Source organism: Strongylocentrotus purpuratus, unplaced genomic scaffold (assembly GCF_000002235.5).
Source record: "Strongylocentrotus purpuratus isolate Spur 01 unplaced genomic scaffold, Spur_5.0 spur5_scaffold_9, whole genome shotgun sequence".
Lineage (NCBI taxonomy): Eukaryota > Metazoa > Echinodermata > Echinoidea > Camarodonta > Strongylocentrotidae > Strongylocentrotus > Strongylocentrotus purpuratus.
Window position 1 is genome coordinate 20141373 of NW_022145615.1, and position 60948 is coordinate 20202320.

At 36.3% G+C, this 60948-nt stretch overlaps 1 protein-coding gene across 1 annotated transcript; it reads left to right on the top strand.

Annotated features, from left to right (window-relative positions):
- Positions 1–35982: 35982 nt before the first annotated feature.
- LOC578807 (phe13-bombesin receptor) lies at positions 35983–58298 on the top strand. The gene is made up of 3 exons (XM_011670946.2): positions 35983–36180; positions 55274–56370; positions 56763–58298. The coding sequence occupies exons 1-3, from the start codon at positions 36155–36157 to the stop codon at positions 56798–56800; spliced, it is 1161 nt and encodes a 386-aa protein (XP_011669248.2). The 5' UTR covers positions 35983–36154; the 3' UTR covers positions 56801–58298.
- Positions 58299–60948: the final 2650 nt, after the last annotated feature.

Consider the following 60948-nt stretch of genomic DNA (forward strand, 5'->3'; position numbering starts at 1 on the left):
CGGGAAAATTGTGTCTGACAACGCCTATAGATCCATAAATGATATCAACGAGTGGTGTTGCGTATTATTGCACATTTTACGCACACGTAAAGTTAGTGCAAAACTTCGAGCACTAAGGGTTTATATGGAAGGTGATATTTAAGGAAAGCAATTTATAGAATTCAAGAGAAATCAGTACATAACACCGCCATTAGTGTCCTTAAAATTCTTCATCTTCTGATTTACTTGTTACTGTGTACCAAGGAAGTATTCCCTCGCTGTAATGGATGGGATATAATCTTTACGAGTTCCTAGGCATAATTCTATTCAAAATAATTATGTAAGCATGTAATACGTAGATGCATTCATTATGCCACCACCCCACCCCAATGTTAGTGTTTGACTGTAATGAAATAATCTAGTTAATCTAGCCTGTCAACACAACGACTTCCAAAAGAAATAAAACAAGGAGAGGCTTTACTATTGAATAAAAATACTCCCAACAAATAATGGAACTAAACATGTTATTAAAAAAGAAAATCAAATATAAACACATCGAGCAAAACACTGTCTTCGCTTCACTTGTCTGTGAAACCAAACATTATACGTGTCAATCATCTCTACTAAGGTGGGCGGTCAGTAAGTTTTCTATTCTTATCATTATACGTAAATGAAACCTAATCAAGAGTCAACAAGTGATTTATAATCAGCCGACCAAAGCTTATATTACATCGAGATAAAAACCACTTGAAAGGGTTTTGATGGTAAGGTGACACTAAGCCTTGAAAGCTGCTTTGATTATCCAGTGACGATGCGCATGGAAAAGCTTAACCACCTCTGTGTAGTGCGTCATCGCCTGCAACTTAAAACAGACTTACGTCAAAATATACACATTAATGTAAGGGAGATAGATGAAGAGAGGGGGAGAGAGAGAGAGGCAAACAGGGGAGAAGAGAGAGAGAGAGAGAGAGAGAGAATGAGAGAGAAGCGGAGGAAGGACGAATGGTGGGAGATTTCGTGGAAAATTCCTCAAGGGCACCCTAGGAAAGTCCTACTTCTTTACTGAGCTATGAACGATTAATGCACCCAGAATCACCATTCCTGATCTTAATACTTTAAACATTGAGAGGGCATTCCGATCTCGAACGTATTTTAATTACATTCATTTTAAAATTGCTCCTCTTGTCTTATGAAGATATGAACATGTCACCGCTTAAAGGTAAAGACTAGTATTGGAAACGCCCCCAATTTCAAAAAATGAAATGGAAGCTCCTATTACCAATCATGTAAAAGAGAATTTTTTGACTAATACATGGTGATAAAATTTTTGCCGAGAAACCATCTACTAATTGATATATTTGGTAAATTAGTTTATCTATTGGTGTGTGAGAGATAAACGCACGTGTCGCACACATGTGCGTAGTCCCATATACATCTTTCTATGTACAGTGCTTGTAACTCTACAAAGACTGGGCAAAATGTCTTATCATTTTGATGATTCCAGAACCTTGCAGTACACACCAATACTTATATGCTAGATGATCAACCTTTTCTGATCGATTCCACAACTTTTCTCTCACAATGCAATCGCATGACCATAACTGGTCTTTATCTTTAAACAAACTAATGCAAGCGGACAGTTTAACATTTGTATAAAGCAGAATAAAAACACTTGTGATTTCTCAAAGTCTGTGACTTTGCTGAATTTCGAACATTTCACCACCCGCCCCCTTTCTTCAAACTATCCCTGATTTGCCTTGCATGAACTGAATACGGGGAGGATCTCTTGTATCGATGGATACAATGCTACTAGATTCCATTCCAAAATCCAAGTCCTACTTCAAGCACAGAGATAAAATTTTACTCTCATAAAGAAAAACAAACAAACAGACCTTTAACATTTTCATATGCTGATATGTTCACATCTTCTGTAGATATCAGTGGTCCGAAAAGGAGTAAAAACTTGGATTTTTGGAGGGACAATCTTGAAACATACGATATAAAACTAGAAATATCAACAAAAAGCGGAGGAAGGGGAGGGGGAGGGGAGAAAGTGGTGTGAAAACCTAAACGGACTATGGAATTTTTTTTTTGAAGGATGGGGGGATCACATTTATGAAGGGACACAGCCGAACCCTAAACTCTAATTTGTCAACTATACACAAATATTGAATATACTAGATAGTGCATTGATCAAAGTTATTATAATTAGCCACCAAATAAGCAAAAACCAACAACAAATTACTGACACACAGGATGAAGGGATTTTATTGCAATTCTATAGGTAAACGAACTTTCTGTTTTATCAATTCTGATCGTTTTTGCATGGTATAGATTATTAATATGTATTTTAGTTGGTGAAGTTCTTAAAATGTATTCTTATGCGTGAAATAATGTGAAAAAAGTGTCCGACCTAGGACTGTGTCTCTGTATAGTGCGGCCTTTAACGCGGTATAAACAATGAATGCTTGAAAGTGACTCGGTAACATTGCCTCATATTCTGAAACAAAATCCTGGTTTTAGCTCATGCTGAAATCATATTTATAAACCTTTCGGTCAGTCAGGAATCCCATTACTTTTACAAGCCGATCGCTTGTCTGATTATCAAGATATTTATGATTGGAAATTTCAAAATTTCATTTTTCGTATTCCTAAATGTTTTTATAAAACTACAATCTATTGGGGAAAATGAGAATGGTAAAAGTCAACTCAACGAGTCTTACTTTTTTGAGGCATCTCATGATCATTTTGAAGCGCAATTTGTTTAGGGCTTCAATATTACACCGTATCATAGCCACTGATAACACGCATCTCAGAGTTAACATTGTTAAACGATGCCTTCAATATGAAAACGAGAATGAAAAATGAGAGGAGGTGTAATCAATGCGTCAATTTAAATGCTAGTTTCTTTTACAGGGTTTATTAGCACAGGTAATATTAACTCAATAGAAAGGTCGCCTCAAGTTCATCGTGCATAAAGCTCCTCTGCTATTTTTTGTTTTTACTGTACGCAGTCCGATACAGTTCGTCAGGACTACCCTCGCATTAAAATGACTTGTAACAAGCCAACCGTGGAGAAACCACAATCACAAGGCATACCAAAGCGGTTACCCGCATTATACCATTGCGTGTGCGATCCTACATCATCAAATCACTTCTCCATCCGTAAAGATGTGTAAATGCACTATACAATGTCATGAATATGATTTAAAGGTATTCGGTAACACGTCCATGCAAGGAACTGTTCCAGTTTCTTCGATTGTTGAATTTTTCTTTTAATCAAAAGGCCTTGGTGGAAAAATAGTTATTCTTTGCTTCTCATCAAAAAAGTATTGCTGTTCGGCTTTGTTGATATGATTAGAAATCGAAACTTATCATGAAGAGAATGCATAAATCAATACGCATAAAAACGAAAAAAAAAACCACAATACCAACGAAATATGTATTATCGCAAAAGTATATACACTTCCAAGTACAAACGTCTCTACTTCGTTTTCTTTACGCATTCCGCTGTCTTAACAAAACTAGAGAATCATGCAAAATGTGAAAGATATACAAATAGGGGTATTACGGCAGTATAATTTATTCGCAACAAAAGTGCAAGCAAAAAGTTAGCACATGTTTTTCACTATTGGCACCGATCCGAGCAATCTAATGCGGTTAACGGTTTCGAATATTTTACAACAATCTGTGGGCGGGAAAGGGGAAAGTCAGGGTATAGGCGGATGTGGAAAATTGTTAGGCATTTGACAGACATTTGCACCTTCTATATATTTTATTTCTGTCTTCTTTTTTACTCTTGAATTCACTTTCAATTTTGGCGTTTTTGCTAATTAAAATAAAGTATTTTGTACTTGATATTTCGAAGGGCCCACGAACCTCAAGCTTAGCTTGTAAAGGCGTGTCCTCAATTTATTTTTTATTTTATAAATGCTTTTTTGTGTGTACATTTTTGTCAAAGAATATATAACATAATTTGTTCATTTATCACTTTGTATGTTTATAGTGTATAAATGTATAACAAAATATAACATAAATATTTTTAAATTAAAACAAAAAATTGACGGTGCGAATCAACGATAAAGAGCATGATACAATTACTAATGTTTGATAAGGACTGTTATTGTCTTGTCGTTTTGAAATGTCGTTTTCAAAACGTTTTGAAACGGTATTACTTCAAAACAGGATGGGCGTATTGCCATGATACTGGCCTGGATATCAGAAATACCATGAGACACATTAAAGCCTCGGTCACACCAACGCGACCGAAGACAGGCTGATAAATCGATCGATAAAAAAACAATACATCGTCCCTATGTTTAAGGGGAGATCATTTTGGAGTCGTTCTGCAGTTGCGATGGCGGTGTGACGAGGTATAAATTTTGTTTACTGTAACATCTTTCAAGATTCAGTTAAGTAATCACTTTCGAAGAAAAATAGATCTGTAGCCTATCAAATTATCCATCTATTAGACATCTATACTCCTCGGGTTGTCCCTCCTCTTCAAATTAACGTCAGTGTGTGATGTTTCAAGGAATTAATCGACAATAGATGTTTCTTTTCCGTTTTTTTTAACTTTTATTACAAAATAAATGAATTAAACAGCAGTGTGAATGGTGTACGATTACTTTTTTTTTTTTATATAACATACCTCCCACACATCTGGCAGTGGTTTCAGGAAAAGATCGATGTGACTTATTCATATCACATAAAATAAACAACAAGATTAGGGCCGTTCAGTAAAAACCCGAGTGAGGGACAGATTGTTAGGCCTGATAAAAACCACTAAAACAGGCATTTGAAGATTACTTACATCATATTTAGTTTATTTACATAGCGTGATTTATGGACGTTCGAAATCTTGTTTCTGAGACGGGGCATGTTACATGGACATTCGTCATTCGGAGCTTTTGGAATAAAGCTGACAGGGTGGACATATTTTAGAAGATAGATATGAGGCACATTATCTAAAAATTTGTTCACGTCTTGAACCATTTCAGAGACTGGTTTGCCTAAAACGGAACACGCGACTACCTTAAAGGTACTATGTCCCGTTTGCAGCCAACCTAAAATTCTGTAGAACTTTGCAGGAATTATGAATATGTCATGTATGTCCTATCTGTGAAATTTAAACGTAAGCAGTTTCCTCATATTTAAATTATGCAAGGAAACCCGTTTACTTGCTAGACTTCACTGTCAGACACTATTGAGTGGCTGACTGGCTTTTTTCTTCTTCTTTGGTAATAACATACATGAAAAGAGTTGTACAGGGTACATGAGCATTTGTCTACATCAATAACCCACTTCTTGTGATGGCCAAGATTAAACTGATTGAATCTTTGCGCATCATAAAACGTATGACCATTTGGTACAATTGTCTGAAAATCAAGACTATTACTCTTGGGCTCTATAGCCCTAAAGTCGATTTGACAACTAATAGTCGTTATTTTCCCACTTGAAAACATTTTCAAGCCCCACCTTTTTTAGGGAAGTTCTAAATTAATATTAACTTTCAAATGCAGTTGGAATTTAACTTTTTCATTTTTTTGGCCTGCAAATGGGACATATTACCTTTTAAGGACACAAACTTAAAGATATATCAGCAAGAATTATTTAATTTAATTACCTAAAATAAACTTAGTTTAGAGATAGCACCATTTGTCTCGACAATTCCTGTGACATTTTTGCCTATGGCAAACAACTTTCATACATAACCAATTTTTGATGTTGACATCGATACCTAATAGGCAAACATCATAACTACATTTTTAGAAGTGAAAGAATGGCACGTAGAAGTGAAATTAAAGATTTTCAGATTAGCTGATGAAAATGACATCATCAGCAGGAAAGAAATTTGGTGGAATGTAGTGTATTTCAGGACTTACGGTGCTTTAAGAGTAATATTGATACTATGTGGCTACCCTGGATAATCTAGACCCAATTATTATTATTATTATAATGATCATTCTTGTTGTTGTTGCCGTTATTTATTCCTGATTTTGTATATATTGATAGTAAGTTTATTGATGTTATATATAATTATTTGCAGAAACAGCCGGAAAATGATTTTATACCATGTTATTTTGTGCATGATTAATAAATTTGAATGGGATTGAATTATTGTTATTCATTTATTGATTTATTTGTTTGTTTGTTGTTATCATTGTCATCATAATTATAATTGTAAAAGTACTCGTATTTAACACATCGTGTCCCATAGACTAACACCTGCTCCTACTTAACTTAATTTCCATGCTCTTTACACTATTCCCTACCTCATTGACGCTTCCAACGGACCCTACAGACTAAGCACGTCTATCAATTATAAAGGTACGTTCATCCCGATAAGGATTTCTTTTTTCATTCATACATTCTAGGAAAGGAAGGCCTTCCATTTAGACTGTATCAATAAATAACACATGTGTAAATCATTGAACGTGTAAACGGTGTTTATCTAGAAAGTGTCATGTTTCATGTGACATTTTTTTAAAAGCATAATAAATCTTTGCAGTGCGGTCTTTCTCGCTTTTAATGTAAACTTCGACGGGAATAAATGTACGCATTTTTTCGTTTGGATTTTAGTCAAATTAATGAATCGAATATGACTGGAAGCGATATTTCTCAGAAGACTGATATGAGATACTAAGCATTTTGTTAAAATAAAGATTAGGCCTATCATGCGAGTGAAACGTAATATTATCATAATTGTGATTTTAAGGTTATTTACATGTTGGTTTTACAACGTAATGGCGTGTAATGAGTTTATTTATCTCTTAAAGACATTTGTAAAAGTGTGTGGGAGATACATGGCTGGGGTGCGTGCGTTTTTTTTTTTTTTTTGGGGGGGGGGAGGATAGGGAGGTTAACATTTATACAACAACTTCTCTCCTTCCATTTTTATATCGCCTAATTTCGCATATGCCTTAATTTATTCCAAGTGTAAAAAATGACATGACAATCAACTGAACTCAAAATAACATGCCAAACGTTTTCCCCAAAGGCAAGTCTTCTCATTTTATACTCAATCAACTTTATCAGAATAAAGCCCTCTTTGAAGCAACTTGCGGGTTTTTATAAGGAATATATCTTAGAGCGAGACTGGATGTCTACCTCTCCTTGAGAGTTGTCATTTCAATATTTTTGATCGAGCTCAGTCTCGCATGGATTTCCTGCAAATTATCAATCTAATTATATTGACACAAGCTTGCATGTAGAAGGTCAATTCTGTAAAATCGTGATAGTTATATACATGACAATAAGGCTAGTACAGCCACGTCCCAGAACAACATCAAAATAAACATTGCCTGCACAGCAATTGTTTGTAAATGGATGATACTCGAGGCATGAATAATATTTTTAGATGGTATATTTTCAATGTAAACATGTCATCTTATGTGTCTACATTTTATTTCATTGCATCTTTTCCCAAAGCGTGGGTTTGTTGCTTTTCACTTAAAGGTACTAATACAAAGTTTTGGGAAATTTTGAAAGTGGGTGGATAGTGATTCTTTACAATTTTGATATATGTGGATGTATTATAAGCACTAGAAAATTTAGGCCCTTAAACACTTCTACTTCCGAGAAAAATTGAATATAAAAATTTACCGGTGCTCCCGGTAAATTTTGATAAATTTCAAATAGTGCCTACGGCTGTCCAATGGTAGCTACGACCATGAAAATCTCCTAATATGTAGTTGGGATATATAATTTGAGAACGGGAATAGCTAATCGGTCGATTTTGTTCAATAAACATTGTTTTATAGCTTAATTAATATCTTGACCTTGAGAGGGAGCTATACAACATAAAGAGCAAATTATTTACAATTTCATAACTTAAGACTCGATTTCAACCGCGACAACGATTACTGAATATTATAGGATCGCATAGGCTTCCAATATGTTAATTTGAACCATATTCATGACCCAATACCAAAACTTTGTAATACCTTTAAAATGATACAAGCTGCATGTATTTCCATTTTCAAAGAGAAACCAAATCTTGTTTATAAAATAATAGAACATGTATGATTTGCAAGGCATATCTACAATTTTAATGAATAGATGACGCTTCTATGTTATTGTTATATTACAAACATGAAATCAGGTAATTGCGAGTATTTTGGAAACCACATTTCAGTTAAGATTAATCTTCAATCAATCATGAATTCTTTGTAGAATTATCTGTCTTCTCGGGACTCTAAGATAGTATGTCGTGACAATTCCAACAACATATCAAACATGTTGCCTTATAATGTTTCTGTGCTAGTTTTTTGTTTGTTTTGTCTCCCAAAAGAGACATAACATCAACAATGACCACTCGCTGAGTGAAAAAATATATTGAACATGAGTCAATGTTACCAATATTTTTTTAGCGCCGAATAATAAATCCCTGATCGCCGATCCATCAAACGCTCTTACAATTGCACTTAGGCTTTCTTACTGTGTTTGCATTACCTATGTATATGTTCACGTTTTCATGCTGGAAGGACGGCTCATAATGAGGATAAATATTTTTGACAAGACCTGTAAATAGTAAAAATGGAGATATAATTGCTAGTTGCCGGGAAAAAAAAAGGGGAAGACGTAATGGCTTGCACCCAATCGCCTCTAACTATATGTTGATCTAGAATCTAGAAAGACCAATGCGCTCCCGACACTTGTGCCTATTCTATAAACGGGCCCACGCTACACTTTATATTTTTTATTCGTCGAGCTTTCAATAAAACAAACAACAACAACAACATAAAATAGATAGTATACATATACTGACTGCTTTGAGGGGCACGGTTAAAACGATTGCCCCGGAAAATAAGCTCAAAGCAGTACTCTGTACAAAGTGGAGTGTGGAGATCACCGAGGAGCTATAATTTCCCCGAAATATAAGCAGTCTAAATATTTATTTTATATACCCCATCCCCCGTGTCCATTCCCAGAAAGAGACTTTTAAACCTTAAAAAGGCCGGGCTATTTGAGGTCTTAGTACGGCCGGGGGGGGGGGGGGGGGCATTATGGCCCCCTTAAGATCTCGGCCGCATCGCCGCGAAAATTTGCACGCATGTCAAGTGAAGTGTATAGAATAATAATATGATGACTTCAATTTTTTGAAAAATTCACTCATTTGCAAATTTATGGTAATTTATGCAAATAAAGTCATACAAATCACATTTTTACCCATAAATCATATACCGTATTATTCATATTTAAGCATTCTTTTTTACTACATATATTCATTAGACCATTCTGAATAATAATACAACAAAAAAATTCGGAAGAGCCAGCTTATTCCTTATGTTATCCCTTGTTTTGATAATTTCTTATGTATTTCATTGTTTTTGTTGTTTTATTTCATTTCTTACTACAATTCAACTATTTTGACTCCCAAAACAACCACCTAAACTTTAAACAAGACCCAATAACCCATGTTTGATCTGTTTTTTAGGAAAAATGACTTTTCCATATGTTTTGTACACAAATCTCGAAAATGAGCAATTTTCGGGCTGACATGCAAAGACAAAAGGTCACGTGACCTTGTAACCGTAGGTCCGATTTTCAAAAAAAATTCTTTTAAAAGTTGCGCAAGACTCGAAAGAAAAAATCAGCGAGCGGCGGGGCGCCATCCATATGCATTCCCGAGCAATAGGAAAAATCGTGGAGGGGGGGGGGGGTGCATAATGGCCCCCCGGGCTTATTAGGGTTAATGAAAATATGCCTGTCAATTTATAAAGGGAAACTTACTCATGTGATGGTATTGCGCATGTGTCACTGACCGTATTTGTTGTTTACTCCAGGCGCAACAATTGTGTCATTGCGTTGTAAGCGCTAGTAAACAATAATATACCATGCACTGAGAGGCTCTAGTTGAAATTATGGATCGAGGTGGCAGGAATAGCACTATTTTCTGAGGGGCGTAGTCCCGAAAAAAATAGTGGTATTTCTGTCGCCGAGGAATCCATAATTTCACTAGTGGCTTGAAAAAGTGCATGATATATTTGTATTATATTTTTCAAACCAACCAAAAAATAATAATGATAATAATAATGTTTACTGTCACTGAAGTAGTGAAGAGTGCAGCGCAGACGTGCGACCGCGACCGATAGCACATTGATCTTGATCGATCGTATATGTATGACGTCATTCATGGTATAGTGCACTTTAACATGGATGACGTCACGGTTACATCAAAGCAATGTTATGTTTGGTCACGTGATGCAATGTTGACCAATCACTGAACAGGATTTCATTGATCAAAAATATAATAAAAATTGGCCCAATATGCCCTAATAATATTTTCGCTATACTGCCGCTAAGCAGTCAGAAGCGAAATTTATGTCTGCAATTTTGACCAATCAGTGGCCTGTAATATTTATATACGGTGTATATTAGGATTCAAGATATTGCCTGGAAGAGTTATCAAGTACTTCGTTATTTTTCTAGCACAGACTTCCTGTGTATTCATTAATCATACGAAATGTTATGGGCTGTTATTCCAAACATTTTACGCCTTTTATCCAACTGTACTGACGTATTGTTATTCCTGAACTGCTTTATTACATTCATCCGAAATACGAATCTTTGAACAAATATCTTCATTAATGATGAATGACAGGTAAACTGAATTTACCGTCCGCCTTCGTCTTTCTCATCCCTATTCATCAACACTCCATCATTCCGCATCACCGTTCCATTTATCTAATCATTATTACCCCTCTTTTACAACAGCCGCATTCTTGTTCATCCTCCTCTTCGTCCGATCCGCCTTACCTGACAGATTTACATCTCAAATTCCTGTTAAGACGTCAACGCACACAATATTAATTCGACATGACAGTACGACGGGATTATAAAATGGGTCGTTATCGAGTGATCGATTGGTTATTTGGTATTTAGGCTTAGTTTGGGGGTAAGGAAAAGTAGGACGACGGCAGGGTCTACATTAAAACGGACGTGGAAAACATGAGCATGAAAATAAATTGAAAAAACATTAATGTAAATGAGAATGGGAGTATTGGACAGAAAAGGGGCAAGAGTGAGGCTAGTGCGTTGGCATACATATCAAGCATTATCGTTAAGCGAGATGAATCACTAGTGGGCGTCGACAAACATTAGATTATATCCAACATTACGTTGATTCCAATAAAACACGCTTATAACCTCCTAATACGAAATGAATCATATTAAGACAAAAAGATGTAAGAGTAAAGGAAACTTAAAGGGGCACGTTCCCGCCAGTGTAGTTATCGGAACGTGCCATCTGCGTAAGAGCCGTATTCTGTCGGTGTCCATAGGCAGCTATAGTGCCGTCCGCCAGCTCGTACGTATTTTGAGCGCCCTCTGGAATACGGGGAACATGCCCCTTTAACAAAAGGACGTGGTCAAGGAGAGAGAGAGGGAGAGAGAGAGAGAGAAAGAAAAAAGCACGATATAAAGGGATGTGGGTGGGGACATACAGATACGGAAATAAGAGAAGAGAAATTAGAAGGAGAATTATATGAGGAGGATGTTTTTAATTATTCATTCGGATGGGTCGCTAATCTCCTATCACTCATTCTCAATAGGAATAACATGTTATGGTTTATTTTGGCGGATAATGGCGATCTGGGGGATCGAAGCGATATATGACGCACAAAAATTAAATAATCACATGTTTTTTTTGTAATGATTGCAGACTGAGGTAAATTTAGTGGGGTGGGCTTAGGGTCGAAGTTTTCGAGTATCATGACAGGGCGGACAAATGCACATTTTTTTGTGTGCAGATTTCTAGGTTACATGAAAGAATTTTAGTCGAGTAACCTTCCCGAAATATTTACGCTGCCATGGTAACAGACATATCTTCAAACATTGGCCACCTTTCTGAGGTCCAATAAAAGAATTTTAGATTAACTACACGCTGATACCAAATTAAATGGAATTGATATTGATGATTAAGATCAACATTCTTTAAAATTTGTAGAAATTTTTTTCTTTCTTTTTCAAAACTTGATTTTTTGGTTCTTCTTCAAAATCAGTTCTTCTCGTGTATCAATTTTTTCCCAGGTCACGATTTATGACTTTCTAGAAATTGCCTTAATATCAGGACAATATTTTATTAATATAAAGTTATTTAAAACCAAAGTCTGTGAAAAATTTAGTAAAAGTGAAATTCTTGCCCATATCTGTATCAAGTTTATGTTCATGTGTATTTTTTCTTTACATTAAAAACGTATTAAATTCTTTACAAAATCACCATTTTGATGTGAACTTATCTTTAGGTATTTAAAATTATTTTATCCGAGGACCCCCCCCCCCCCCACGAAATATATTTTTTGCCATGATTAAAAACAACAGATTTGTTATAATTGTCGCCTTATTGATCAAAAACTATTTTGAAAGTAAGAATTGAATGAAACTTCAGGGTCGTGTCTTTTAAGAGATTAAATTATAACAAATATTAAACATTATATTTTGTACATGTCGATTTCATTTTAAATGGAGTTGAGATTAAATAACATCAACATATTTTAGTAGAAACAAACATAAAAACTTCCTTTTCAAAGCTAATCTTGAGCGCTGGTTTGGGAATCGTATTTTGAGAAAAAATTGCTATGATTTATTCTGCATTGTTCATCCTGCAGTAGATTGGTTGTTTGAACCAGTGAAATAAAAACAAACGCATAAACACGTCCTGGGTATCATCTTCGATGAAACCCTCCACTCCCATCGGGCCTACTTATCCGGATTTCCTTATCTTTCTATGCTCATTACTCAGCCACTACATATTTTCTACCGAAATTGCTTAGCACATGTCATTTATTTGTAATCTTGAACATTCAATGTAAGTTTCGTTGGATTCTGGGAAATTTGTTTTCTTATTTTACCAGAACTCAAGTTTATCTTTAATGAACGATTTATTGAATTTCGCTCAAATGTGTTTACAGTATCTTGACTCAACCAGAATTGCGTATTTTTATATATACAAGGAAAAGTTATAGAATCCCGACTTCATTGCGTTACTTAAGGTAAAGGTAACATCTTGTCCATTTCCGTATAAAGTGTACAAATGTATGGACCTGTATTTCTGCATTTGATAGATTGGAAACGTTTTTAGAATCTTTTTTAAAGCCCCATTTTTGTATGGAACTTTCTTTAGGTATTCAAAGTGATGTATGAAAAAATCTATGTAACCATGGTTATCGAAGTATGATTTGATTATCAGCACTTTAGGTTGGACATGTTAGGTCACATATTCTGATCATGAAAATCAATTGCTTTAGTAAAGAATCCAAGATGACCTTCGGAATAATGCAGTAAATTTTCAGAATTGTGAACCCTGTTCTATTTACAGAACTATGAAGTCCCTTGTATGGGAATTTAGTGTTTCGGAATTACTAGCCTTCGGAAAACGAATCTTAGGAGTGGTGATCTAAGTGCGTTGTATGGGTGAATACAGGTGTGTGTGTGTGATGCTGTGATGGGCAAGATACATGTAGGACACTTATATCCATATCATTTTACATCACTTTCATGGTATCAAGGCTAGGCCTATTATTTAATTATACAATTATAACAATAGTCCAATACTCTATCATCGTATGTGCATTTAATTAGTATCGAACCCGGAAAGTATCGGCTGAATGAGGTTCATAAAATATGATTATTGTTTTTGTATAATAGTTTTCAAGATGATTTAAATCAGTGTTTTTTCTTTATGAAAATAAGAGTGATCAGATTTAAAATGTACGGAATTAGGTATAGCAATAAAAGTTTTTATAAATATAGAGTTGAATGTTTTAGTATGCTATGAAATTCACACAATGATTATGATAGGAATATAGATGGATAACTTATTCAGAGAAAAACAAGTCTACGTGATCACATACTTCATCATGAGCCCCCCCCCCTCACCAAACAAAGTGCTATTCGATAAAGTACCGTACACACTAAGAAATAAAGGAACCAATTATCACCCTTAATATGGTGTAGACCTCTGCTACAATAGAGTGCAATTCTGCACTCCAAAGCGGGCTCATAGCTTTTTGTATAACTATATTATGGAAAAGGGAAATCAACTTTTATCTTTGAACATGCTTAATCTTATTTTTTTGAATATCGACACAAACTTGAGGACATATTCCACTTCAAATTATTATTTATTTATCATTAGGCGTTGATACAGACTGCGATGTACGAGGATTTCGTTAAGTCACACCAATAACCCAGTAATGAGTGAATTCAAGAGGAAGGTATCAATGAAAATAAACACAAATTGCAAGGTGCCTTTTAAAATCGTCGATTTCTGGTTGGTCATGGACCTAGGATGGTAACGCATCAGTCACAAGTTTCTTTGGAGCTGTTTCTTTTGTTTTCTAAGAAGCGCTGAATACAGAAAGACTATCCGGAGACAATTACGGGAAGTCGTGCCGATACATTATAATGTGCCGAAATGATAGAACATTCATGGAACAGCCAATAGCGTTTGACGTGGGTGGATTACCATATCGTGGTATTCGGGAACCACTTCCGAGAGTCGGAATTTTTTCTAATTATCGATTCTTGACATGATTTCGGTGTCAAGTTGGCTAGATTCCATCAGGTGTTGATTGAACAAGATGTTTTTTGTTGTTGTATTTTGCCAGTTGCACACGTGGCGTCCTTTTTCTAGCGATGGACTGAGGTTGCGGGACACATGCTCCTGCGACAATGCAATAATTGCTCCGCTGTCCATTTTCTACAATGACCGAATTCCTAACTTCAACCCTGAACTTCAAACTACATCTAACCCTAAAATTAACCCTAACCCTAACACTAACCCAAATTATTGCAACCCTAATCGTAACCTTATATTTGAGGAAACGAATCCCGAAGAAATTGTCCATGGAGCAAACGTTGCATAAATCTTTGACGCACCATATTGGTGTGACGTTATGCACACAAAGAGAGAAAAAAGAAGAAGAAAAATAGAGAAGAAGAAATTATTACAAAATATTGAACAGTGCAAATATTGCATTAAATTATTGGCGTACGAGTTAATGATTACCTTCACCGCCTCGATTAGCGTAAGTAATAACGTTGTAGAGGTGTTGTAGTCTAGTTGGTAAGTCACCCGACTGCAGATCACAAGGTACAAGGTTCGAATCCCAGCCCGGGACTAACATCCTTTGACAAGACGATAATCAACACTTTCCACTCTACACACAGGTGTTAAATGGGTACCCGGTAGGATGAGAACGTTAATGGAATTTGCTCAGCATTGTGAGCGTCTATAAAATGGCGCCTGGCTGGAATGCTCCCCAGGACGTGGAGAATGTGCATACATATGTGGGTGAGCAAGCCTAAATCCGATGAACGGGTTAATAATATATTTGTAAAGCGCTTAGAAACATCGTCGATGTGCCTAGCGCTATATTAAAGGGAAATATTATTATTATGATAATAACACAGTTGGAATGACATCTTGTGTGTATCGGGTATTAAAGCTAAAAAACTCTTATCAGAAGAGAGTGTGTATATCTTAACAAAGAACTTTAAAGGGCACATTACCGGGGGATCCTGATCAGTTACACAAACGTTGTATCAATGGAATTCTATTTCAAGTATTCTCTCCTCCTTCTGTTCTCCCCCAGCTATTAGGTCGATGAAACCGGAAACCAGGGATCTTTAGAGAGAATAGCTCGTTTCGATGTCCTGTCTTCAGAATTTGTCAAACTTAGCATAGTCATAGTTTGGTAAGTATTACATTTAAATTATGTCAACCGGTTCTTTTTTTTTTACTTCTGTATCTCTGCCCCTTTCTCAGAGCAATTAAAGAAAGATAGGTTATTCATGATTTAAGCCACATTTAAATATCTTTCACACAGTCAAGATACGATGAATTACCGCACGGAAAACCCCTACGAAGATAATATTTTCCATGTTAATAAATGGCAGGGACCGGTGATAAACATTCAAAGGTCCCCAGGCGACCTACTTAACTTCTTGCTTTGATCCTCGCTCGGTGCTTATATCCGTTCACCCTCACAAATATAAATTTAATTTTGTATTCTTTTAATTATATGAAGGAAATAAATGTAGTTTGAATTTGATATATAATTTGGACAGGAGAAAATGATATACCCCCAAACTCTGATTATATCTAAACCTGCATAAAACATGCCGTGTTTAGGAGCTGGGGAACATCCCTGATTACCTGAATTAGTGTGATAGATCAATAACCGCAAATTAATCAAACAAAATAGCACCTTTGTCAGAATAGTTAGCGTTTACAAAGACGCGTGTTTTTGGTTACGGCATATTGGCCATTTAGTGATTTATTATATACACAACGTTGTGCCAGACGCAGGCCGGAGAACATCGTATCAGATATTAGTCGTAATTGTGATATGAGTGAAACTGTATCCATGCACTAAAATTAACCAAACATGCATTATTTCAAATACAAAGAAAGCCGATTTATTTATATAATGAAACCCGTTTGATAGAGTTAACATAGACAGAATAAATCAATTATTTGTTAAATGATATTGTTGAATAATGCTTTCCAAGCGCTTACCATTCTTATTGTCTAGCTCTAGAATTGCAAAATCATTTGCCTTGATTTGTAAGTAGGCGTACGCTTCATGTCGAAAATCAGGCTCTCCGCTGTTTGACTCTTCAGAACAAAAAAGGAGGGGAAAAAAGAGAGAAATGTACGCAAATATTTGAAGTCTGATTCTGTTATGGCAATGTGAACCAATTTCCAAGCGACTTTGTTTACGTCAGATATTGATATTTGGATTCGGAATGGTCATAATGATCAGAAAAGCCTTGGGAATCCTGCAGGTGAAAATGGCATTCTGTTCACACAATGTAAATTGAATATACATAACAAATAAATGCACACACAAAATATATTCCTATCATAGAAATAAATAATCATATTTTTTCATGTGAAATGCGTCATAATTATGTGTCAACAATGGTACAAGACAAGTACTTATACCGTTGCCCCGGGTTACTAACATAATTGTCCCATGATCGAGGGAGAAAATTGATCTTAAAGAATCAAATGATGTAAAGGAAACTGAAAGCAAGAACACTAATTTTATTATGAAGAGGTCAGTAATTGGCGCAATTGGTTGCCTAAAAAATGGGTGAAACAAGTGGGTAATTATTCGTGGTCTTGAAAATGGTCAAACTATTAACAACTTTGACTATGATCCACCGAACGACAAACCAAACAGAAAAAGAAAGAAAGTAAAAGACAACTTCTGCGTATACTTTCAGAACAGATTTCGATTTTGCGTCGCGCTTGCCGGTAGTTGCTATGAAAAACACCGAAATGAGAGTAAAAATTACGATTTTGAGTTTCAGTGTAAATGCAGCTATTAAAGAAGGCATTCGTCGTGGGTTATGAACCATGAATATGAACAATCGTTAGTTTTGCCAATACCGTCAGACATGACAGAGTTAGATATTGCAATCAGCCATGTTGCCTGCAAGGTTTGATCGTTTCCAGGAATCACCATCAATTTTTACTCAATCATTTTTTTAAATTTCATTAAGTATTTGACGTCACCTGTGCCTGGGAGGCGAAAATCGAACTGAACCACTGTAACCCTCAGTTCTCATATGTGTAGTTTATCAAGAATGTTTTTGTTGAAGTGGGGTCATTCTATACGTTCTCCTCAGATTTGTTTTTCATTTAAAAGCTGATGTCGCGGAAACTCACCCAACAAATAACATATTACAGATAAAAATGAAATTCAAATGTTTATTATGGGCTTTGAATTTCCATGTAAGGTATATGACAACTAAATTATTAACAAAGCATAATAAATGATATATAGCTTTACACAGTAACAGTACTCCTATTATAGATAATGATGTGTTAAAGTGTTTGCATACATCTGATATTTATTGATATTGTCACATAATTTTTTCTTCAAACAACAATTTCCCTAATTTGATTTAAGATATCATTCTACGTCTAATGTAGGTTGTCTTGGAAACTATTTGTTCACGTCGGCCTCACGTCAGCTATTCGGGTTCCTCAGTCGGGTAACACTTGACTGGACTGTGGTATCCCTCTGGTACATCGGGTATCCAAGCTTGAAGGGTGGGTAATTGGTAGAGGGGCTACCTGACCTGGTATAAGGGGTATCTCGTAAACGTCAATAAAGGGCTGCTCCTGTGTGACGTTCGGTGATATAAAGTGTGCCTCTGAATCTGTAGAATTGTGTTTATTAAAGAGTATAAAAGGTTCATTGATTTAAAAAAACTAACTTTATTGTCATTATTGCAAAGGTGAAACTTTGATTGGACAAGGTTATCAAATTTTACTGCGTATAATCATTCTCAGTTATGATTATTATCAATTACAAAAACGCTTAAATATAACCCCGGCAACATAGCACCTGAAAAGCTCTCCGAAGGCTGCTGAGATTTGTGGCGTCATGTTGAACATGATTTGCACATGACATCTCACACATGTTTAGTGCCTGTTTTGTCATCTTCTATTCAGTTATTTCTCTTACTTCACTACCGTAAGGCTAAATGTTTAATCTATCGCCTCACTCTAAACCCTGCGCATGGTATTATTTTGATGAAAAATGCAGCGATACAAAAATAAAGGAATCCGTCCCTCGTAAACAAAATAAGACGCCATTGTATTTTCAGTTCCATATACACCGCGGTATGTTCGGCGTTTCAGGATGGAACAAATGCCGTCCTTGCTGTTATTCGGGTTTTTTTTAATACGAAAGTGTGGTTTCTTTGATTGTTCATTAACCCCTATCCTGTATATTTACAAATAAAGAAATTCATTTATCAGAATCGGTTTCATATCCCTTTTTGAATGGTGTAAAATTCCACCAAATTTTATATACACTAAGCTCATTATAATTTGGAAAAATAATAGCATTGCAATTATGTTCGTTCTTTATGGGATGTCGTCTGCTTGGGCAGGTTTAGTTCATAATGTGACGTCATTAAACATCGTTATTTTTCTGGCGAATCTCTCGCATATCCCAGATGATATAGAGGTGGTTTTATTTGTATTTTTTTAAATAAGTCACTCGATATGTAGTTGACCTAAAACTTGTACGATGTCCATCTGTTGGTTTACCAGTTTCTAGTGGTACGTTATTTGCCATATTTGTGATTTTCTTTGAACAGGAACTTTAAAAAGAAAACATATCTTTGGTCTAAGTAATAACAACCGTTTGAAAAAGCTTACAACTGTTTTGCAAAACGCTTGCAAATGTTTGCGGGTAAATAAATTCGCAAAGAAAAACTGTTTGCGACAATGAAAACTGTTTGACAATTTTCTTGCAAACTTTTACGAACCTTTTGCAACCTTTTACGATTCGCTTAAGTTCCCCCTGAAGATACCTCCTTAAGACGGTATCCATAAAACACCAACAATTTGCACATAACATCGGCACTTATCTTGTGACAACTGAAATGAGTACCAGCGGATCGATATTATTTTAATTCAAAGTATGTTTTCGTGTTTACGCCTTCAAAAAAGAAAACATTGGCATTTTTAAAATACTCGTAGAAATCATTATGCCTTAGGGCGAGAAAAGAAAATCTGAAACGTTGGAAGCTTTTCCTTACAAAAAGCTTAAAAACTTGATTTCTCCTGCCAATTGGTGTGATTACTTTCGAATCTACCCCCCTCGTGTAGGGACTTAATTTGATTATTGAAGAAGCGATTTAGTACAAGTCTGGCACGTTCCTTTGTGATTTTTGAGAACAAAATGGGAAAAACAGCGAGCGTGAAAACGGCAAATCATGTAGGGTTATTGTATCAATCCCGAACAAGAAGAAACTGGAACCCAGGACAAGTTTGAAATAAACAGGATCTTCACATTTCCGGGAAAATGAGTTCCTATTTTTACAATCAGGGAGAAGTCAGGGAATCTGAGACAATTCCATACAAATTGGGAACAGTCAGAGAACTTCATTAGATCCCGAAGCAACTAATCTCATTCTCTCGTGTCCAAGCAGCGTTTCCACTGCATGGCCGAAGTTTCCTCAACCACTGTTTAAAGAAAGACCCTTCAAACTCGAAATAGGTCTTACTAAAGTAATGAGCCTATACCATTTTCAAACTTTTCAGGGAAAATCAGGCCAAATCAGTGACAAATCAAGGTAATTTGTGTTTTCATGGAATAATGTGAACTCTCATGAACGTGAAGGTGCTAAAGCGTCGGGGGAAACAAACTAATCTACTAGGAGGTAATTCACAATCTAAAGCCGAAACTATTATAGTTTTTATTGGAAATTATTTGATTATTGGCATATGGGAAGACACTCTTCTCCCAGTGACATGTACATTTATTAGAAACTCGAATAAAGCGTATGTAAAAGCCGACCTTCTTGGGCTGCCTCATTTCTCCAACGACAGATTTACATAATGTTCCATACTTTTATACATGTATAAGTCTATGGGAATTAGAGAGTTCAGTAGTGAACAGGTTTAGAAATACATACCTTAGCTTAACCATCACAGGAAAACTCGTACACATTAATACTTGAATCGTCGTGATTCCACACTTTTTCCACTTTGCTTAAGATTGCTGCTGCTACTTTTGAAAAAATTTATTCTGTTATATAAAGATAAAAATATCGAAATAGGGATAGAGCGATATATAGAGAGAGGAAAGTACAGCGATTAATCTCAGGTATGTCTGTACCAATGAACGGGAGAGCGACAGAGAGAGAGAGAGAGAAAGTAAGAGATAGAGTTATAGAGGTATAGTTAGAGAGATAGAGAGAGAGAGAGAGAGAGAGAGAGAGAGGGAAAGCAGTAAAGAGGGATTAGAAAAAAAAAGGAATAGCAAAAGAAAGGAGCAGAGAGAGTGAGCAATGGACAGGCACGGGTCTTAAACATGTAAAAAGAATAAACGGGATCGGGACAGAATTTTCTTCCTAAATATCATATTCTGAAATCAAGTGGCATTCAATGAATGCTTTGCCTGTGGCCTCTCCTTTCTACTTAAATTTGATAATGAAGTCTATGGAGACTTCCGAATTAGGTGATTATTTTTTATTCGGATCTTACATTTGTCTTTTTATTCACATGAGGCTGACATTTTATCCCAAGGGTTTCGTGCCCATGCAATAATGACAGATCAATTTCGAGATGAACGGATTGTGATCGTGGTGACTGTGAGAAAATCTGGTTCAGATCATGACTGTGCGATGTTTAAAGCTCTTAGGTATAAATAAACTGTTGCCCATAAATTTGGAATAATTTTTCTTTACCTCTTTTCATGAAACAATTGTGACAATAATTATTAAGATTTATTATTGATACATTAGTTTAAAACTAAATAGTCAGAGATTGATCGATAAATTCTGAGAATATAGTTTTAAAAAACTTAATCTAGGAAATAAAAACATTATAATCTCTTTACTCTAATTCTTATAGTCACTGAACACCACAAAGACAATCTTTTGTAAAATGCTAATTATCGAAAATGGTTCAGTGTTAGAATTTACTTATGTTACAGTGTCTTTGTTGTGTAATATAAGATAGTAAAGTAAATAGCTTTCCGTAAAAGTGTCTGTATCAATCAAAAAATGGGGAAGGATCCGATCATATATTTTGATATATCGCAGAAGCATATCTCGTGCAACCTCGAATAATATTATACACCGAAAGTACTTTGACATAGTCATAATTATAATAAAATGATGAAAAAGTACACCTGAAAATACCATGAATTTGTTATAGAAGAATTAATGACATGTTCATATCAGTATCATCGAATCAGTGTCTAGAAAAGAAGTGCTATAACCTCGTCATACAAAATCCCATTATTAGATGAACGTACATGTAGATGTTCGTATTAACTGACGTAGAGTTAATACCCACACAATAGGGTGGGCTGTTCGAAAGTGCAGTTTCGTAGACATAATTAAAGAGAAGGTTGAGTTTTGGGTGGAGGAGAAAAAATAATTTGTGAGCGTTATCATTTTGTCATGTGTGGAAGAACATCAGATAAAAAATGTTCCCTGAAAAGCATGGCTCTTCAAATGCCTTTATATTCTAAATATGGCATGTAGCAGCATAACAATCGGGACGGATTTTTATGCCACACGTTCGTGTAGTCCCATATACATATTTCTGTGTACAGTGCTTGTAACTTTACCAAGACTGGGCCAAATTTCTTATCATTTTGTTGATTCCAGAACCTTGCAGTACACACCAATACGTATATGATAGATGATCAACCATTTCTGATCGATTCCACACTGTTTCTTTCACAATGCAATCGCATAACCAGAATTCAACTTTATCTTTAAGCAAAGGGTCCTTTCGCCGTCGTGTATAATGTCAATTAAAAAGTGGTTGTAAAGTCTAAGTCATACAAAATCAGTTGAAGGTAGACAAATCAGAATAGAAGACAAACCATAAAAACATTTACGAACCATCTAAAGTCAAGAAAATCGAGAATAATTTTTTTTGGATTTGCTAACTGAAATGTTTATCCAAGAAAGGATTTTTAATACGTTATCATATTTTTAGATTGCAGTTGCGCATTCCAATTTTCTCAAGAAATGCTTTCTCTCTTCCCTCTGTTATTTACACATTAAGCGTTAACAAGAAGTTGTATTGCCCTTTGCGACCGACCAAAAAATCTTAAAATCTACTGCACCAGCTAGAAACCAGCAAGATTTGGGCGACGTTCCCGGTTTTGAGTTCTTTTGGCGATGGTCGCTGTTTCGAGGGAAACAAGAAAGAAATAAAAATAAAAAATAAATCCGACCGACCGACCCCGATTTTTGCAACTAAAGGGCAGTGCAACAATTTTTTGTTGTAGGCCTTATGAGTATTCAACTTCTTGTTATCTGGCAATGACGTTCTTTTAAGAACAATTCGTGACAAGTATTAGATATCATCTTCTTTTGGAAAAGAAGATGATATACGATAATTGTCACGGGTCGCACAAACGCACCAACCACGTGGGTATACATTTCCCACATTTTTTGTTATGACGCTGAACCGAGACCCATATGGTCTCAGGCTTTGATCTCTATTCATTCTGTGGAAATGATTATTACATGTTTCGAGATTTTATAATAAACGTCCTTTAAAAAATGTTGCGGAACCGAACATTTCATGGAAAATCGATGCACTTGAAATTTGGAGCATGTGAGTGCGTGTGTTTATGTGGGTGGGTGAAAGAGTCGGGGTGAAGTGTTTGATATAGGGCCACACCCTTTTTATCTCGTACAATTCTCCCGGATTGCGGGAATATCTTGTCGAGACATTTTTTTCAAAGAGGTTTCCACATAAGACAAAAACCTATACCTCATTTGCCAACTGTGTTTTATCAAATCATTCGTATTTTGAATGTTGCTTTAGGAGGCGTTGCAGGGATCAGCATGGTGAAAAACTCAAAACTTATTTGGGCCAACAAAATTAAAAATTGTTGTGTTCAGTATGAGGGCTTCAATTTTCAAAACCAAACCAAATAGTCTTTTAAACTGAAATTTTGCATGTGATTTCTTAAACTCTTTTTTCTGTTTATTTATAGAATTTTTTGAGATAAGTTTATATTGGGGGCTTGCAAATCCCTTATGGAGGCTTTAAACTTCTGCATAAATCCAGATAGCGAACCCCTTAATTACATGTAGAACCAGGTTGGAAAATCATTCACGCACTTCCCTAAACGAATTCTTCTTATGAAACGAATTTGTTAATATCCCCCCAACAAACAAAATATATAAATAAAAATATATCGACCCCTTAAAAAACAAACCATTTTCGAGACCAAAACAAGACGAGCACAAAAAAAATAATACGGGGAAGCAAGTGATGCAATTATTATACCATTTGAGACGGGAACCCTAGGCTTTTGAATAGGATACGATTTTATCAACTTAACGTCTACCAAAAGCACTTGATAAGCTTTTCGCCAATTATTTTGCTTATAAATTACCGAGCAAGTGGACACTGTATTATATTGTAACCTCTCTCCCTGGCGGGGGAAATGTGACGAAGTTCGCCGAGTGGAGCATCTCTAAACCTATTACCATGACGGAAGGATACCCACTTGTTTCCCCAAAGTCTGTAAAAAGAGGAATATTCCATTATTCATATCCCAAAAGTTCACCTGAGACATTTTTGCTATGCCCCCAGCGAGTTTGTTTTAACTCTTTTCCATGCATTTGCACAGGAGCAGAGCATGGATATGCATGGATGTGAAAGGAGAAACGGCATGGAAACGTGATGCTTTGATTACGATAGATTGGGGAATGATTGTAAAAAGTCAAAGTTTGAATAAAACCACAGTAAAGATAGACACGTTGGATGGGACTTTTGATTATTGATGATTGATTTGTTATCATCTTTTCAAACATACATAATGAAGTATCCATGTGCATTACAGTGACATTCTCATTTATTTAATCATTACTCGATACGTTCTAATTTTAAAGGAAGGGAAAGAGAGAGAGAGACACACACACACACACACACAGAGACAGAGAGAGAGAGAGAGAGAGAGAGAGAGAGAGAGAGAAAGGAGATTATTAGGATTATACCTACATACCCAAAGGCGAAGTGGAAAGCTTGACACCGGGTTTTATGTAGGGAAAGTAAAGTCAAAGTATACGACACCTGTTTCCAATTAGTCTGTACGTCAGTAAACCACGTTGACCATACACAATAAGACCATAACTATTCATTCGAACCGATTTCTCTTACTCTGTATTGTTCCCCAACGCGTGATTTGAAACCGACTATCCAATGTTGTTTCAATTGAATTACCCAGCCCTCTAAGATGTAGAGTAATCCTAATTTTCAATCAGGTGAGAGGTAAAGTGAAACAGGTATAATGCTCTTTAAGGCCCGTTCACATAAGACGCGACAAACCGCGACGTTTTATCTTAAATACGTATAATTAAGGGCAAATTGTATAATAAGGATATAATGCGTACAACATAGTCCTGCGCGTGCCCACTATCAAATAGTCTTCTTCAGACGATGGCAATTCATCCCGGGGTAAAGGTCGAGTTGAGAGCTATTCGAGGTAAATATAATGAGGTCGGTGTTACGGTCAGAGAAGTGACCGTCTGAACGATGGTCGTGTTAGCTACGCCTACCTTTACCCCGACCGATATACTCCTGGATTTATCCAAGAGTAACGCACTAAATTGACTAGAGGGTGGCGTAAGTTGACCGTGTGAATGCTCTCACTTGCACTCGGGAGTATCTGTGACCTTCCACGAGGGTTGTTTGTTACAATCGAAAATAAAATCAGATTTCAATTCAAATGTAATTCAATTTATTTCTCCACAAATGCCAAACATAGGAAAATACATAAAATAAAATACATACATACAATACAATAATAAAACATGTAAGCATATATCAAACGACTCTATAGGGAGCAATGAATGTTTTAAAAAGAAAGAAAAAAATCAGCAAATGTAGAAGGGGTAGTCAAAAATCGAAAAATGATTTGTAGAGGACTACCCCAAATAATTTCGGTGGAACGTCGTGTTAAGTTAATCGTGGCAAGTTGGTCCGAGTAAGTGGGTGTGAACAACTAAATGGTGTAAGTGAAATATACGTGAGATATTTACTGCTGCGGGGATTAAGTTACGCCGACTAGCAGGCCTCCGTCTGAAAATGGATTGTGTGTTATAAGATACAGAAACGTGAAGCGTATTGTACTTACGTCCTTATTAAAGACAAATAAAGAAATTTAAAAACACTGTCGGGTTTATTGCGGCATATGTGAACAAACCCTTACTTGTTTAAGTTGGATAGGAACTTTCAAGCGGTGGAAGGATAGGTAATGTACACCAAGTAACATTCTCTCATGAACACTTCCAATTACAAAAAGGATCGAAAAGAAGCGGAAAGTTGTATTTCTCCCTTTCTAATCACCTCTTTGCCTACTTCTTACCCTTGTGTTTCTGTTTGAGAACTGCCTAGAAGGCTAGATTCACAAACACAGTTTAAACCTCCTAGTATGTGTTTCAACATCATTCTTAAACTTCTGTCCGCCTCTTATTTAGCTACATTCCTGATCAACCAATATGATGAATATGATTTTCTTTTATTTTAGGACTCGTGCGTGTGTGTCAGATGAGAAGGCGAACGAAGATTGAATATCTTGGTCGAAGATAAGGTCATCAAGAATGTTATGTATGAAGAAATAAAAACAAAAATAACGTAATACTGGGATTACACAATATGACGTTCCATCACTTAATAAATCGAATGATAAAAGGTTTCAGCATATGGACTTGACGCCAGGAAATAAAAGATACGTCATGCATGGAAACGAAAATGTCAACGCTTAGCCGTGGCATGCATAGAAGTTTGATTCATTACGCTAATTTCCCAATAATTATAATCATCACTTTTTAAAATCTTTCCTGACGTACGAAGTTCCAACGTGCGAACAAAACAGGAAGATAGACGCCACAACGAATTTAGTCAAGAACTTGGAAATACAACGGAGGGGTAAGGAAAACGAATTGTTTCCTTCAAATCATAAATCTCTATTACGCTGTCAAACTGGATATTAGGGCATTACAACAAAATTAATAAAACACTTTCAAATCAGTCAACGGGAGGAATCCCCTTCGGGGGCACCATCTGTAAAATAAATTCACAAAGTACCCTTTAGGCTTTTCCTCCTTCTCCATTTTAAAGAGCTGTCCCGGATAATAGCATGATTATCAATTATCATTGACACCAATAATTCTACCCATATGACGTGTAAGCAACAAAGAAATATTGATCACTGACTTTATTCTATGCCATCAATCGTAAGAAAAAACTAGATATACTTGTAACTTGTAACCTGTACGAGTATAAGTGGTATTTACTCATTTGTAAAAAAAAATATTTTTAAACTATCATCATGTCATAACAATATAAACCTTTTTTAAATCATAATTTAGCACGTCAATGTTTGTTCCATAGAATAGTTCATTACTCGTAGCGCGAACTCTCTACTACAAGTAAATGAAATTTGAAAGAAAATCGAGTCCCTTTCAGAATATGCAAACAAAAAATAGAGAGGGGGTACTGGCCATTCTCAGTGGCTATAGCAGATTCGTTTTAGGCCATTTTTACAATTTTAGTAAATTTCTCACGCTTGTGCATTTCGAGGTTTTAATAATAATAATAATAATAATAATAGCCTAATAGTCCACTCCAAATTTTATTAAACCGAAACGGAAATTCTTTTTGCCCAATTGATCGTGAGCCCGGCAGCCACTGAGCAGCGCCAGATCGACGTTGCTCTATCCCTTACTGTTGAACGCCTAACAAGGTAGCAACAACTCCCATCTTTTAACGTCTTTTGGTATGACGCGGCTGGGGTTCGAACCCACGACGTGCCCTTATGGGAATTCAATGTAATTAAGGGTCTAGGAATAAGAAAGAATTGTCAACAATAGGATCAGGATTCCGAACCATGCGACAAAACGGTGCTTTAAGCTTTTATGAGGACGAAAAACGGAACAATATGCGTGCATACCCATTTTCGTGGAATTTTCACAAATGTTCAAAATGGTCTGAAAATATGCAAAATCAATTTAGGCTGAATTTGGACATTTTAAACAATTTGTTTATGTTGATATGCTGCCCAATGAATTGAAATGTAATGATATGAAATATGAAATTGTAATGCTATTAGGTAATGATTTATTAGAGATATGCGAATTTTACAAAATGGCGCCTAGATGACGTCATATTATGCAATTGACCTTGACAAGTTTCATGTGACCGGTCCTAAATAGGTTTCACCATTGTGTCAACTTTGAAGAAAAACATACAGTTGCCATTCTTGAGATATATGTTCCACAAGAAATGTACAGAAAAAAAGAGGAAAATTCTGACAAATATAAATTATATAGGCTTATGTACGATAGCTAACCCCTAATTATATAGCTATAAAATTCAAAAGAAAAGTCGAATAAATAATTTATTTGAAACATGATCGAAACTCTAGACAGTGATTCTTTCGTCACACACCCTTTCACACAAGTAAAACTGGTCGTGCTGAGGGCTAATATGTAAAGCTAGGAGTGCGCGTGTGTAAAGGAAGGATAGCTGTAGTGCTTCACGTTCACTAATCATTTTTATCTTCACTAGTTTCATGATTATTTTTTTAGTGAAAATGAATTATACTAGTAGGAACTATAATGTTCGTAAATATTTGAAGCTACTTTTTTTTTCATCATGACACAAGTTTATTTATTGAAACAGGTGTCGTTAAAAAAAAAGAACAGTTATCGCAATTAGAACCCCAATACACAACAGAAATTGGATTGCTCAATTCTACTATTGCAGTAGTCAAAGTAGACATACGTGGAAGAAAAAAACGTACATGTCTAAATTAGTTCTTTATAAATCGAACAGATTCAAAGAGTTTAAAGGAAAGTCATCCATTAATGTGTTCTATGTAGCATTGTTTTCTTGCTCGAGGGATTAGCGGCGATCAAGTTTACGTCTATTCTGAGTAAATTGGATCAACGGTGTTCACATCTATCCAAGATCTATAACGTTCCACTTGCCCTGGATAGCAGCTTTAACAATCTTAAGTATAATTGATTGGTATTATTGGTGGCTCCGACGTCCCCCCCCCCCTCCAGCCAAACCCACTACCCTGTGGTGTTTTACAATCATGAAGTGTTTATTTATTATATTAAGGTACTTATTTTACTTATTTGTTTATAACCCTATTTTCACGAAGTAACGGTAGTGAGGAAAATCGTCACGCAAATTGTATGCGATTTTCATTCACTACCGTCACTTCGTGAAAATAGGGACGAGTTATTTTATGAAATTTGTACGATAACTGTCAAGATGGAGTATATACAATAAAACTCTATACGTAGCAAACTTCTAGTCTCTTTTCTGAAGAACTTTTCTCCCTAGCTCAGCAGGGTTTACTCGCGCACACAGTGGCGGTACATCAATATGGACACAACAATCCTAGGGCGTAATGCCTCACGTATACGACTTGGAAGAAAAATAAGATTAACATACGCATAATACCTGACCTAAAATATGTGGTTCATTTGTAAATCCCAAGGTAGATGCTGCTTAATGAATATTCCCAATTTAATTCTCACTGAACCCCGCTACAATGCACTGTAAAAAAAAACTTTTCTTTCTTGCTTTTGATACAATACTATGAACCCGACATTATAAGGCCTGGTAAGCTTAAGACGAAATCTGGATAAGAGTAGAAAAGTATTTGGATGAAAAGAGTGAACAATTTACATTGACATAAATAAAACAGGAACCAACAATGGTCCCTGTGGTACATCAAGAAGTTTTTATTTTTCTTTCAAATTCATAACCATGTTGCTTTTTGGCAACATTTCTAGCGAAATTTAAAATTATGTAAAAGGGTTTCATAGATTATGATTATTTTAGCTTGATATAATGATTAATTTGTTGACAAACATCGTGAAATCAGTGACCGTGATTCAATTAATACTGCGCTGTAAAATCGCCATTTTGTACGTTCTGTCCCCAAAAATTTAATAAGAGACTTGGCTAATAGTCTCAATGTGATTTAAGTTTTTAAATGGATTCCTTCAATGTTCTTCCATTCGATATTTCCTCTCCTGCTCTTTGCAGCTGGCCTGCTTTACGCTTGGTGAATACCTAAAGATCATCCACGGCATCTTAGAAGAACCAAGGAAAATCTAATTAGTTTTCAACGGAGCGATTTAACTCGTCATAAGAGATGCGGTCCTTGAAAGCGCAAAAAATTGATAGCTCTAATTCGTATCGATTAATAAAAGATGTTTGACCCCTTTCAGCGGGATTTTCCAATCGATATCCTCGGTCGATCGCACAGCGATCATGAACCTGTCAGCGGTTCGCCCGACTTCGCGATAACGCTCCCTCCCCTCCAAGAAGACACTTATACCACCAATTCGGATGCACTCAAGGGGGACATAATCCCTTGCGATTGATGCGGGTAAGACTCGTCCCACAAGCAGAATCTCTGTAGGTAATCAAACCATGTTTGAACGTGAGTAAACTTCAAAGGGAAAAACAAACGCCATCTTCATAAATTCCCAGTTGACTTCCTTTCTTGAAGTGGTAAATGCAACGAAATGTATTAGATAACAGAATTAATGCAGGCCAAAGTACAGCGAATGAAGTGTTATAGGAGAGAGATAATAAAGTGCTCTAGCGATTGGTGGAGGTTGAGTTTCACCACTGGGAAAGATCTGAAGCTGGGGAAGCAAAAGGTTCATCATTGAAGTTAGCTTCAAAAGACAGTTGTCATTGAAGCCTAAGGTGACTTTCCTAGTTTGTCAATACATGTGGACGAAGGAGACGGGGAAAAATGATAATCCAGCGTAAATCAACCTCTGTATTGATACCATTATTCCTCGGAGGGTTAGGATAGATTTTCATCTATTAATCAAACTTAAACTCTGAAGCAATACCTATTTTTTTCTATCACATGACAAGTTCTGCTTTTTTTTTACACGATATCAACTTATTTCGAAAAATCAACCCAGGGCAATATAGACTTGTACGTCACATATTGAAATGTCCGAAATTAACAATGAAACAATACGTAATCTCAATATAATAAGGTCATGAAATTGCCAATGAGTTGATTTTTTTTCGAAAATAGTTGCGATCGTGCTTTTTAAAGGTTTTGTGGAAAGGTGAAAGCTGGAATATCGTCACTAAGCTCTCTCAAATGAGGAACTTGCTTCTTTTGCATTTCGATGTTTTTGTTAGTGTATCATAGACTTGTTATATGAAATAAGCTCCCTAAAAACATTAACAAAATATTTTATTGATTTATTTGTCTTTTTTGTTTGTTTCTTTTGTGTATTACGGAGGAGGGGGGGGGGGAGGCGTTCAATTGAAGAAGTTGCTCCTTTTATATCACGAAATCTTTTTTAGTATAAAACTTCTGTTTCATATAGTAAACTCACAAAGTTTTAACGAAATCATCTGTGAAATCGATGAATATTTTGAGACAAAATGTTGCCGCTGATTACGATTTATGGTTTATTTTGAAGTAAACAACTGCCTATTTGCAAGTTCCTCGAAATGCTGGAAAATATTTTAAAATTTAGGAGACTGTTCATGATGTGTGAGGTCATTTTGTAGTCCATGAACCATTGTCCTACCTTTATGTATTCGACAAAGTTAATTTTCCTTACATCTATTTTCTTATTCATTTCATTAATAATTCTGTGGATATTCTGCTTTTGGTGGAAAGCCAATTTAGCCGAAAACACATGCTGAAATGTGATATCTTCGCATCAATCAAAAGAGAAGGTTCCCTCCGGCCCAGTAGAATGTATTTTGAGCGAAACTCGACGATCTGGTATGCATCGCTTTATCACATTCTTGGCTCTCCTTAATAGGCTAATATTGAACTGAAACCAAAAGATTTAATATTTTGTTTTGTTGGAGGAGACGCAACGTCTTTCGAGTAACGTGAACTATTTGACGTAGCGACATCGCAATGCATCGCCGCGAATCGATTTACACGACTTACAAAGGCCTGTTTACGATGACAAGAACATGAAAAGAATTCTTCAAAAGAATAGTTCAAAGTTTCTTTATCCAGGAATGCCGGATTTTCGTATATGTGATTTAAATTTTTTGAAAAATTTGCAACAATTTGTTCACTTTTCATGGCATTTTACTATAATTTCGTCACTCTAGAATTATATGGGATATAGAAGAAAATGATGTCGCTTCGCTCATGAATATAGTATGGTCACCCGACTATTGCTATAACTAATTTCGAATTCCAAATAATTCAATAAAGACAGGTGGAATAAACTAGTGTGTAGTAGGCATCTAAATACCAGCAGATCAATACTTTTTTTTTTCGTGATTTTCACTTTGCTATTCTACTGAATGTATTTCTTTAAAAATATTTATCTTTTGTTTATTTCCGCCGACTGCGTATGTACCAGAGGAAGTATCCCCTCTCAAGCAGAAAACAAAAATATGGCACAAAGCTCCTCCATCAATTTGACATCCGTTATTTTGGAATACCCACTCAAAGTGCCCTCAGAGCATCGTTGTCGGGCCACTCGGGGAGGTGGGGGGGGGGGGGGGATAACTTTCCAAGATGCTAGTTGCCGATAGTGATAGTCCAGAGTAGGAATCATGTGATGAGGACACTGATTCTATCTACTATGGTATCCTCTCCCAGCTCATAGACTGATTACAACATTTTTACCCTCATCTCTCTTCTCTGACATTCTAGTACACATTTACAGTGTTTTTCCAGTCTATAATGTTCTTCACTCGGTCGGTTCTTTGCTTCCATCTTTGTCTAGCGTTATATCGATCATGATAACATTGGTAGGAATGAATGAAAAGAGAGACCTGTGTCTAGTCTACGGGTTTTTCTTTAAAAAATGGATCCATGTCTTAGGGTTTCGTTCAAAGGGCGACCAATAGTTAAAGGCTTACTGGTTAAAGTGAGATTCATGTTTAAAGACTTTTGCTGATAAAAAAGTCACCTACCTACTGAAACGACAAAAAGTTCCAGTACATACAAAACACATGATATACCCACCACCATCCACCCTCCCCACCCACCCCCACGCCGCACAACACGCCATTCCTCGGCATACCACCTCTGTCTCCGTTCATGGGCTCCCCGTAGTCTTTAAAGGCATCGTTTAACAATGTTAAATCTGAGATGCATGGCCCTAAGTGTTACTTTGCATTGTCTGTGATATATGGTCATATTGAAGCTCTAAAAAATTGCGCTTTAAAATTATCATGAAGTACCTCAAAAAAGCAAAAAATCTTTGAGTGACCGGTTTTACCATACTCACTTCCCCAATAGTGTTATAAAAACCGTTAGGAAAACGAATTTTGAAAATTGAAAATTGATTTCCAATAATAAATATCTTGATAATCAGACAGGCGATCGGCTTGTAAAAGTCATGGGGTTCCTGACTGACCTTCAGGTTTATAATTATCACTGCAGCATGAGCTAAAACCAGGATTTTGTTTCAGAATCTGAGACAAAGTTACCCAATCCCTTTAAACGATTTGAAGTACGTCCTTCATGCCTGCAGAAAGGGATGCTTCAGAGTAATCTGGATCACTGAAGGGTGGTCCTCTATTGGACTACACAGTCAAGTGCTTCACACCGCTCAAAACCACATGGATTGTGATACGAATACGTGATGATCCTCCCCCAAGAACATGCTTTCACATAATTTTCCTACACGAGCAAGTGTTAGAGAGGTGTTGCATATTTCATGGCATTACAACTACTCCTAGCGTTCCTATTGTAGAACCACTTTGTCGTATGATTTAAATGTTTCTCCCCAAAAATCACATTTCTCAAATTGAATTCTTCTTTGCATTGCAATTATACTTGCCAACAGCAGAACTGTTTTAAAAGCGACATCTTAGTCCGACCATGAGATATTTTAGAAACTTTGCCTTAATATGGTCAGCAGATAATTTAAATAAAAACTATATATTAATAACTTCTCAGCTTACATTATTCATACATTGATGATTATGAAGTGATGGTTGAGGTATATTAAGACATAAGAATATTCTTTCAATGGAACCTCTGTCGTAAATTTTCAAAGGCTTTTGACTATTACACTAGAGGCCCCGGGTTCGAATCTTGCCTAAGGCTTACATCTTTGTACAAGGCATTTTAACCCACATTTTCGACTCTCGACTAAGGAGTGCAAAATGGCCACTTTGGAAATCGTGAGATGCTCATGGATAAAGCGCCACAACCCAGAGCCCTCCAAAAGAGCAATATACGGATGGGCTTCCTTCGGCAAATGAATATGCGCTGTGGGAGAAATTCCAAATCTAACACGACGAGTTCAATATTTTCTTGGTAAATGCCTCGGGCGGTTAGTAGCATCATTGCCATTATTGGCAAGGTTGAAGGACCAACTTCGTTTTAAATAACTTCTGGCAATAGAAATATAAATTTGTTATATTCTAGACGTGAAAGTATAATTACAGTCCTTTTGTCATTCAATAATGCACCCAATCTATGTTTGAAAACTTATTTTCTGTAGAACTTGAATAACCCTATCGGAACACCTTATTCCCCTGACATGTACATCAGCAGGTGTGAACGAAAATATTAACTTGGTTTTCTTGTTCATGCAATGACGTTTCAAGCTGCTTCCCCCTCTTCGTAATCACTTTTATTTTAATTCGTCCCTTCGTCGCCAGATTCTTCATCACGACCTCCTATCCTATCAGCCAAAAGCATGATACGTGATGCATTATTGATTCTTACTGGCTTGGATGGCAATCGCTTAAAAGCAAAAGAGCGGAAGTTTTCCGTGCCCCTCACATCTTGACATTCTTGGTAATTGGTGCTTATTTCGCCGGAATTGTCCGATGGCATCTGCCCCTGATTCGGGCTTTAAGTGATCATTAAGGACATGATGAGACCCTGTGAGGACAATTAAGATGGACGGTGGTTGGTGAAATGAGAAAAGAAGAGAATACGGAAGAGAGAAAGAGAGGAAGATGCTTAAGTGCGCGCGCATGTGTTTGAGAGAAATATGGATTTTTAAACTGGTCAAAAGTCGTTCAGAATTAGGCCTGTTTTCCATCAAGCCTCTCCCAGTTATAATAAATAAAAAGGTAGTCAGATCGTAAAATTACCCGCTTGACGTTTCTGTATTCATGGAACAATTCTCAACAACATGCAAATCTACAGAAACAAATGGCAACACTCCAACACCCCTTCTATTCAGAAAGACATTTGTATTTATTTTACTTATTTTTCATTCTAGTATTAAATATTAGCTCAATATCTCTTAAATTTCGGCGATGCCGATGTTGGTGTCGATGATGGCAATATCATTGGCAGAAATATAAAGTTGAGTAAAGCAGGTCAGATTTATTTATACCCCGCCAACTGCTTACAGGCAAATCTTAATAATAATCCAACGTAAAACCAGGGAGATCTTCCTGGTAAAACAAATCAATAGTTAACATTTACGTTGGTAAAATGCCTTTTAGCAATATTCAGCGCTTGTTTTTTTGATCGTTAGTTTCCAAGAAAATGAAAATAATAACAATAATGATAAAAAAATAACTTTAATAGCGCTTAACACTACGTTTCTTAGCGAGTTACGTCGTAATTGGATTCGATTGCTAATGAATAGTGGTCACGCTCCACTCCCTGGGGAGTCTTCTGGCCAGGCGCCATTTTGGTATCGCACATATGCCAATTGTTCCATTGGCATTTAACACCTATGTGAAGAGTGGGAAATGTAGATTTATACCTGAAAAAGGACGGCGGGATTCGAACCTCAAACAATATGATCCACAATGCGGCGACGTCCCACAACACCACGACACTGCTATGGTAACAGTAGTTTGTATCCCTTATTTTACCAAACTGTCGCCCACAACAAAAAAAATACGTGAAGCTCCATACACACTTCTTACTCGAGTGACCATGTTAACACATTCCCTGGTGGATGCAAAACAAACGATCTAAGGGGTTCTTATGATGTTGGGCATACACAGAAACAAAATATGAATATATGCAACGCAAATGAAATTTGAAAAAAATATACTGTTGCCCATTTCGGTTGGAATAATTGTGTTGATCTTTTCGTGAAATAATCATGACAATATGAACTGTTCCTGATAAACAGACTTTATATCTTCTCATGTGAAACTGCATTGATCAATCTTTATTGATGAAACTGCATTGATCAATCTTTATTGATCAGTAAAGTAACTATGATATCAGAAATAGTAAAGATATTGGAAGAGAATGGCGCTCATCCAAAGAAAGATGACGTAAAAGCGCAATGGAGAGGTGATCATTTTCAATCTTGTAAGATAGACTTCGAGCGTTCGACTCCACCTCGCGAAATCAATCAGTAACCTGTTGCACGCACCTGTTCGCAAGCGCACGGACATTGAACCAGCATTGTTGGCAACTCAACCAACGGACTATGCATACGAGCGCTTTTTTTTCAGCGCTGACATTCTCTGTTTCGCCCTGTTTTCTCATAACGAGCCAAGACACGGCCGCGATCGGAAGGCCACCGGCGTGTAGTTAGTGAGGAACGTGAGCGGGATGAAACTGGATAGTAGTTCCTGAAAAGCGAGTACTGTCGTCGGAGTGGTGCCCCGCATTGAATAAACACTCGGCTACTGGATTCATTTAAACGCACTGTTGCATCTTGTTTGAGGTCTCTTTTGTAGATGCATCTTAAACAGCCATTAGACGAGTAAGTTTCATGTCTTTATGCGTTCCGTCACATTTTCAATTGCCAGAAAGTAAACATTTGTTTGATCCTTTCAAGTAAATGCTTAGAATCGGATAATATATAGGGGCCTATGTGGTAATTTAGAACCTTGAGGCTATAGCTGGCGTAGATGAATTCTATTATATCGATATTGTTATTAGAGCGCGGGGGGGGGGGGGGTTGGACAATTGAGGGCTAAACAAAAAACTGTTTAATAATAATAGGCGTACATCTGCTTAAGCCTTAACTTTGCCGGCGGATCTGGGAGGGGGGGGGGGGGGGCTGACGTCTCTCACCTGATGGTTAACTCTCTTCAACATTCGAGGACGTCATGGAAATGTCATTTCGTTAATATCAAAATACTCCACATACAAACAAACCACTTCACTGCCCGAGTTTAAGATGGGGTTTGCCCAAACATTGGCAATTTAAGATAATGGCTGGGAAGAGGGGGGGGGGGGGGGTGGGGGGAGCCGCATCTCCCTAGACCTTCTCCCCCGCCTATGATGGCCATGATTGTATTGCCTGTATTGGTTGTGTGTGCATAACTGTAACTTCAAAATGACAGGGTGTGCGAACCTCTTGACATCCTTTTGCACGTAATTTGATATTTTTTAGATGTAGATTATATACATTTAATAGACATCGTAAAAGTTGTGTGTGAGGATAAGCTGTATCATCACACCCAGATTATATCAGAATTTATGAATATAGCGGTGTTAAAAAGAAAGAAGAAAATTCCATTGCACTATATTTGATATTTTTTACTAGATAAAATACATTCAAAATTCCTAATGATAATAATCGTAAAACTATTTTTAAAGTAAAAGTTATATCATTACCCCTGAAATAAACGGCTTTATGAAGCAAGGGGTGTTTTCAATGAAACTACTCTTGCATAAATCGGCCCAGTCATGTGAAGGTTACTTGATACTTTAGAGATCAAGAGTTCATGGATTTTACTGTAACGAGCAATCTGTATTAGTGGTTAAACTAAATCTTTGCAAGTTTGTTGTCATCTCTATAAGAGACCCGTCAAAATTGTTAACCACGCTCATAATATCACCCTCTCCCACACTCGCACAACCCCATGCGGTGCTTTAGATGGTGGGGAAAACAACATTGAAGTAAATATGATTGCCTTGAGAAAACTGGGATATCGTTCTGGGTAAACTGCACAATTCGTATTGCCCCGCGGGGTTTGTCCCCCTTTTCATAGAATTCTCTTGAATTATACCATAACGTACATGTAGTTATAGTTCTTGGCCAGAAGGATATATTTATGGACAAAGCAACGTGTCCATCTTTATATAAGTTCCTTTCAAATCAGAGTTAACATCCCCCTTACATAGTCCTAAGAACTGAAAGCGGGCTATTATAGTAAGGGAACCTTGGGGACACCATATATTCGTGGGGAGCGTGTCAATAGCCTTCCTGATAGAAAATAGAGTACTCCGTTTGTTCGGTTGATTGTGCGACATTACACCCAAGGTACAAATTACGGCTCCCTAAAACATGTCAATTAAAGGTACTATGTCCCTTTTGCAGCCAACCTCAAATTCTGTAGAACTTTGCAGGAATTATGAATAACATGTATGTCCTATCTGTTCCTCATATTCCTCACATTCAAATTATGCAAGGAAACCCGATTTCTTGCTAGACTTCACTGTCAGACACTATTGAGTGACTGACTGGCCTTTTTCTTCTTTGGTAATAACATACATGAAAAGAGTTGTAAAGGGTACATGAGCATTTGTCTACATCAATAACCCACTTCTTGTGATGGCCAAGATTAAACTGATTGAATCTTTGCGCATCATAAAACGTATGACCATTTGGTACAATTGTCTGAAAATCAAGACTATTACTTTTGGGCTCTACAGCCCTATAGTCGATTTGACAACTAATAGTCGTTATTTTCCCACTTGAAGACATTTTCAAGCCCCACCTTTTTAGGGAAGTTCTAAATTAGTATTATCTTTCAAATGCAGTTGGAATTTAACTTTTTCATTTTTTGGCCTGCAAATGGGACATACATGTAGTACCTTTAACTGAAGAGGCCCTAAGGGCGATTTCGTTTTCTTATTTTTTTAGTTTTCTTTCCACAAAAAATTTAAACGCAGTATTTAATTTCACTAATTTGGCTGGATAAAATTTCTGTTCGTATTTATAAAATCCAAAAAAGACAAATTGTGTAATTTCTTTGATAAACACCCGAACAGTCACACGGCAATATAAAGTGTTAAATAGAAAATACATTTTTTTTTCAAGTTTCAAGTAGTCACTAATCAACAACGACATTCGTAGAATCTATTTGTAATTCTAATTTAGCACATGTGGTTTCACATTTCTGATTGAGGATCTGGAAGAAGTCTGATTTCTTTAGAAAGAAAGTGATACTACCCCTTTGGGAGTGCCCAACCGAGGCAGTTGGCGTTTGCAAACCGAAGTGATCACTTCCCTCTCATCATCATCATCCATGAGATTCCACACATTTTGGGCAAGGAGTCAATAGCTTTTGATTAAAGGTTGCTAACATATGAAAAATATAAAATGCGTCAGCATGTAGACAGAACAATAGTTATTTCTATTTTTGTGGAATTGTCAATAACTTTTCAGAGAGACATATAAACCAGAATGGAATATTAGCAGATAAACCAGGACTTTGTCCACAATGTGCCCATACCTGTCTTTTAGAATTATAGTTATTTATCTGGAATTGTAAAAAGGGAAACGTAAGCGTTAAATAATTTAAATGACAACGCAATGGTTGAAAAGTACTGTTAATCAAATATTCTTGACATACAAGGGTATTTCCAACGGCTTTTTTTTTGAGGTCCAATACTGTAACAGTACATTATTGTTTATAAAGAAAAGAGTACCAATAATAAAAAAATACCATGAGTTTTTCTGAATTAAATGCGAAAGCTATTTAGTCACTAAGGCCTTTTACAAACCCCCTTTCTGAATGGGATGATAAAACAATTCTCAAATTGATTATGGGTACTAACTGATATGAAGAAAAAGTTTTTTCGACAAGCGACTACATAAACAAAGGATCACACTTTAAGTAGAGAAAGGTGGCTAGTGAGAAAGAATTTGAGAATTTAGCTATTCAACTTGTTGCGATGCTAAAACTCTTTGATAACGGAGCTTAAATGGCCCTTGGCTGATACATCCTTATGCTATTTACCAATTTTTACCAATTGTTATCCAGAGATATTTGTTCTTGAGAACAATTTTAATGCTTGTGTTATGTTTGTAAGTCGAAAGTCAAATAACGTCATTTTGCTCTATTTCCTATAGTCAATCGAGTCTCTACGTTTTCTTTCATTGAGCCTTGAAGTAACTCAGTCACCCCAATATTTGTTTAATAATGTTTGTTCTATAATGTATTACTCGTTTCTGCGTGAATGTCCTGGCAGACTTCTTGAAAGTCATTAGTGAATAATTTGAAATTGATGTCGAAAGGAATACACCCTTGAGGAAGCGCAGTGCTCATGACAGGGGTCTTTAACAAACATCCGATACCCTCAACACCTACTAAAACCTATTTTGAAGGCATCCATAGTACAAGAACATACAACCTGCAGGTCCTTCAGCGATAATGGTGTTTAAAGTCAATGAAAAAAGAGAGAAAACGGCAAACATTGCACGTGTTTATGCGTTATCGTTGCCTGTATGACTTCGACTAGAGAGAACACGAAATAAAATTACATAAATCTACCAATTAATGGATTAATGGAATCTAATAATTGCACAATCACACTTGTATATACCTTAAAACTTTTTTTGTTGAAATATCAAGTGGAAAGTATCCACTTGCTCAGTTTAAAAGTGATAAAGGTATATTTCAAGTTGAATTTATCCACTTGCTCGACTTAAGAGCATCGACGATGCTTCAATACGATATGATCATCACAAAACATATAGGCAATATCAGATCTATTGGGCTTGTAATAAGGACGCTAGTTTGATTTTTTCGCGAAACATTTTCAAGTGTATTTGCGATAGTAAATCGAAAAAAGCGTGATGCACAAACGCCCAACCTCTACAGGAAAAGCATTATTCTTGTAATGGTTGACGTTAAAATAATCTCAGGTAACCTTCGATTTTTTCGTTTACTTCATTGTCTTTTTCTTCTTGTATTCACCCCAAGAGTATCTTGTTGATATTTCTTCCATTTTGTCTAACACCTCAGACACAGTCCCAAACCAACTACAAACGCACTCCAGACCGGCCGATTCTTGGCCATTAATAGGGGTAACGCAAATTCTTGTTGATCTGGTCCCTGTTTCACAAAAAATGTTATAAGATAATAACAATTACAGATCATAACTTTTTGAGCTACTGAGATCAAGGCATTTGATCGACCACGAACGTATTTGTTATAGAAATTTAGCATTTGTTGTTATTGATCACAAGTTTTATGAAAGAGGACCCTTGTCCGTTTGGTATCTGACTCGATGGAATGGCCGAGGCTTTATCCAAGGGAATTGTATGATATATTTCAATCAATAATTTGATTTTTGCGGGGGAGTGCAGGGATTTCTATGGCTACTTTTTCGAATCCTTGGTGCATTGACCAGGTGGTCAGTATAGATACGCCGTTACAGTAACGTTACGACGTAGGATTACATTATGCCTCAAATCGAAGGAATTGTTTATCGGCTTATCTCAAATACAGAACAAGACTGAACAAAAGTTATCTAAGCAAAAACAAAAAAAATACCTGACAGTTTTCAGGAAAATCGTAGTGACAAGTGGTGAATGATTTTTTGGAGAGAAATCGCTATTGATTTGTAGTTACGAATGATTTGACATTTATTCATACAGTGGTATGAATACCTCCGCAATCATAGATACATTGATCAATATACGAGTACAGCTTTTGACGGGTTTTCTAACGTATATTCCAATTATGCTAAATATGTTACTCATTGCGGATAACGTATCGAAACTAATATCGCTAGCGACATTCGTTTGTCTCTCAATGAATGTCACTAGCGATATTATGTTCGATACATTCCAATTATTTTAATATAACGGGTATGTTTCTGATGAAAGCCACAGGCGAGTAAGAGAAATTCATGTCAGACATTAATTAAATGTTCAATAAATATGTCATTATTTGAGTTATACAGTTTTACAGCTGCGCCTTTGGATAGAAGAAAGTTTCGAATTCATACCACCTACCTTCGGTAACATGAGGAGTGCTTTAATGCATTTGATGACGTATGGCGTGTTTGCGGAATTAATTCATTGCAAAATAGTAGCTTTGGTCCTTCCCAAACCACCTAAAACGGACACCTAAAACGAACACCTCCTTTTGGGATATCTTAAAGGTCAGCTATCAACTAGAAGCTTAAAAACCTATTTTTTAACCTGTAATCGAGGTTGGTGATAACGTATCGCCAATTCGTAAGGTGGAAATTTGGTTCGAAAACCTCGTACTATATTGTCTGTTGATTTTCATGTTGTTTGTAGCACACAGAGGACAAAATTTATATTAACCAATTTGGACTATTTGGGTTGCATTCGAAATCTGAATCAGATATATAACTGGACAGAAAACGAATGAAATACCTACTTGACTGTGGAGAAAATGTGATAATTGAACTGAATGAAATGTAAATTTACAAAGATATTTCGGATATGACGTTGATATTTTTTTATTCCGTAGCTTTCTTTGTCTCTCAAGGGGCTTTCACACCGGGCCTTGCGTAGAGTTGCGTAGAGTTGCGTAGAGTTGCGTAGCGACTACGCCGATCGTACGCAACCCTACGCAGCTGTACGCGGAGGGACGCGAATGGGTACGCGAGATGAACGCAAAAAAATAAACATGTTTAATTTTTTTCGCGTACCTTCGGCGTAGACTTTACTACGCAACTGTACGCCAAGCCTACGCAACTGTACGCCAAGCCTACGCAAATGTACGCCAAGCCTACGCAACAATACGCTACCCTACGCCAGTCCGACGAAGCATTAAAAACGTATGGTTTAAAGATTTTTGTTGGTATATACCTGGATGTAAACTTGGCAGGTATTGATCATTGATCATTCTTGCTTGTTATTCTGTTTGTACTATTACAAGGTATTTCAGACTGACATGTTTTGTTTTGTTATGGTTTATTCAAATTGTGATAATTGACATCTCAGGCTGTTGATATAATAAACAGAGATAAGATTCATAATCTGATGCCTCATGCGAAAATTTTATTATGTTTTGTGGAAATCTGTATCTATTTGTGCTGGTTTGTTTGCTTGTGTGTACTTTTATGGTCCTGTTTGTATGTTTGTAATATAATTTTGTTTAATTGAAATGAGCAAAGAAATAATTTTTTCTCACTCTGTTAGTGAGAGAGAGTAAGTGTTTATGTCAGAAGTATTTCTTTAAACTTAATAAATGACTAACATTTATATCATTACATTGTCACACACAAATACGCTACGGACCAAGGACAACAGATATCGTCTTCAAACTTTCAGGAAACTGTTATGGAATGATATTTTACAAATGAGTGAAGAAAAGGGATATGGTCAACAAATATCAGACTTCTGTCCAAATTTATTCACAAATCAAAATAAGCGCTCTCTTTTGTTGGCGTTTTGAGGTATCAAATCACATCACGTGACCTTGCAATGTTCATCAAAAGAAAGTTCATATATTACCCTTTTGAATGATACATAGTACAATAATGTAGTACATCAACAAAAATGTCTGCATTTTTTGGAAAATAAAATCTTGAACAAATTAACATTACTGCAAAATAACCTCAGCAGTTGCTAATACCTGAACAAAAACTGAAAATTTAACGGTCAAAAACGTGTACGAAATGCCACTTTTTACTATTAAAACTTATGGCAGGTTTATAAATGTTATTTTCTGCACTCACTATTTTACGCAAATTGGCGTTTCAGCCCTATTTCACGCATGCAAAAGAGACACACTGCCCCTTGGATGTCACAGTTTGTCAGAATGTTATTATTATACTAAGATCAAGTTATGTTCACATGTAATAACATGTACAATTCTTTGTACACTGCACAGTTCATTTATACAATAAATTGAACTGTCTTTTTAACATATTTTTTTAATTATATATGTTTATAAAGCGCCAATGGCTATACTCGCGGCTCCTACGAGCGTCTATTGCATATTTACATGGCATTTTCTCCCACAGTAAGCAACCGTACGCAACCGTAAGCAACCATACGCCAGGCCTACGCAACCGTAAGCAACCCTACGCCAGGCCTACGCAACCGTACGTAACCCTACGCCAATTGCCTACGCCGAAGGTACGCGGTGCCTACGCACAGGGTACGTAACTATACGCCGATCGTACGCAAGCCTACGCATAACCTACGCAGGGACTACGCCGAAGCATCAATTTATTCATGAGTACGCAGCTTAACTTCGGCGTAGTCGGTACGCAACACTACGCAACTCTACGCAGATCCGGTGTGAAAGGGGCTTCAGGCAGAGACACATCCTGAAAGAATGTCCGAAAAGGGAAGAGCATGAACATGTATTAGGTTAACATTAGTATTTGTTTGCGAAGTTGCTAGAATTATTTAATGCCAGGACACGATTTCGATGATAGCATTGTCTATACCTTGTGCAGTGTAGACTATAGGAAATTTGTTAGAAATTGAACCATTTAAAAAACCTCAACTGTGTGAATGCTCTTGACGCACATCGTATTCTTTTAAACGAATGCGGACATAACTTACCCGATGTAAAGATCTTCTTTAAGAAAAAAATGTCACCTTTACTTGTAGATCTTTAATAGGCACTTATCTTATGTCCATGTTTGTTTTCTAAATTACGGCGGACGTAACATCTAAATCTTTCCAGAAGTCACCGACCTAGAATACGACTCTTTATAAAGGTAGTTTTGTTGTATCACTCGCTCGTGTATATTTCCATCGGGATTATGTACCCCTATTCACACTTATTATACGTTGACTTATTGAAATGTACGTCTTTCAGAAATAAAACATGAACAGGTTCTTGAAGGTGAATATGCTACATGACTTGTTGCCCGATCACCTAGTCTCTAAATATTGTGCTTCAGCAGTCATGACAGTCATATATTTATTCTTTCCAGTCACGCGTTTAGCCAGAGTGTCTCTTGAGGGAGGCAATGTAACATTGCATGAACAGCAAATGAAACACATAGGATCAAATTTTGTTTTCACGGCCTCTCTCAGGAGACAAGTTCCCAAGTTTCTTCTCCTGATTTAATCGTTTAGTCGACAAACCACGTTTCAAAGGATGAATTCTTCACCCCCAAAATGCTTTTCAAATCTTAGGCTGCGTTCATGCTTAAATTTTGAAGGCAGAATGAGCGATCTGAAACGCTCATCGTAAACGCTCATCGTGATCGCAGTTCCACGATGTAGTGTTCATGCTTACTTCTCCAGGCAATTCTCCTTGGGTGGCCTTCAGCTGGATTCGCAAACCTGTGTGCGCATGCTACGTAGACCCACTAGAGGTCAGTGCGTTGACCCCATTTAAACGCGTTTACAAATTGTAAACGCATCTTTTTGTGAGTTTACGATCGGCGTTTTTCGGTGATTCTACAAAAGTGAGCATGAACGCAAGCGTGTTTTAAACTAAACGCGTAACAGATGCCTGATTCTGGCCGTCAAAATCAAGCATGAACGCGCCCTTAGTTGATTGACATTTTGGGGCCGAAATCCCAAATTGCGGTGATAAAGGAAAATTCTACGATCGCATAAACGTGGTTTAACACATGGTAGATTACCCAACCACTTATTATCAAGAGAAGGTTTGATAAGAAAACAAATTTTTGGACCATGGAATTATGCCACATTTGTGTGTAGTCCATATACCCATCCATGTGTTCAGCGATGCATGTGATCTTCGGCGAAATTTTATTATTTGTTCTCAATTTGATCGTTAAAAAAACTTCATAGTATACCTCCAATCCTATGTTCTACATACTCAACCTTTCTCATGGCTTAGAGTGTAATCGCATGAGAACCCAATTTATCAGTTGGAGGAAACAGATAGGTTCCCTTAACATACTCACCAATGATTTAACTTGAAGTTGAAAAAAACACTAAATTTGGGACTCAAATTAGTTAGATTAATCAGTCTAATGGGCCTAATCAACTCCATCATTCGTGTAGGGTTTTAGCGTCCATCAATCTTAGCCGGGGCGTTTACCGATTTCTTTAAAAAAAACAGCCCCCAATCTAATGATTGGTTACGGTTGTTAATCTGGTAGTCGGATCGTACATTGTGGTATCTCTCAACCAACATCATTCCAGAGTTTGCTAAAGGACGAATTAATCAGCTTTTCCTATTTAAAGCCCCACTGTTCTACTTGTAGCTACTTGCTCCCTCTTTATAGAAAACTTCCCCAATCGGTGCCTGTTGGTCCCCCATGATCCTCTTTTTCTTATGTTAATTGAAAGCTTAGTTGATGAGATAGCCACCTGTCAGTGACCTCGCTAGGTGGTCTAATCCCTTCTGGCTGAACTAGTACAGACGACCTTTAAATTAGCGACAATTCCACTCTTTCATAGTCAAGAAAAATAAAAAGATATATCAAATGAATCGGTGAAAATGACATTACAATAGTCAACAAACGATTGCCAGTTTGAAACCGAAAATATTATAATAATTTTCAATTTGCCAATTTATAGACCTCACTGATTATTTTCATGTTTCAATTCGCTCTTATTACTAAACTGCACAATGTTCTATAATATGATTAGACTCGAATTTCTCATTGATTTGTTGCACTTTCTACTCTTGTGTGATTTGTTATTCAGAGTATAAGAATAAAACGTCACTATATTTTAGGGATGATTTGTTATCGTCCGTATCCAGAATGTTCTGACTTATATACATATATTTGTACGATATTACATAAAGCAAAAACATCCCAATTTTAGTTTTGTTAGGATAAAGGCCATTTCTGTTGCAGTAATTTGTGCCGTTCATACCTAAAATACACTGCCAAACTGATAGATACTTTACCTTTTGTGGAGTTGTTACTTTTAACTCTGTCTGTCGTCATGTAGTCTCGTCGATTTGAATGAGGTATTACATACGAACGATTTAATTGACTTAAGAATGAAAATCTCTAGATCTGCTATGCGGAGTGGAATTCGTCACCTCTTCTTTCGTGTACAAATTGGCAATATCGGTTGTATTTTCTACATTAGATTCACATTGGTTCATTTATAATACATTTTGATTAGTCATTAAATAACTGCTAATTTGAAGAAGCAAAGTTGAAATAGACAATTATGAAAGGATCCTAGAAATGATTTTGCATTCGGCTAGAACGAGTCACGCGCGAGAGAATCTTTCAATCCATCACAGCCTTGCTCCTTGAATTTATAACCCGTTTAGCATCCAATAGAATTATGGAATAGGCGCACTAGAATGCCATATTCCTTCCATCTCTACATCGGTTATATTGTTTGGCGGCACAGTGCTAGTTTCTTTATAATCTAAGCGATGAGTTTGGTAAAGAATTGATATACGTGATCGGTCAGTCTTAATAGTATTGTATCGAATGTTTGGACAGCACTTCCGTCATCACGATCTTTGTCAGGTTTTTAAATGTGTCTTGTTTCAAATAGTTTTATTATTTCTATTTTTCTGGAAACGTGTTATTAGAAGTACATTGAATGTATCAATGTCTTAAAAGGGCATTTTCGAAGTCGGCGATAAACTATAAATTGAACAAAATCTACCTTTTGTAATGAACAATAGATCAGACATCACATCTCTTTCGTAATTGTGTGAATGTTTGTACATTCTGCAATCTAGATAATGTCATTAATTAAGAGTTTCTTTTAAATTGTTGATGACAGTAGCCATGAACCATATTTGGGTTTATTGTTGTATGCAGAAAACCTCAATTTAGTTTTCTGTCATCAATACTCGTCTTCAAACACATTTTTTTGGAAAATCCTTGCAGAAGTTTTTGCTTAAGGACATCCTCTTTTATATTATTATACATTTCAAATTTGTTGAGCTCCTAACACTTTAGAGATGCTTTAAATTCTTTATTTATTGCTTGATGCATTCCAGTGATATCTGTATCATATTCAAATATAATAGTAAAATTGTCTTTGACTAACATATTGCTAATCATTAATGAAAAGAAGGATCATCAGCAGTCCCAATACCGATCATTGGGGCACTCCTAAATATGTATCACTCATGTTTGATTTATATATTTTTTTAAATAATAATAATAATAATAATAATAATAATAATAACGTTTATTTACCCAGGGTAGCCACTTCAGTAATGAAACTGTTCTTCCAGCGGGCCCTGCATAACATAATGTTATTACTACCCTTCTCCAATCTAATATGCTGAGCGCCTAGCTAGAAGGCAGAAGGTCCCATTGTTATAAGTCTTTGGTATGACTCGGCCGGGGTTCGAACCCACGACCTCCCGTTCATGAGGCGGGCGCTCTAACCACTGAGCCACCATACATATTGTTTTCAGTCACTCAAATAATTATCAAACTTTTTCAGTGTTTTTAAGATAAAATGTTATGAATAATACTATCGAAAACCTTAAAAATGTATAGGTAAAGTCAAATAAGAATTTCTTGATTCTCAAAAACGTTTGATATCTTACTAGTAAATCGAAGGAGAGCCATATATGTCGAGTATTACCTTCTCTACAACCAAACTGTCGAGAATAAAGTAAATAATTTGTTGTTATAAAAGATCTTGATATATTGTTCACACATTCCAAAAATTATAATAACTGAAATCAGTATATATTATCAAGACACCAACTTTCTTTTGAATTGTAACAACTTTATCTACGTTGAGTCTTTCAGGAGACACACCTTCTTCAAATGACAGGTTACGTATATTGCACATAGGTTTCAAGACTACAAAACTTTGGCATTAGTTGCATCTTCGTCTGGGCTTTTGTTTTCTTTCATAGTTAGTCAAAATATTTCTTTTATATTTCCGAAATGGGTTAAACAAATATTGATATGCAAAAGATTTGATTAAAAGGTACATCAATGTCAATTCGAAATCATATAGTAGCAAGGGGTCTAAACTGATCTTATATCGACTGTTCGCTATAGATTTTTGTCTAAATTTCGTCGTATCCCATTTGGTAATATAATCGAAATAATAGATTGGTGTTATTAATTTAGGAACCCGTTACATCCTGTATTCCATCCCGAGGGAAGAAACAGGAAGGAAATTATCGAGGACATGCATACATCGTGATAGTATATGAAAGGAAAAGTTCTCATGAAAAGGAAAAACATTTGCATGTTTAAATCAAATTGATTTGAAAGCGCTGGTCGATGCGTGTGTGTGCGTGTGGGTGTAAGAATGTCTGTGGGTAGGTGGGTTGGTGCGTGTATAAAACTGTGTATTGCCAGGACCAGTCGAATGACATGGGCACTGTGCTGGTTAATTCATTTGATAATAAACACCTATTTTCACACGCACCCACCCATATGCACGCTCACGCACACCCAAACACTCCACAAATCACACACACGCAAAGAACAGTAAAAAATACACATTCACATTTTCTTTTATTTTAGTTCAACAAGAATCAATTATTATCTTTGCAGTATTGCAACGGCTCTTATCAAAGTAACTTATTCAAGATTTAAATGATTAAGAAAAGCGCCCCACCCCGCAAAAAAACACGATAAAAGCCAACCAGAATCTTAAAAACCTCATAAGCTATTAAAGATTCAAAGGGGTGGTAATTTTCACACCCAGTAGGCCTATATATTTCCAGCACATCCTTTCTTCGAAGCATTATAAAGTGACGCGGTCTTTACATACATTGCTCTTGGTATACTCTTGGTACCTATGGCCGACAGTAAATGGTCATAAATAGTGTACGGTAGTATTAATGACGGCGAAGTTATTACTCTAGGGCTGTTTCGTGAAGCCTCTTACGGCATCGGAGGGAGGGCTCATCTATCAAAAAGAAAATCGTCTGTTGCACTTCCGTACTATTCAATCAGACATGTTTTCGATTTCAGCGTCTAATTTTACTCTCTATAGAAATATGAGACGAATGGACGACCTTTATATGATGATTATGCTTTTGTGGAAAGAATATACGAAGATAACAGATTTTGTTTTAAAGAGTGGAATATTTCTAGGGCGAAGTTGAACTCTCATTGTAATGACATAAAATACTAGCTTGCTTGTGTTCATATTAATGATTCTGATTTAAGAGCTTACCTGCAACCTAGTTCTTCCCCTTTGGACATGATAATCTTACCTTCTATCTAGTTACGTCATGGCCTGGACAGTCAATACCTCCGCCCCATTTGCCGCCCCCTAGGGAATGATTGAAAAGGGATCTTTTACTAAAATATCAAACAATATGGTGCCAGGCACCCGCTTCAATATAGTGTTTTTAAGTGTAATACAACCCTTGTAATAAGTTCAATCATATGAAAGCAGAAAAAAAAAGATAAAACAGAATGACGACAGTTTGAAATATATCGGACCAATGATATGAATCTTATGAATGTTTAAAATATGAGAGCACTTTTATATGCAAATCTCAAATACCAACTTGGTCAGTGACGTATTCGCAGATAACTCCCGTTTGTCGTGTGCAAAAATCATCATAAATTTATGTTTTTCCTCCTACGCGCCTATGGATATCATATCAATGTAGGTCCTGTTGTTCTCAATTTGTTGGTTAAAAAAACTTCATAGTATACCTCCAATCCTATGTTCTACATACTCAACCTTTCTCATGGCTTAGAGTGTAATCGCATGAGAACCCAATTTATCTTTAACAGTTGGAGAAAACAGATAGGTTCCCTTAACATACTCACCAATGATTTAACTTGAAGTTGAAAAGACCACTAAATTTGGGACTCAAATTAGTTAGATTAATCAGTCTAATGTGCCTAATAATAATATGACAAATAATAATAATATGACAAATCAACTCCATCATTCGTGTAGGGTTTTAGCGTCAATCAATCTTAGCCGGGGCATTTACCGATTTCTTTTAAAAAAACAGCCCCCAATCTAATGATTGGTTACGGTTGTTAATCTGGTAGTCGGATCGTACATTGTGGTATCTCAACCAACATCATTCCAGAGTTTGCTAAAGGACGAAATTAATCAGCTTTTCCTATTTAAAGCCCCACTGTTCTACTTGTAGCTACTTGCTCCCTCTTTATAGAAAACTTCCCCAATCGGTGCCTGTTGGTCCCCCATGATCCTCTTTTTCTTATGTTAATTGAAAGCTTAGTTGATGAGATAGCCACCTGTCGGTGGCCTCGCTAGGTGGTCTAATCCCTTCTGGCTGAACTAGTACAGACGACCTTTAAATTAGCGACAATTCCACTCTTTCATAGTCTAGAAAAATAAAAAGATATATCAAATGAATCGGTGAAAATGACATTACAATAGTCAACAAACGATTGCCAGTTTGTAACCGAAAATATTATACTAATTTTCAATTTGCCAATTTATAGACCTCACTGATTATTTTCATGTTTCAATTCGCTCTTATTACTAAAATGCACAATGTTCTATAATATGATTAGACTCGAATTTCTCATTGACTTGTTGCACTTTCTACTCTACTTTCTACTACTTTCTACCTTTTACACTGTATACCTCCCTTAGTCGTAATTTCCAGAAAGATTTATTTTGTTGTTGTGTGCTTGAACAAATGGGAAAGTTGTCTGCAGCTACATTACACAGATATTACTGATCCAGCCAATTCAATGAGCCCAAAGCTATAGGGATTGCAAAATTTTAAAACTTTATCACTTTCCCATTTTTTCATTCAAACTTTCTCCAGTCTACTTGTATGATTTTTTTGCTTTCCTCTAAGATCACTTTGCTATCAAGGTTTCATTCCCTTTAAATAATCTTTGAAAGTTGTACAAAAGAACCGTGACGTATATGGGGAGCGAGGGGGGGGGGGTACATTCCGTGGTTATGTAAACAAAAACGGAAAAGAGAAAATGAAGAAAGGGGGGGGGGTAATTTTCGCATCCCATTTGAGGAATGAGTGAGTAAAAAGCCGCTTGTCAATTTTAAGAACTTCGAAACTCTACAGTTTAGTTAGAGACGAGTAATAAAATGACAGTCACTCCAGATAAATGACGGCAGTCCTACTGAAATTTCTTTGTCATATTTCATATTGGTCTCAATTATGCTTCTCACGATAATCAAATGAACACTCTCTGACCCTTTCATGCCCCGACGAAAAACATAATACCGGCATGGCGGAAATGTATTTCTCTTGGTAAAAATTGGTGAAATAATATGGGAGATTCCACAAAAAATACAGCGTTCATCTTCAATAAAGTGTGTTGGTGCGTTGAATTTGAAGAGCATATCCTATTCAGTTGAGTCTTAACTAGGCAAACGTTTGTAAAATGATATAGGAGATTCCACAAAAAAATACAGCGTTCATCGTCAATAAAATCTGTTGGTACCTTGAATTTGAATGCGTATCTATTGGTCCGGACGTTAACCGAATTTAATTTGCTTTCTTTCGGCAGTGAATATGAAAACGGCGTAAGAGCCGGGGAAAACCCGATGTAGTGGTCAACATGTACGTTCCAATCATTTCCACCTGGTGGAGAGATCCGAGGGTTACCGTGATTCAGTTCGCTTCCTCTTATCAGGCATAGGTGACGGCAAATACTTAAAAATAATGATATTTGCATTTAGGTTTGGAAACTACGATTTACTTTTTAGTCAAAATTACATTTGTCTCGTTATGATATCATTTATTCACGACCAGAGATTAAATCTTTCATTAAAGGTGTCAAACCCAGGACACTCCTTTTCTCTACACACTGATTCATTTCTAACAAGGACAATTCTCCCTTTTCATATCCTTGTTTTTCCCAATGTTTTGAATTTTTTTGTCCGGATTACCTTATCACATCTTGATTTATTTTCTTGTTATTCCTAGTGTCATCCTCGTGTCAACCCAATGGATCCCCATCCATGACAATAATTGATTCTTTGATAGCCTCGGGCTTTGACATTTTGCTTTAAAGTTTGTATTACGCGGCATGACAGTATTGATGAATTAGATAGAAGAACATAAACCTGAATTCAATTTGTCCGGATTAGATCAAATTATTCCTTCCGTCGATACTATTAATTTCGATATCCATTGAATTCGTGGAAAGTTGAATACTCTGTTTCAGATTCAATATGGCATTCCTTAAATCTTAATCCTCTATCATAAACTACAACTGAACCCTTTACGGCTACAATCTTACTGATGAACATTTAAAAACACAATTGTCGCTAATTGCTCGGTTAGAACCACACCCCTTCACTACCCTCCACCTTTAGTCGAACAACCGAGTAAGACTTATTCACAGAACTGTCACGAAAAAATATTGATAGGAATTTCAAAATGTAGGTCATGGTTCGACGAAGCTTACTGGTTTCATTTGAAGAATAAGCTATTCGATACTTAGCGATCCACAAAAAAAAAAACCCACAACGTGTTTCCGCTTCCCAAAGGCGATCTTTCTTTTAATCAACATGATTAGAAGTTGTTTCTTTGAGGAAAATGCCTTTGAGCACGATCATAAGGAACATTGTAGATGTGGTGGGTCAAAATGGTATTACAAAATCACGATTTCAACGAAATCATATAAAATCTGAAATCTCACAAAAAATGTTATCCCAGCTGACGTGCCTGCCAAATAGCTAGATGATCAAATTAGATGAGATAATGTTATATGACACCTGCCAGAAGCCCATCATGAAGCCTATGGAATGATTCAATCCCTTTGGAGTGTAAACATTGTATAACATCAGATATTGTTGATCAACTTGTACAACTAAATGGCGTAACCACTCTGAGAGAGTGATGCCTCTATCAAATGAAAAAAATAGGGAAGCACAGGAGGAGATATTAAAATAAGTGTGAGAGAGGGCGGGATACTTAAAGAAACAAGAGGATTTTACTTTGCCATTCATTGACTCTCCTGGCTTGGTTACATTGCTTCCATGCTTTTCATTCGGTTCGTATAAGCCCATTTCCGGTTTTTTACCATGTCTCTCCAGAAATCAATCTAGAAATTACTAAGGTAATTAAGGACATCGTGTTCCGAAAACGTGCTTCTTCCAATGGTTCTTTTTTCAAGGAATCAAGTGGCCATGCACCAATAACATTTAATTCGTCTTGCAACATAATTGGCCACATGGCATAACTTGATTTATATATATTCTCTTGTAATGGGAACTGCGCCGTACGAAAAAACAGTAACTTCTTTCTTTACTTTCTTGACGGTGATAACATAACAAAGAACAGTATTCTTTCTTGATTATTTTGTGGCTCTGAAAAGAGCCGTTTGTCACTCCAGCCAGGAGAGAGAGAGGTCCGGCCGGGGTTCGAACCCACGACCTCCCGTTCATGAGGCGGGCTCTCTAACCACTGAGCCACCATACATATTGTTTTCAGTCACTCAAATAACTATCAAAATTTTTCAGTGTTTTTAAGATAAAATGTTATGAATAATACTATCGAAAACCTTAAAAATGTATAGGTAAAGTCAAATAAGAATTTCTTGATTCTCAAAACGTTTGATATCTTACTAGTAAATCGAAGGAGAGCCATATATGTCAAGTATTACCTTCTCTACAACCAAACTGTCGAGAATAAAGTAAATAATTTGTTGTTATAAAAGATCTTGATATATTGTTCACACATTCCAAAAATTATAATAACTGAAATCAGTCTATATTATCAAGACACCAACTTTCTTTTGAATTGTAACAACTGTATCTACGTTGAGTCTTTCAGGAGACACACCTTCTTCAAATGACAGGTTACGTATATTGCACATAGGTTTCAACACTACAAAACTTTGGCATTAGTTGCATCTTCGTCTGGGCTTTTGTTTTCTTTCATAGTTAGTCAAAATATTTCTTTTATATTTCCGAAATGGGTTAAACAAATATTGATATGCAAAAGATTTGATTAAAAGATACATCAATGTCAATTCGAAATCATATAGTAGCAAGGGGTCTGAACTGATCTTATATCGACTGTTCGCTATAGATTTTTGTCTAAATTTCGTCGTATCCCATTTGAAAGAAACAAGAGGATTTTACTTTGCCATTCATTGACTCTCCTGGCTTGGTTACATTGCTTCCATGCTTTTCATTCGGTTCGTATAAGCCCATTTCCGGTTTTTTACCATGTCTCTCCAGAAATCAATCCAGAAATTACTAAGGTAATTAAGGACATCGTGTTCCGAAAACGTGCTTCTTCCAATGGTTCTTTTTTCAAGGAATCAAGTGGCCATGCACCAATAACATTTAATTCGTCTTGCAACATAATTGGCCACATGGCATAACTTGATTTATATATATTCTCTTGTAATGGGAACTGCGCCGTACGAAAAAACAGTAACTTCTTTCTTTACTTTCTTGACGGTGTTAACATAACATACAACAGTATTCTTTCTTGATTAACTCAAATCAAAGTCTTAATTACATTGGTTAACAACTTGTTAACCAATGTAATTAAGACTTTGATTTGAGTTATTTTAACACCATCCACACAACTAATGTTGGCATGGTTGCAGTGTGGCGTTTAGCAGAAACCGACAAGTTATTTTTCTCAAATATATTTATTTAAACAAATGTGCAGACTACGTCATTTCAAATGGTTTGGACGCTCTTAACAAGTGACCTTCATAACAACCTTTTTTCGTGGTTGCTGAAAAGCGTACATTTGCAATCAGGCTAAACCCCCATGGGTGCGTGACGTAGATTTAACCATCATTGACGTTTTTTAAAGCTATTGAGGGGGCACTGGCCGCAAATGAGTGACAAAGGTAAAAATCTGATGGATAAAAAACGAGGGAGCAAAGTGATCAAAAGGGCATCGGTGTGACGTGGAGTGAAATGTATTGTCTGCTCGTCACGTTAAAATTTCAGATCACTTTTTTTCATTCTCTGTCTATTTATTAATCGAAAGGTTGAGAGACAAATATCACATTCTGATTGCAATCGACACAAATGTTTCTCACCCGTTTCTCTTATTGCATCTATTCTGCAGGTCCAACTGGTTTTCGGCAACCATGACTACTTCATCCGAAGATGTGCCATTCAACGTGAGCCTAAACGAGGGGGACGAAAATGGCACTGCTCCCTTCAACTTGGTGTTCCCAACACCAACAACCAATGTGGCTTACATGGTTGTTCTCTTTGTTGAATTGATCATTGGCGTCCCAGCCAATGCCAGCCTGATCTTCTTAGTGGCCCGAGTTCGAGAGCTTCGGACAGCACCCAACCTGCTCCTCGCGAACCTGGCCGTTGGGGATCTGATCTTCCTGGTTGCCAGCATCCCTGTGACTATCTCAATGGAGCTCAACACCTACAAGTCATCCATGATGTTCTGCAGATTCCAACATGGTGTGTACTATGTGTCCTTTGCCGTATCAGCACTGAGCCTGACAGTAATAAGCTTGGAGAGATACGGCGCGATCGTCAAGCCATTTACGCTCAAGAGCGTTCGAGAGAGTGGAAGCACAGCCATAATTTGCGTCGTGATCTGGGTGATATCCATCTTATTATTTGGCGTCTATCCGATGTATGTTGCGATACCAGGATTCTTCGGCAACACTTGCACGATGCCGTATCTTCGTAGAGACTTCCAGACGTATTTTGTCTTGCAACTTGTTTTACTCTACCTAGTGCCGGTATTCTGCATGACGACGTTCTACGCGTTCTGCACCCGCGAGCTCCTGCGAAAGCGCCGGATCTTGGGGCAAAGGACGGCGGCACGAGCGAACAGCGACCGATCGCGGTCCCGCGTGGCATTCAACCTCATGTTGATCACATTTCTCTTCACTGTGTGCTGGTTGCCGAACTATGTTTACTATCTGTGGTTCATGTTCGTGAGGGATATTGCTTCATTTAGATCGCCTGTTTTTAAACACCTGAAGAAGGTTAGGTCTGTGTTCTACTACATTGCATCGTGCATAAACCCCATGGTACTCTACGCCATGAGCACTTCCTTTAGACATCACCTGATCGCGACGATGACTTGTGCCGAAAAGAAGGGTGTGAGAATGCGAAATGGCTACAACACTCGCGACACACAACGCTCTGTCACGTTGAAAAGCACAATCAGAATGCCGGAGCAATCAACAAGTAATTCAGTTTTGTGATTATCTTTATTTTATTTTGATTTAACATTTCCCCTTTCTTCTTTTGTTTTGACTTTTGTTATGTTCTTTTTATTTTCAAAACTGTTCTCTAATGATTTTCGACTCACAATCCTTTGCAGTGTATAACAGACACTCTACACCCTTTAAGCATTCTGTAAAATGACATCACCAGCTACTAACTTTAATTTTGAGTTATTTTTGCGTTGGGCCTGCTCTTTCATCTCCTATGACACCTTTCATGGAAATATTGAGACACTTATCAATGGATGAGAATGGTCAACTAACACTAACAGAATGATAACCCAATGAATGTCAAAATACTAACTTTCAACGGTAATCTAATGGAATTTTTACCGTTTCCGCTTCACTCCATAGGGCTGGCATTCCTGCAGATGTATGAACTAAAGCCATGACGTGCGATAATCATATTGGAGAAGCGAAAGTGCATCAAGGATTAATTACTTCATGATCTGCTTTTTGTGCTATGGTATGAAAGTTCTGCGTATGTTCCTCCATTTGTCCTCTTCGTGGTGGAACAATTCGATTTATGTAGCAGCTGAAAGCATCTATACAAGCATGTGAGATATTTTTGTATTCTCTGTTTAATAGCAGCTTTAACCATTCTGTGGAAAGGTATAATTCTTCATTGGACTGTTGAATAGGCATGTGCCCCGAGCACCTGTCATGGAGAATCGCTGCAAGACAATCGAACGTGTGCCTGACCTTCACAAATCAGCTCGAAATCACAACAAAAAAACATAAATAAAATAATAAGTCTTGTTAATAATTGTAGGAAAACATTAGTTTTCACATATTTTCGATAGAATATATTTCAAAGCATCTGTCTATTTTTCTTGTGAGACGATGTGTACAGTTATAAACTGTCATGGTATTGGCTGCAGGATTTGAGGAAATGTTTAAACTGGTTTAATGTAAACCCTGTTCAATACTGGTACCTGCCGGATATCTGAGAGGCGAATGCTTTCCTTCAAGAAAGACCATTTCTCGAAGGAAATCATCGAAACTTCATGATTGTTTCTACCGCGTTTATGTCTTAACGAGACTGATGGATTCGACGATCCTGACATTAACACTGAAGGATCAATCGCCTTAAAATGTCCAACTCCCCACAGTTACTTTGATATGTTGCTTTTCATGCTGTATTATTCTGGCAATTTGGAAAGTGGACTCAACGTTTAATAGCATATCAGCCGCGTTTTCGTGGAAATCGACAATCAGTAATTGCTACAAGAACAGTGAAGACAATCGATCACCGGTGAAAGCCCAATATTTGAAAAACTTTAGTATACATAATTAATGTTACATAGTTTACCACTCGGGATGTTACCTTTCCTTGTGAAAAAATACATTCTCTAAACATAGTTTTGTATTTGTATTTATTAGATAACTTTATTCATATGGTACATGAATATTTTGTTTTTAAAAACATAAGCATTATTACAAATATTGAAATATTTGTTATAAATATTTATGAGTTTCAATCAGCATAAATGTTATCAAGTATCTCGGATTGTCATTAGACGTTTGATCATTTTTTTGTTACTAAAGTAAATACACACCTTGCATGCTTGACGCACAACAAACACGACTGCTAATCAAGTTGACTGTTTTGAGTGACTTTAATGATAATGATTGATTTTAACGTGTGAAAACCCGACAGGCAATTAGTATTTTTTTATATTAAGCTACTGTTAATGTTATTTATATCAATAACAGTTATTAACATGACCTATGAATTAAAGAAGACAGTGAAATCAGCGATAAACACTCAGTGACTCATAATAATGATTTTCGAAAAGAAATATTTCAGAATCAAAGCCATACTCAGTCTCATCCAATTATCTATATAAATTTATATAAAATGTATAGAATTATGAGTTTATTTTGCTAATTTTGCAGGGAAGACAGGATAACAAATTAAGTTTTAATAAACCTTCTCCACCTTGTAGATTTAACGTTCTTTGTGCATGTTACTATTCATTGAATAAACAAGTTTATGCTATACATCATGTAAATATACTACCTTTGATATGTAAATATAGACATCCTGACTTGGTGAAACTTCAATAAAAAACTAGAACTAATAAAATAATATCTAAATGCTAAGTTAAGGTTGGATACCTTGAACTGTCCCAATTTGCGTTTTTATTTTATTGTAATTTTAAAGGTCCTCTTTGCAGACTGCACCAAATTCACAAAAACTTCGCCTGAATCCATGTATGTTATATAGGTCCCGACCCTAAAATCGGAAATAAACAGTGATCTAGTTTTTAAAATGAAGCATGAAAAACTCTGAATTCCATAGGTTTCCTGTCAGACCCAGTTCTTGTTTCTTTGCTTTGAATATAATATACCATGGACTATCAATGGTATATCTAATATCTTTCTTAGAATTACCTTAAATCCAAGGGTTCTGAGTTCGAATAGTAGTGAAAGTAAGGTTCATATAGATATTTTGGTCTCAGTGGGAACAGGATTACACCCATGCATTTAAAAAGGGTCTGAAACCTCCCGACATATTTTGCTATGGTCCAATGAAAAATCTCATCTCAGAAGCAAATTGAATGATTTCTTTACAAGACTGCTTCAATTGGCCCAATATTTTATGGGTTTATCAGAACTGCATTTTCCAGAATAGAGTTCAGTATTTGTTTTCTCAAGCAAAAGGGACACATTGTCTTCAAAGGCAATTTTATATTGTATTCATGTATTATGTAAATAGATACTAGATGTGATTTATAGTTTGAAATATGCATTTTATTTTACATTCATGTAATTATGTCAATTGTCTAGTTTAAATAACCATTTCGTGATGTAAATAAGATATGTAAATATATGTGAAAGTAATATAGAGCTAGTATATATGATTGATATGCCTTATTTACTTTAACAGACTATCGTAAACCCTAGCACATCGTGTAATTGTTAAAAGTTAATATTATGATAACCGTATGTAATGTATTAAAGGCTTTTACCAACAATTCCTTTCCTAAAAAGCACCCTTCATTATATGTAAAATTTAATCAAAATGGCGATCAATTATTTTGTAAGGCATAATTCTAGTCAATTACAAGGTTTATTATTCATTTTTGTTTCTCATACGTTACACAGCATAAATTCACATACGAATTATCATTTTCTTTATATTTTGTTTTATTCTCGCTCTATAGAGTTATAACTTAGTGCAATCAAAGTATACAGTAAACACACAATTGTTCGTGGTAACGTATGGATAAGATAACTAGAAATTACCCTTTTATACAAATGGATATTCTTCAGGTAAGCCATAAAAACTAGCACTGATTTTATCGTCCGACAAAACAAATTTTAGCACAGTTTATGATATATTATCTATCCTCAGCATATGATTACTTTCAAATTAGATTAAAAAAACAAAAAACATTATGTTGTAATACTGGGAACAATAATACCCGGCATTATTATTGTGAAACGAAAAACTTGTAGCGTATAAGTTACATTAAGATGTTCAGCGAGTTTTTCACGGTGATATCTGGTTCTCATCAGAAAATCATCTTTAAAAGGTGCTGGTTAGATGTTTGAGCGGAAGCTCTTAGGTGTACGTATTCATAGCATATATATATTAAAATATATTAATATACATGTTACAACACACCAGTTATAAATATATCATTAAAAATACATTAATAACCATGGTAAGATGTACATATAAATGCAAGTTGAAAGGGCGAGGAATGGTTACATCGGAAAAATATTAATATGATGTTAATGGCCTTGGTAAAATATTTACAGCATGCTGCAGTTTTAATTTATTTTTGTCTTCTTTACTGTTCATCAAAATAATATGAGATAGAGATTTAGTTAGTGTCATTAGTGAGGGGAAGCATAAAGTTCAATTGTCTTGCCAGTTTGGCCTGAAATTTACGTGGAAAAACTTGTGGATCGTCCTAATGTCCGTTGCAAACGAAGCGTCAATTTTTATTACCTGCGCTATTACCAATATTGTGAAGGCAACTAGTGCAATAATGCAAAGCAAGGTCTGCAATCGTTTATTTTGCATTATTTTTTTGGATTAAGTCAGTCTGGCGTGGAATGCCAAATTGTTGACACAGCCCTAAGTTAGAAAAATGACGTCTTGTATGCAACGGGCATTAAAGATATCTTTGCGATTCAGCGGATGATTTATATAAATATATATATTTATAGAGCGTCTTTTTGCTCCCTCTCTTAATATTGAGTAATATTATAATAAATTCATATGAGTTAGAATGGTGGCGAGGAAGATCATGTATTCACCGGCAGCTCCTGAATTACAGGCCCACAACTTGCCTCAGTCGGTTCATCGACTCTAAGGTTTGCATTGTGGTAGTATTTTATGGTACATATATATATATATATCTTTCAGTAAAGTCTTTATTCTTATTGCATTAATTGGAAATACGTCAACCAAGTTACTCAGCACTGATTGAAGAATGAATGGGGAGTGAGCGGGCATAACATGCTCCCAAATTGCGTACACATTAGGAGATATATTTCACATGGACAAATTATGGAGTGTAAA

Bases quoted from the DNA above. Each gene is read 5' to 3' on its own strand.
- LOC578807 (XM_011670946.2), top strand. From the start codon at position 36,155: ATGCATCTTAAACAGCCATTAGACGA. The intron at 36,181-55,273 runs GTAAGTTTCATG...TCTATTCTGCAG, and splicing joins CTTAAACAGCCATTAGACGA to GTCCAACTGGTTTTCGGCAA. The intron at 56,371-56,762 runs GTAATTCAGTTT...TTCACTCCATAG, and splicing joins AATGCCGGAGCAATCAACAA to GGCTGGCATTCCTGCAGATG.